The sequence below is a fragment of the Hyalella azteca genome, unplaced genomic scaffold, assembly GCF_000764305.2.
Source record: "Hyalella azteca isolate HAZT.00-mixed unplaced genomic scaffold, Hazt_2.0.2 contig11277, whole genome shotgun sequence".
Taxonomy (NCBI): Eukaryota; Metazoa; Arthropoda; class Malacostraca; order Amphipoda; family Hyalellidae; genus Hyalella; species Hyalella azteca.
In genome coordinates, this window is record NW_025941278.1 from 681,266 (window position 1) to 753,354 (window position 72,089).

Consider the following 72,089-nt stretch of genomic DNA (forward strand, 5'->3'; position numbering starts at 1 on the left):
TGATTCAGAATAAAATAAATGGTGTTGGTCCCGTATCAAAAGCCGGAACAAAATGTGATTCGAAGTGACACATCAAAAGACCATTACTGGACTAACCATTATTGATTGCCTTACTCGTTTGAACTTTCGTTTGAATCAGTACTCGAGTTCAGCCTCAACCGTCGTCCCTTTTGTCTGTCTGTAGGAGCATTCAATGGGCGACCATTTACTCTAGTTTTCTTTCTAGGAAAAATCACATTTTAATTTTCGATCTTGAATATTTGAGGTTGAGGTTCACATGAATAGAGATGCAAATGGAGCCCCACTGCAACTTTAATTCACGAGCAAAAGCTTCATTGAAGCCACTGTGTGACGTTGAATGTGTCTAGATATTTTATTTTATTTTATTTTATTTTATTTTATTTTAAGTGAAGTAAGAAATTCTGAATGCGTGGATAATATTCATCTCGAAGCTGAATTCATTTTAAGATGACTTAGATTACTGACGATTTACCTGATAATTTTCTATAAATCGATATATTCAGGTTGCTGCTGTTAGTGTACGAGTCACTTAAAAATGTATTTTAACTCTAAAAAGTTTCCCTCCACGCTTTTAAAAAATAATATTTTATAGTAAATTTCTCATTAATTATAGGGTAACATGGGGCAGCGAGCCCACTGCGGGTCATGGGCCCATAGCGGGTTTCTCGCTAAGTATGGCAGATATTGGTCCGTGTTCTCTACCGCCGGTCGACAGTTTCTCTGGGATGAAGTGTACGGATTTACGGTTTGCTAAGTGGTTGCGTTATTAAGTTATTTGTGAATAACTGTTTTAGCCCAGATAAAAATTTTTTGCTGCTAAATAAAACTGTTTTCGATTACTGTAGATGAAGCTTTTGAAATTACTATGAATTATATTTTGAAAGAAATATTTATAGTGATAATTTTGAGATCAAGTTTAGACTATTAGTTTTTAAAATAAAATGTTGACACGTATACAAATTGAAATGATACCTAGTGGGGCAACGGGCCCAAGCGTGTCACGGGGCAAAGCGCCCATGGTGGGCTCAATACCCCTCTGCGAAGTCTTGTGTTATACATCATTAGATTTGTCTCAATGACCTTTTCAAACTATGACTAGCTTTTTGAATTACAAATTACACTTCATATTGCATGATTTTTTGATTTGCCGCCTCAAGGCAGCAGGTTTAGTTTCTAGTTATGCGTATTTATGACCCCCTTATCAAGTTATTGACTCTTGCCTTGCCAAAAGTTGATTTCAGTCAACACCAATGAGCCAAAAGTTGATGAGTTTTTATGGTGTTGGCTGAAATTACGATTAATTAGGTATACGAATTCTCTGCACATAATATCTGGATTATGGACGAAACTGGAACGAAGTTTTTTTTCTTATCAACTAAATACATTTTTTCTAGTCAAGGCTACATTTTTTCAAGTCAAGGATATATTTTTCAAGTCATGGATGTATATTTTTATGTCAATGAAATATTTTTCTTCACGTCAGTGGTAGATTTTTTAAGCTAAGAGTATATTTTTTTCAAGTTAAGGATATGATTTTTTGAGTTGTTAATAAATGAATGAATGTTATATTTTTTATTATATTTTCCTTATTTTTAACTGTAAAGTGTTGTTTTATCATTTTTAAACGAATTGTGGTAAAGGGATCAAGGGTGGGGGTAAAGGGATCAATTGTGGTAAAGGGATCAAGGGTGGGCGCCTTGCCCCAAGCCAATGGGCCCATTGCCCCAGAGGTGGGGCAATGGGCCCATTTTGACACTTTTTACAAATAGTGTTTCATTACAAATTTAATAACTCTATAGGCGTCTAATTCACATCATACATTCCTCATTAGTTGTACCTTTAAACAAAACAAAGAACCACCTCGTATCAATTAAAACTTCATCAAAATTTTAGTTTAAAAAAGGGGGGGGGGCGCTGCCCCATGTTGCCCTACAGTTGATGAGGGGAAAAAGATTTTCTCAATTACTAGCGATCAAACGTCTGTATGGAATATGTAATCAATCTGGAAATGTGATATAACTGATAGATGTATTAGAAAATTGCAGACATACTATGACTTAGCCATGCTGTAAATTAGGGAGTCGATGACCGAGAGTGTGTCTATATATTTGCTGCTATTTTAATATATTCATTAAAGGAAAGAAATTCTTCACTGCAACCCGACAGCTGAATGCTTTCGATAAAACCCATTTTATTGGTTCAGTTCGAAAAGTAAATCGTTTCAATTAAATAACGCAATTTAACTGAGTTCAGGAGTTCCATTTTCGGAGCTCAGTAGCGAGGTTCAGCCTGAGGCGCTGCTGCCGCTCGCTGATGGCTGATACTTTCAGTCTAATATGGAGTCATTTGTTCGCGATCGCTGAAGAAAATTAAGAGTTAATCTTTCGCCTGTATTTGTCGGCCAGTGTGTACGTCTTACCTTTAATTTTAAATCGATGGGAAAAAGAGACGAGTCAATTCAAAATGAAGGGCTCTTTTTCTCAGGTCATGAAGTCTTTTTCACGATTATTTCTTCAAAGTTTGTTTTCTTTCTGGGTTGAGTGAAAAAAAATGTTAATTAATTTTTTTCAGCTTACATGTTTGGCCATTTTTTCAGCAATTTAAGAAAAAAATTATTTGGACATAAATATGCGAACGAACTTTACACCAGAAATTCACCAAGTCTACTTCACAAACAATTTTCAATTAATAGTAACTTATTAAAGGTATGGCAGCATCACGTGACTTCCCACAACGACCACGATGCTAAAACTCAATCAATGTTTTGTACGATATAAACTTCGTTGCCTTGTTGAGTACAATAAAGTTGGTGAACTATTTTAAACGTGATAAAGTTTCACTGAAAAGAACAATTTTATGTTTTGTTGTCGCTTCTACTTTTTTTATTCGAAGAGTTTTTTATTCGTCCAATTGGAGGGAAAACTTTTGATTCAAATTAAATTTTTTATGTATGTCCCAACGACTGAACTTAGCCTGAATTAAACAGCAGTATCCATAAATGGGTAAAATTTTTCGAAATTAATCTAATATTCCTTGTGTTTGATGCGTAATTGAGCAATTATTTTGGAAAAGTCAGTTTATCGACTCAAATTTGGTCGGCAAATAATTGCACGGACTATAATCCATACATTCAATAACGTGCGTAAACTTTGTACTCGTTTAACCGCGAAACGTTAGGCAACTCATGGAAAAATTAGTTCCGATTAATTCACGACGTTTTCTGTAGTGATGTAGGAATTTACACAGCGTTTTCTTGTTTCTTTTTCGTTTGTGTATCGTGTTGTCTTTGTGATGTTTTTACCGCATTTTCTCATTTATGGAAAAAGGGCGCTTTTGTGCTCGTCATGTCCATCCGTCCGTCTGTCTGTCCGTCCGTGACTTCACGTTTTCGTCGACGAGAAAATGCACTCTCTGTCACTCACTGCAGTGAGAACTGAGTTATATTTCTTTCTAAATGTATTTTTTTCCGCTGCAAATGGCAGAAACTGCGTGGATTTTGTCATAGCTACATGATAAGGCGTAGAAATATTAATATCTTATTTAATCATTTGTACCTTTGCACCGTCGGTTTCGAGCTGATATCTGTTGCATAAGTGGTTTTGAAATGAGAACTTTTAAGCTACAACGAATTTGTGTTCGTAGATTGAATACTTTTCAAATTATTTGTGTATCAATTTGCAAATGGATCACTGAATTCAAACCTTATTTGATTTATATACTTATTACCAATTAATTATTACGAGGTGATGTTCAACTACTTTATAATGCGGTCTCGTTTTGGAAAACTTCGATTTATTTGGCCAAAAATCCATAATTACAAACTTAAATTCTGTAAACAGAGGCCCGACACCGAGACACTCGCGTGGGGAGTGTGATAACTGTTTGCCTCGACGCACGACGTATTTTCTGTGTAACTTTATTCTACAAATCAAAAATTAATGAATAACTTTAAAGCAAATGAATGCCAAGAATTTATGAATCTTATTATCGATGATATTATTGGAATATTCACCCAATTTCTTCTGTTTAAATTATTGGATATTAATTTTGTGTTTTTGCATGTGCACCAATATAATCATTTTAAGTTAATATATTGTTTATTGATTAAAGTGAAAACCAAATTTTAATTTTAATATTATAGGCTTTTCAAAAATAAATTCAACTGAATTACATGCTTCCAATATTTTGTTAACTATTGATATACATGTATATAAGTCGAAGTCGAGGACAATCAAAAATGCTCAAGTAAATTAATATTTTAAAACCAATCTAAAACAACAGCATAAAATAAATGGAAATTCAATGATTTTTTTCGGAGTTGGCCGCGGTATCGGAGAAGCGATCCTTGCCGAGCTCGAGCGCTCAACAGGTTGGTTGGCAGGGAGGCAGGCTTATGTCACAAACGCTGCTGATATCCCATTTTTCGATAAATTTCATTCAAAGATAATGCACTGACACATTTTCGATACTCAATAACACTGAGCTATGACGTGTAGTTGGCAGACACTCGGAGGATACAGTATGAAAAAGAGCAATCAACATGAAACGTGGCACGAATTGCACTGGCTCTTTTCCGGCCACTTCACTGGCTCTCTTCGCGGTACTGAAATTACCATCAAAAAAGCACACAAACTGCGCCCGTTATCACGATCACTTCTTTATTGTGAATATTTGGAATAAGTTTCTTAAATTGAGGTTCTTAAAAAAACATTGAATTCGTGGTTCAGAGAGACACCATAAACACAACCTCCTCGTTCGGGGTCCGACACTCCAGTGCTGCAAGGTCGGAGCCAAGCTCAGGCTAAGCCTTAACTCGGTCAACTCAGCGCAGTCAGCGATGACTCAGAAGATTCAGTTGACTCTGTCGACTCCAGTGGCTCAGTGAAATTAGACTTTTCAGCATGCAAGGAGGATTCATTGACAAGAGTCCGCGTAACTCCCCCAGAATAATTTAACTGATGCATAATATATATTCATATATAGAAATAATATATAGTCATTCCTCAAGTGAAATTGAAATTAAATTTAACAAGGTGTTTATTATTTAAGGCTTAGAGTTCATACCTCTGTCACAGCGACGGGAACAGTACGCAGGGGTGTGAACTTCAATCCTTACATAATAATCGTTTACTGTTCATTTAAATTTAAATTTTTACTTAACAATACCTTTTCTATTCTAATGACATCAGCATCAACAGCTGCATTCCACGACAGCAGCAGCTGCAACAGAAATAGCAGCAGCCGCAGCAGCTGCAACAGCAACAGCAGCAGCTGCAACAGCAAAGACAGCAGCTGCAACAGCAACAGCAGCAGCTGCATCAGCAACAGCAGCAGCTGCAACAACAACAGCAGCAGCTGCAACAGCAACAGCAGCAGCTGCAACAGGAACAGCAGCAGCTGCAACAGCAACAGCAGCAGCTGCAACAACAACAGCAGCAGCTGCACCAGCAACAGCAGCAGCTGCAACAGCAACATATCAGCTGCAACAGCAACAGCAGCAACTGCAACAGCAACAGCAGCAGCTGCAACAGCAACAGCAGCAGCTGCACCAGCAACAGCAGCAGCTGCAACTGCAACAGCAGCAGCTGCAACAACAACAGCAGCAGCTGCAACAGAAATAGCAGCAGCTGCAACAGTAACAGCAGCAGCTGCAACAGCAACATATCAGCTGCAACAGTAACAGCAGCTGCTGCAACAGCTGTAATAAAGTTAGAGAAGGTGCAGCCGCAATACCAAGTTCAGACTCTGCTGATGCCATCAAGTTGCTGCTCCCTCTGGCCGTCCTAGCGACAAAGCGCTCGTCAAATTACAACTTCACGTCTTGTCGATGCTACAGGATTTCGGCCATGTTTTTTAAGTAACATTCGCAATACTTTGGTGCAATTTGCTATTGATAATAATGGAATATGGACCTACTGACTAAATATCTTGCACGAAATATCTTGAATACCTTGCACTGAATCAGTTTGTTGAGATCACTTGATCTTAGACGATGGAGCTGGACTCCAAAACGTATTATTTTATAAAGATATGATGAATATTTGTGCCTTGTAATTCGTTATTGAATTCCTTGTCGGTTTATTGAGTCTTTCAAGATACGAGGGAGAAATATGTAAACTTTTTACTCATCTTGATTACATTATTTCGAATTTCCATTTTTGCTGGGCCAAAACTGGGTCAAGATGATACACACAAGCGCAACAAAGGACGTCTTTGCAATTAGTACAAAGTCTGCCTTATTTCATTGAGTGCATTTGCAGAGCAATCAGGCGGACATTCCGCGCCTGCTGACAGCCACGAAATTTTTTGGTCTTCTGGCAATTAGTTGCGCTTTTACTGATGCTCCTGATTTGAATATAGCTTTAAATTCTATCTATTTAATGTGGATATACGATCTTCTCTTATAGCAATTAGTTGCACTTTTAATGATGCTCCTGATTTGAATATAGCTTTATATTCTTTATATTTAAAGTGGGTACACGATCTTCAATATTTATCGTAACTTCTACGCATAGAAGAAGTCGGGTCGATAGATATAAATGAATTATCAATAAAATGTGAGCGAAACCATGGTTTTGTTTGTCATGTACCACAGAGTTCGATTGTTCTTGATTCCCATCATGGGGGTGAGAAGAAAATTAAATGTTCGAGGTATAGGATTTCAATTTTTCTTTAGAAATATATAACTCTGGTTAATTTTCATTATGCCGAAAAAATATTTAATTTTTAAGTTTTTTGCTTCATAATTTGTTGAAAGAACAACATCATAAGTCTGGAAGCAAAGTTATTTTCAGCAGACAGCTTGGAAAATGCAGCTTGCAGTTCACAAGTTCCCCAAAAGGTAATTTGTATGATTCGCTTTCACAAGGAATCACTCGTCTAAAGTCATGTAATTAAATGAAGTAGTTAACCCGCATATTATTCAATTGCAAAATATTATTGGCACGTTACCTTTAACTGATCTTAAAAAAAAGTACAATGAAGAGGAGCAAAAAAACGCGAAGAGAAAATTTGAAATTAATGTATTTTTCAAATTACATAATCCATGTTAGGTGTTTGACACGCGACGCGCGAACAATTAGCTCAAATGGGCGAAGGTAAATATCAGTTTTGACTAGATTCTTCAAGACAATCTTGATAACTATTTGAAGCGATAAAATGTTATCCACAGCCGCAAAATCAGCTCTTGTCTTTAGCGTTAACCAGGATCAAGGTGAAGAGTTTTTACGAAATGAAGGAAAATTACAGCATATGCGCTCTACATTTCATCATAATATGCAACATATCGTCATCTCAGATGATTATAAAGATGTTGCGCGACTTTATTTTTCTATTATCACAGTTCATATGCCATACACGCTAAAATCTCTATGAGCCGTGTTAAATTGATTGCCCAAGTAAGGAAAAGATCCTAGCTATACTGAGACTAGGCGGACAATATTATAAGTATACGTTCTGTTGAACGTGACCGTCGCTTGTCAAGCAAGAAGCTGGCAGCATGCAACATCTAAAAGAGTTCCTAAATAAACAAATGAGAAGTGCACACGAAGCAACACAGACCGACAGATGAACAATACACGACACATACGTCAGTTTCATACACCCACCCATACAGATCTAAAGTCACGTTAATCAACACTTTTCATAAAAATTTACAACAATTTTATCGAGTTTTTTATCGTTAATTCAATTTGGCGTTTTTAGAAATCACCGAAGTACCGTCGAAGAAGCTCTTCATATTTAAGAATGTAATCACTTGAGATGTAAATTGTAATTAGAGTTTATTGAGAGGACAATGAGGGAATGTGCGTGATAAATCTTCCATGCCATGAACTTTCTTCTCCAAGATTCCAAAGCAAACTGTAAATTCCACAGTGAGTCTCTTGAACTGAACAACGAAGTTCAAGAGACTCGATCCCTGTTATAGCGTTTAGGCATTGTATTTCTGCGTACACACAATCCATTTACTGTAGCATGGCTTTTGTATTTTGTCAGACATTCGCCTCATAACGCATTTTGTCAGACATGCGCCTCACAACGCATTTTGTCAGACATGCGCCTCAAAAGGCAATTTGTCAAACATGGCCTCTCACCGCATTTTGTCTGGCTTGAGCCTCACAACGCATTTTGTCAAACATGGGCCTCTTCCCTCATTTTTAAATCACAGGCATCACAACGCATTTTGTCATCATATTTTTCTTTATATATCAGACAGCCCATGAGGTTTATTCATGGATCATTTTTCTTCAGCCGGTCAGTCCGTAAAATTAAAATTTTGATCGGCATGAAACTTTCGATTCATAAGGAATCTACCATCGAAGTTTGAGATAGGAAACTACGAGTACGCACGTCATGGACATGAATAGCTAGAGTTAACATTATTACATGGACCTAAAAACTTCGGAAGGTAAGATTGTGGAGGGAACCGAGATACGAGTCATTTCTCCCTATTTATAGATAACAATATAATTAAGAACAAGAAATGTAGCAACAAGTAAATTATTCTTATTAATAAAATATTTTCGAAAACTTTTAAGCCCTTGGCATTGGAAAACTAAAAATTGCGAGACAATAAAAAATGAAAACGTTAAGAATGAAGCGTTCAAGATACTCGAATAAAAGTTTTCTAATAAATCCGAACGTTTTTCGTTTGCAAATTTCAAATAATACGGAAATGTTTCATTTGCAAGAAATGGATAAACGCATATGGGGTCCTCTGATATATTTCTTTTAGAATCTGATTCTTGTCACTCGTATTTGCAAAGTAAGGGTCAATTATTGGCCCGTCCATAAAAATATTTTGACGCAAATGATTATTTCAGTAGCTACCTTGAAAAGGATTTACACGGAAGACAAAATCAATACAATCTTAAGTTAAAGACTCTATGCAGCGTAGACACAAGTCCACATTAAAGCAATGAATTACGTACATTATATTGCAGATAAAACAAATAATTATTGTGCTAAATTAGGGACAATGCCACGGGCAGATCACGACTGCCGAGCGAGTTATTCTAAATTATATCTCAACTTAATTAAAATCAAGAATTATTCTGAAACTATTCAAAAATGTAAAGAAATAATAAAGGATTAACATATATAAATATAACAAAAGATCACAAAAATACTGAACCTTTATAGACAGCTCAGTACTATACATGACGACGCGATTAGAGGACAACATTTGCATTATTTCCTGAAGGAAAACAAACTTTCGACACACATTAACAAAAAATTGGATGCGCACAGCGAGAAATTCATGAGTTACTCCTAAGCACGTCATTCACATTCGAAAAATATTCATTTCATGCCTCCACGAGTCGTGTTGACGTGGCCACTGAGTCCTACCGAAACACTGAGAAATAAATGGATTATTCAGAAAGAGAATTAATGAACACGTGGTGAAAATGTTGAAAAAAATGCCCATGTATTGCAGACTTAAGACGATGTATTACCTATAAACAACTACAGAAAGAAGCGCCCATATCATTCGTTTATCAAGTCGTTTCTGGTGAGCTTTCGGCACTTACGACTACAGAAGGAATGTACAAATATAACGTCTACTTAATCACAACCTTCACCGTCCGGTCGGTAAATCCAACAAATTCTTCGTCAGAATTGAGAAACATGTACCCAGAATTGATGCCCTTCGAGATTAACTAAATTATAGCACTATTACAGATAAAAGTTTACTTAGGGAAGTAACGCAATTCGCCAAAGGCAAATGGCAACAAACAGCAGAACGTCGTAACTATCTTAACAACATTACATCTTTTCACGTGTTTTGAGCTTTGCCCAACGTCAAGAGACAATTCGCATCACGGATAGACAGTCACGTATCAACCGCATGAGCACATTTTATGAACGAAATTCTAATCTCAAATGATTCGTAATACATTAATGATTCTGTACAGTAATGATGACGAGATTAAATATCAACTTAATCACGCGGTGCAAAGTTGACCGCATAAAGTAAGTCTCAGAAAACTACGGAGAAAACGACGTCTGTTTACTTGCGGTCATGTCACGGGGTAAAATATTTCGTACTTTTGTCTCACATGCAAAGCTGACGAGTGGCACTTATTTTATTTCTTGCAGTTGTCTTTGGCACTGATGCCACTCTTTAATGAACAATTCAAAGCTAAATTTAATTTTAATATCCTAAATGCTGATATGAGTTGCAAAATAATTTGAAGAAAAAGCGTACTGTTAATGAGCTTCAACGAACAAATTCTAGACTTTCATGCATTCATTTTATTTAGAGCCTTAAAGGCCTTATTGAGATGCATGTTGAAAATTTAATTGTTGCCGCTAGATATTTGATACAAAATTTATTTTTTTCATCATACCACGTTGTAGTTTGAAATTTTCAAGCAGGCTGACGTCAGTCAAAAGCTACAGCAACTCGGTTTGCAAAGCTTTTCCTATTTGAAGAAGACTTGCTAGATTTGGCAGGAGAAGTCTATGGCATAATTTTAGAAAAGGGTTCCTATAACTGCTAGGAGTTTCAGAGGATTGTGCTATATTGCTAATTTTTACGCTAAGAGAGTAGATATATCCTTGCATAGCATGGATTTATAGAGAAGTAACTCGGCTTACACAACGCATCCTGAAAATCCTAGACATGATCATGACCGCTTCGAAGCCAACTAAGAAACGGATTAAAAAAAATCGCGTTTCATCAATGGACTGTTGGACATATTTGTTTGTGCTGAAGCGACCTTTCTGTGGATCACATAAGCCAAGTGCAATCGAAAACCCAGAAAAAGTGACTTTGGATCTGAGTTTGAAAATATTTCTGTAAATTTCGAATTTGGCGAAAGTAATATAAATATTTAATCATGTAAATGACTAAGTATATGAAACTAATCGAATGAAGAGTAAATCTGTTACAAATGACTCAATAGTAGACGAAATTTATTCAGGTTCACTAATTAATATGTTAATTCACGTTCAAAATCGGAAGAAAATAAAATAATTTCAGTGATTACACCAACGTATTCTGCATCACCAAATCCTATAAATGATACGCAAATCACATCCACATAACTGCGATCATTTCCGATCATTGACTGATTAAATGGACCAAGTCTAGGATCTTCAAGAACGAAGTTCAAACGTCGAAATAAGTTGATGTTTTGACAACAAGTTCACCTAACATAGCTTGGTCAGGTCATTCGGTGGGCATTCGGTAGTGGTTGCCTTGATGACAGCTTGGTGACGGTGGTTGTTGCTGAGATGGTTGTTGTGGTTGTTGCTGCATTTGGTGGGGTGGAGGTTGTTGTTGTTGTGGATGGTAGTGGTGGTGGTGCTGCTGGTTGGGATGGTTGTGCAGACGTCTCCGACAGTCACTGTTGTCCGCACTCAAAGGCCTGTATCGCCGGAGCCTGGTCGAAAAAAATCGTGTACGAAATTGGGCTAACTTATAATTGATATATTAACATAGTATAGATCTTTTGAGAATTTTTAAATACGTAATGCATGAAATCTATAACGAATGTCATTACGTTTAGGAGAACCTGAAACACGCTAAATTATAACCCAATATTTATTCATCTTATATGTACTGAAACACCTACAATGCATAAAACCACTGTCAATAAACCTATAAAACATGCTCGAAAAAACTTAAACTATCAATATTGAGCATAGATCAACAAAAGTTCGTTACTAATCACCTAGCGTTGACATCGCGGGTTGGCGGTGGATCAGTGGTGGGGGGCCTTGGCTTGCGGTGCTGCAGGTGCCGGTGCTGGAGGTGAGAGCTGTCAGACTCGTCCGACTCCTCGTGCTGAGGCTTCAACAAATACGTCGGCACGCCCCTGGCACCGTCGAAATATCGTCCCCCGGATCCCATCTCTATCATCGAAACCCGTTGTCTGGAAAGATAATTAATCAATTGTCGAAATATCTCTCACCGCAACCCATCTTAGTCATTAAAATCAGTTGTTCAGTAATTAAGCTGTGTTTGTATTGCTCCATAAACATATTTTTTCTAACTCTAAATAACCATGCGACTTCAAGATAATAAGTCACACTGACTTGCCCCATGTGCCTTTAATTTGAACAGGGGATATTCGCCTACATTATGCATTTAGATATCAACCCATAATGAGCTACTTACCTATCCTGTCGGGTTCTGGCGTTCAGGAGAGCTTGGGGAGGTGGGGTGACGTCCGACATTGGACGAGTTCTGCGGCGCTGGAAACGCAGGTTGAGCTGCGACTCGTCAGTGACGTATTTTTCGACCCCTCTTCGTTTTCGAAGTGCGGGAGTAAGATCTGCAAATTCTTTCGTCATGTCTTCTTGACTGATTGCCCCATGAAAATCGTTTTCATCTTCCTCGTTCTCGTTTTCACGGCCATAAGATAATATTCTAGCTGAGCGAGAGTTTTTACGGTCGGACAAAAGGCTTCGAGTGCTGAGGCTGTTGTCGTCATCGTTTCCTTGTGGAGACATTGCGATGTCTACTACGCCTAAAGATATTTTCCTCTCCGTGTTTTCGTACCTGGTGGATCTAAGGTTCGCACCTGCAATGTTCGGTGTAGAGGTGTACAGTAGTGCATGCTCTTCTCCGTGATCGGAAAATTTTCCGTTTCTGCTTTTGGTGGCCACGGGTATTCGACTCCGAGGACTCAAGTCATCAGTGGGCGGATTCCGAAATTTATGTTGAACAAAAATTTCCGGCGATGTTGACGTACGCGATCTCAGTTCACTGGGTCGAGGAGTTGTTGTTGATCTGGAAGACAAATCTGAACTTTCTAGAAGATTCTCGCACGACCGCCGCTGACGAGACGACAAATTTCTCCTCTCGCTGTTGGGAGGCGTTGACTTGGGGGAGCTCGACGTAGTTCTTGGTTTCGCGAGACTTTTTTGCATTTGAAAGGCAGATGGAAGATCCTGAACGAGTATTACAGATGGTTTTCTATTATCAGAATCATCGAACATTTCATCGATTAAACATTGTACTGACTTCCTCCCTTCAGTGTTTATGTGATGAATATTTCCATCTTTTCCAATTTCTTGGAAAGCTGATTCATACTGGCTCGGGTCAGGTGGCATCGCCACCGAATCATATTGGGTTAAGTGCTCAACTTCTTTCAGTTGGCTGACTTCAGAGACTGGCGGAAGCAGTGCAGAACTGCTGGCGCTTTTCTTCTGTTTGGGTTTCAAATCATGACGAACGTCAGGTTGTTCTTCTCTAGCAGCCGTTTCAAAGGAGTCCTCATCGTTCTTGGAAAGAATTTTGCTGTGAGTTGAATAGTCATCCCTGCGTATGATGCTACGACTGAACGATGCGTCGTGGCCTGCTTGTGCGTCGAAGTATACAGACCTCTCATCCAGCAACACTCCTGGACTGCTCATGGCGCTTTCTGTGACCAGGTTCGGGATATCTAGCAGTGGCTCAGGGAAAAAACTTTCCTGGTCATTTTCTAGGCCAGAAAATGCTGGAGGGGCAGGAACAACTTGGTTCAGCTCCTCTCGAGACATTCTCACTTGCCTCTGCACGATCGTTGTCGCGCCTGAAGGCTCGGAGAATTTTCGGTCTTTATCCATGAATCGGAATTCTATTTTACAATCGACGACGGCATCTTCGCCGTTCTCTTCCGCTTCATCTTTATCGTCGTCATCTTCTTCTTCTTCCTCCTCCTCTTCCTCCTCTTCTTCTTCGTCATCGTTGTCAGCGATTCTGTAATGAAAAGTTTATTTGATTCGATGAATGAAATAAAATGTTAGGAATAGAAATGGTTTGAGTGATTCGATTTTATCTTCAAATTAGAAAATTCGAACATAGTTTCTGCCTTCATATACTAACATATTTCATTTCAAGATTCTATCTGATAAGTCATAACTTATTATCCTAGTTCGGGCAATATAAGTGGAAAATGAGCTCATGCCTAATTCTCAAATTGAATTCCAGTTCGCCGATCCAGGTTTAAACTGAATTAAGGGGACCGTCTAACCTAAAATTTTCAATTTAGGCGTTTTCCACTTTTTGGGCTCATCTTAAAGCTCACTTTTCAACGCATTCAACGGTACCAGAATCATCCCTGTGCGTCAAAAAATGATTTCGTGACAGCTTCCCAAAGAAGGGCAGTTTTTAGGCCCTTTAAGAAATGTCTATGGGAACTAATTAAGATTTTCTATAGTAACCGTTATTTTTCCGTTTTCTATGAATATCACGTTTTCTATCAATTTTTTCGAAAAATTCATAGAAGTAAAATGTTTTTATTTTTACATTTTACGTTTGAATGTGAAGTTTCATGATGATCGGATAATAACTTTAGGAGTTATAGGCTATCTCCAATTTAGGTTAGACGGTCCCCTTAATAACCTTTATTTAAATAGTGTCGATCGTCGTAGGTAATTACCATATTCATCGCTGAGATGACAAGAATAGCACTAATATCAGCATTCTAATATTTGCATAAAAAATTCAGTTTCAAATCTCAATGTTCTAAGCGTTGCAAGACGACTGTTACTGCGAAAAATGTCAGGTTTTGATAACAAAAAATTACCCCTCAATTTGGGAGAGCGGAATCAACTAAAGGTTTATGATCGAAAAGTTTACACAGACTTGATGTTGTCTATTATTTTACAAAATAACTAGTTCAAATGGTTCTCCATCTATCGTGAACTTCATTTATGTCATCTCACTATAAATAATTTTTTAGCCGCATGCCCATTGTTTCCGTAATTGGAAAGATCCCTTGGCCATAGACTCAAAAGTCGCTTAACTACGCGTTATTTTGTTGTCTTCGATTCGTGAAAAGCCGTCAGTGATTGACTGACAGTGTTACGAACTCTCGATCATTTTTAGCGCATTTTCTCAATTATGGAAAAAATGCACTATTGTGCTCGCCATGTCCGTCCGTCCGTCTGTCTGTCCGTCCGTGACTCCACGTTTTCGTCGACGAGAAAATGCGCTCTCTGTCACTCAATGCAGTGAGTACTGAGTTATATTTTTTATAGTATGGGCTCATGGACTGACAATGACGTACCCAATATCCGGCATGCTTTGCCGTCGCTCCGGAGTGACGGGTGACCCGTCCCGGGACGTTTTGATGGCCAAACCACGGGTGACGTCCAACTCGTAGGATGCATCAGCAACGTGGGTTTGTTGAAGAAGAGGTGCTTCCAAGCCTGGCCGAAGATGACTCGATAACTGTGGGTTAGACCATACGCGTGGCAAACGTCGGTTGTTTGTAGGGGACTTGTAGCTCATGGTGATCGACGAAGCCAATCTGCCGTCTGCTGTTGCTGCCATTGTTGATGTTGTTGTCGTTGTTATTGCTAAGGGGATGTCTTTGTTCGGATTCGTTTTGTACTTTTCAGAGGCATCGGAAGACACTCGGGCCACAAGCCTGAGCTCTTCCACCGCCTGACTTCCACCCACGAGTGTCAGGTCAGGAACCTGCGATCATCCCAACGTGTCAGTCAAACCTTAAGTGGTTTATCCAACGACTACTAATTTCCTCTGTTTCAACACTTTCTTCAGCTTTTCAAAACAGTAAAAAATTAATATGCCTTCCTATGTGTTCCAATAAGGTAAATAATATTATTTAATTAAATAAAAGTGAATAATAAATAAACCTAATTCATTATTCCTGGCTTTGAAAAACAAATAGTCTTCACGAATATTTTTGATTAACTGTTTTCAATTTTCGAGAGTCTAGCGTAATCAATTGGTTCTCTTCGTGCAATTATTGGGAACATATCGCGGGATATATTATAATTTCACTAGTACTTCATTTTCCCAAGCAAAATGATAGCTTCAAACTTTAATGGTAGCCAAAAAATGTATCAAAATTCTACAAGGAGATTAATCGATTTTTAAAACCATTACTACGAGCTAAGAAATGCAAAATAACTAGGGAGCTCTACAAATCAAGCTAGTCATTACCTAGTCTGGCAGGTTAGTAATAAGTTATTAGTATCGCTTAAGTCATCCACACCCGTCGAAGCGAATAGATTTTGAAGTTAGTAACCTGAGTGTTAGTAAGGTAGTCGGACGATCGCAGTCTCTCTTCCTCACTTATACGCGAAACATCAGCAGCGGCCGCTGTCACATGTGAAGGCTGCTGCTCATGGCTGAAGTCCTTCTTATTGTCATTGAGCTGTTGTGGCGCGTCTGCGGCCCGCTCGCTACCTTCCTCCGCTGCTACAAGCTGTTTTGTTTCGAGGTGTCCACGGGAAACAGAGATTCGCCATCAAATTATGGAAATCACGAGTAGCAAAAAACTGCATTAGTCAATGCGTTATGGCGGAATAGAGTATCATCTTGTATAATTGATAATCAGTATCGCCATGTGCGGTGTTTTATCACAAATCAACGTCAGGTAGGAGACAAGAAGATGGACTAGCAGCCGAGGCTCGTAAATGGAGCGTATCACTGTGACAGCAGCGCTGCTTTCTAACCTATTATGCTATGAATGAAACAAAAACCAAAAATACCAACCGCCATTCGTTTTTTGTGTTCGGGGCTTTGCAAATTATCAACTTTCAGTTCGTTGTCGGTCTCCTCGGAGTCGTCGAATTGAGACTTCCACTGTGACGCAAGAGTAAGTCCGCCTCCACCACCGCCCTTCGTGGCAGGTTGCGACATGTTGTCGTCGTCTGCCACGGCGAACTGCGTGATGGACAGGTCCCGGTGGCCCAAGAACTTGGTTCGTGTCACAGGATGCAGCCTGCTGCCAACACAGCTCATTGGTCTCCGAAACAAGGATTACGTTCACACGAAACGATTTTGGCGCTGAAGTCAGTTCAAAATACTTTGATTTAGCAAGAAAGGACGAATGTTGTCATATATAAGAAATAATCAGTTAAACACGAGAACTATATAAAATATTATTCGAAAATCTTTTGAGCTTAAACAACTCTTAAAAATTTGGCTACGCAATCACCTTCGGAATCAGAAATTATATGTGTAATTATATACCTCGATATTCTCAAGTTCGACTCACAAGTGGTTTAAACCAACTGAAAAAAAGTTAGTTTGAACATTGCAGCATTATAAAAGCTCTGCGTTTTTCGTATAATTTGTGAATAACCATGACTTCAGAAATAAATACCTACCTCTTTTGATTAGCCCGTCTGTGCAAGGGATGCTCGCGCCCCAGCAGCTCCAGGTCCGTGGGAGGGGTCGACGCTCCTGGAGAGACGCCCCCTAAGGTCATCGGGTCCGAGGACCGTGGAATGCGGCTATCTTGGAAGCTCAGGTAGCTGCCATCCTGCGAAGGAGGATAATGTAAGTGTAGGAATAAGCATCGTATCTATACATAATACGTCTTAGCAACTGCTTTGGTTTCAATGAAATCGCCGGAGCTTCGTGCAATGGTCGCCTTTTCAGAGCTTTCGCTCGAGTTAGTTTCATATTCTTTCTTTCATAATGTCTCAAATTCTACCGAGCAACGTAACCTTTTGAGTACGGTTCACATGATCAATCACAACGATGAGCGTTAGATTAATCCTGTTATATCTGGCATTCTGAATACTAATTGCGTCATCAATCACAAAAATAGACACCAAATAAGTTTTTTTATTTGGCCTTTTGAATACTGTTCGCACCAACAGTCGCAACGATGGACGCTAAACAAGTCATGCTATGGTTAGCTGAAACTTTCTGAGAGAAGACTACTTAACGTACCTGATCGTCACGCTTGCTGCCAGTTTCTGCATTCATTTCGATGTCGTCAACGGGCGTATCAACAGACGATAGCCTCAGTACCGCTAAAGGCTTCCTGTTTTTATCGTCTGCTGTGGCTGAGTTATGTGACACTGGACCGCCCACCACCACAGACAATCTGGGAACAAAAGGGTTTTGAAATTATCATAGGCTTAGAAACAAAATAAGCACATATCAAATAGTAAAGAAATATTTAAGACCTAAAATTAAGACGCATATAATTCATGAAAATGTTATTTTTAATTTACAAACACTGTTCTGAAAATTCTTAAAATTTGTGAAAAGGTAGAGATAAGTATCAAAGCTTTGAAAAAGTGAACGATATTTGCTGAAAACACAATTTTCAAACCCCTCGACTATCACTCAGAAAATAATTTTCCAACGTAGGTTCTAAAGATCCACTGACTTGTGAGTTTTCTTGCCAAGCTTGCCATCGAGGTTAGATTCGGCGTCCCATTCTGCGTTGGACTCTTTGTCTTTCTCCGGCTGTCCCGTGTCAGCTTCCTTCTCATTGCTGGCATCGTCAACCTAAGGCAGAGATATACGCACGTTAGGCTCTTGTTCGTGCATTAAATAACATTCATACAGTCAGCAAATTAACATGTTGATTTGTTGATAAAAAATTAAGTATAACAGAATGCAACTGACCCTAGATATGAATTTCATACTCACGAAATAGGCAGCCAAATCGTTTTTAATTGGAAAAAATAGGCAGAATTGATCCCATTTCCGGCATAAAAATAATGGAAAAGCCAGAGAAAGTGAGAGCTGTAACAGTGACCGCTTAGATATGCTTCCTAAAACTAGCCATTAGGTAAGTGAACATCGAAAGAAATTATTCCTCCTCGAGTTCTATTTTCACCATCCGTGATGAAGTATATGCTCACTATGATAATGATACAGTGCTTTAATTTAATTTAATTAAGGAATTAAGGTGCAGCACACCTTCAAAAAGAGCGCTTTAAGCGTTAGAAACCACAAATTAATTACGATATTACGAAAGCGCTATGAAATTAGCAAAGCAAAAAAAACAGAATTGAAAGCGTTTTTCCATGAAAGATAAGCTAATCATTTTATCTACATAAAGTTATCTTAGCAAGCTAGTGAAATGATCCATCAGATTTCAATGTTTAAAACTGAATTCTTCAGGCTGATAAAAAGCGAGATTTTTTATTTTGCAGCTCCAGCCTCGCATGCAATTACTCGAATTGCTACTTTGCTTTGAAAGGAGAGACAAGTATCGAAACACTTAACATCAGAGTACAATCCTACGAGAAAAACCAACAATGTTAGAACGATTCGTTTGAGCCAAGCAAAAATCAATGCAACAATATTGATCGTATTTTTAGAGGAAAATATGTTAGCTATTGTATAAACCACTTAATGAATGCAAAATGCTTTCGAATAAATGGGCTCTAAAAAGTGAATTCGTATCTTAGCATCATTATTGACCATGCACATAAAAAAGATTCAGAGAAGTTGTTTAGAAATGGGATGGCAAATCAAACCGACTATCGAAACAGAAGATCAGTTTTAGGGTAAACAACATGCGATTAAATTGGATGCAAAACTTTGCATGCGGTTTCATACAACAAACAATTGATGTCCTAACATAATGTATGAGCCACAAACACGAAACACTTCTGTTAGTCTTTATAAGTCATAATCATGCGGCGCCAAATTAAAGTTGGTCCCCGTGAATGCTACTCATATTGACTTAACCCTCCACCGCCTGACATGAGTAACCGGAGCAATATTGTCACAAGCCTATACTTCTCAAAAAAGATACGTTCAAGTCGCAAAATGACTTGCACTGATGGTTGCCGCCACGTACAACAACTTTAAAATGTTCTCTATTGCGTACAAACGTCCTCAGGTTGCTTCACTCAATAGTTTATGTTTAATTTAAGTTGAAAGTTATGTTCCCGGAGAGTAACATGCGGCGGTAGAGGGTTAACTTTGACCCTCAGCTGACCAATGTTAAGAAGATAATAATTGTGACTTAACTAAAACTCCAAAGTGATTTATCTAAGTGAGAAATCTAGTCAATGTGTAATTTTGTTGCTAATGAACGGAAAACCAGAAAACCAACAAAAAAATTTCAGAGTTCCCTGAAAATGATCAGAATAAAATTGATCATCATTAAGGATCTACCTTTCGTTTCTTCGGAGACATTTCGACAGGGTTAGCTTCCTTCTCCCTGTTCGAGACCACTTGGGCGTTAGCATTGCTGTCGTTGAGCACTCGATCTTTTGTCTCCGTCTGGCAATGTAAAAATAAAACAATCTCATCGTCCGCGAAAACAATCGATTTGTTTTTTATTTGAAACCGTAACAATGAATTGATTTTTGCAATGAAAAAAATTCGTGGTGAATGCAAAAAAATGGAAGTCAAGAAAATCTGTTTCACACGAAAATGGTTTAGGACATCAATGAATTTGTTGGCCGAAGAGTGACTGACAATAAATTTCAACAACGAAACAAGCAGTCTAAGTTCAAATGAACAGCATTCTTGAATTTAATACATTTTGAATTGGACTGAACCTTCAATCAGTCTTCAAAAACGATTTAAAATTAATTTCAGGACAATCGGGACACCTGTTTTGTAAATTTGAACCCTTAGATATCTAGCGAGCGTATTCGAGTTAAGAGTTCCTAAAACTCATACAAGGTTGGATTTGTAAAAATTTGCCAAAATATCAACCCTTGGAACTTCATATGTTACTGAATTTGACGCTCATTAAGTTTCATCTTTCAGATTAACCGTTCACATACAATTTTCAGTGGTACATAACTTAGTCCGATGCACGGTATGAAAGAAATGTCCAAAAAATTAACAAATATTACCTGCCATATCACTTCTGATTTCCATGCACTAAACTTAAAAAGTTTGAATATCCTCCTCCTCCTAAAATATCCTCCTCCTCCTCATGAATAACAAAGGTGGGTTGTACTGTATAATATGAATTATATCGTTGCATTGTAATTGACTGCTAAGAAAAGTTGACAGTATTAGGCAACTGTCCATAGAAAACATAAATTTTTGCAAGAAGATGGTAGCATTGCTTTAAAATTAAAATACATTAATTTGTTTTGCTACGCAAATCAAGAAATTGGAGATATGAGAGGAGAATCACGACTACAAATAAAGTCGCTTGCAACCACCAAAAAGAAAAGTGCTGGCCATTATCTACTCGTACGGAAGATACAGTTGGGAAGGATGCGGGTTTGAATCCCATATAATAGAACAAAATTTTACAAGAACAGTCATTCCAGAAATTGAAATTACTTTCATGCTTATTCTTCAGCTAGGTACGATTTTTTAAATTTAAATCGTGCAGGAAAGTTCATTACAGGTGCACAGAAATTGTTCTATGTGAGCTTAAACCAAATGGACAGCGAGACATTTGGTAAATTCTTTCACGCTCAGAATCTTAATTTTACTTATTATACAAATATTCTACAACTCCTTGATATTTGATTCCTCTTTATGATTACAGGTTCAGTTTGTGTCACACGAATTGAATTGCAATTAACCGATTTTTTAAACTTGGGGACTATTTATCACTTTATGCTCATTATCTTCAACGGTTCATGTGCATAAGGTGGTTCTGCTGATAAATGCATGTTTTATTGTTGAATTAATCTACGTTGTTCAAGTGCATGGGAATAAAATAGGCACAAAATATACAAATGCTTGCCTTCTTGACAGAAGTTGCAACATGTTATATTATATCCAAAAATTTCGCTGAGACTCTGATCTCCATAATAATCACCACATTCATATAAAGAAAGGTTTCTTCAGAGTGTTTCTCAGGAACCACTAATTCACCCACCTTAAGAATTATGATGAAAAATAAGTATTAACACAGCCTTATTTCGAATTTAGTAGCAAAGCTCTGTCGGGAGTCCTTCTCAGAACGCTAGAACACAGTATCACTTACCGCCAGAACATCGAGTTTTGTTACTGTACAGCTAATATATTTTTCCCATGTTCAAGCTTCCCAGGTGATCTCAATAACGTAGATGATCAGAAGCTAAGGATAAATTATTTCGAAAATTAAGTATTGTGAATAGTTAGAATTATTTTCCGGAAGGTAAAATAATTTAATTATTTTTTTTTAAAACATCGAAATTAAAAAGCTAAATTAATGTCGAAAATTTTTACATAAACTTGCTTTGAAGTCGATTTGTGTAGGCTTCTCTTCAGTTTTTTGTTCTCATGCATGCATGCTCTCTCTAATTATATGTATACTGAAGTGCATCCACCACCATACACTGCTGGTTTTGAGATAACCCCTCTAGAATCATCCGTATATACACCTATATAATATATTATTGTAATACATAATATGTATATAATATAATATTGTAATATATAATATGTATATAATATAATATTGTAATACATAATATGTCTATAATATAATATTGTAATACATAATATGTATATAATATAATAGTGCAATACATAATATGTATCTATATAACACGACGCACTCACCTTCTGCTGCTGCTGGGCATGAGATAATCTTTCTATACTGATCTATATATACACTTCTTTAATACAATATTTTAACACATAATATGTATATTATATAACATTGTGACACGACGCACTCACCTTCTGCTGCTGCTGGTGAGGGAGGTGGTCGCGACGTCTGCGTCTGCGAGGGTCTGCGTCGCCCTGCGTGTCGGTGGGCGGCGCGTCGATATTCTCCTGGTCCAGCACGTTGTCGTCCAGCATGTTCTCCGTGAGCCCCCCGCCGCCCCCTGCCCGGTCCGTCCGGGTTCCGTACCCCATACGGCTGCAAAAGACAATTATTTTAAGGTATTTATCATTTTTGTAGTACGGCTACAAAAGACAATTATTTTAAGGTACTTAAAATATGTGTAATTTTTAGCGCATTTTCTCATTAACGGAAAAAATGCCCTATTGCGTTCGTCATGCCCATCTGTCCGTTAGTCCGTCCGTCTGTCTATCCGTCCGTGACTCACGTCTTCGTCGACGAGAAAATGCGCTCTCTGTCACTCACTGCAGTGAGTACTGAGTTAAATTTTTTAAGGTATTTGGAGTAGCCTGATTGAGTTTCCACTTCGACTTTGTATTATGACTGAGACTCAAGGTATCTTAAATGTTCCATTGATACACATTAAGTTTATTTTTCATACGTAGAAGAAAACATGAATATTTTATATTCATGAATATCTTGAGGCACTGATATAATAATATTTAGCCTGACCTGTCGGCCTGCTGCGCCTTGGTCATGACGGCGTGGGTGGTGGTGGTGGTGGTGCCGATGGAGTTGTCGGTGGGCGTCTTCTCCCAGTCGTAGGGATCGGACTCTTTGACCCCACGACGCTTCATGCAGCGCTCGAACAAACCCGACAACATCTGACATCCAAATAAAAATTTTAATTTTTATATCCTGACTTCAGCAAAAAAATTGCTGCAAGGCTGCTGATTATACTTTTCCAGGTTGAATAACACCATGTACATAATTATTAATAATTATACTGTCTTTAACAACCTAATTGCATTATTGCTAAATCCATCACAGAGAAAGTTCTAAAATTCAACAAGAACATTAAAAACTGAATGGAAACAATAGACAAGAATAACATATTTCAAAAAGTCAAAATTTCATTAACGGCGGGAGTGATCGGAAGTTTCTCATTTCAAAAATAACTCTAACGCGATCGCTATTCCATGAAATTTGTTATTTTTTCAGATCATGTCTGCGACAATTTTTTGGACTGACGTGGTTAACTTCACCATTGAAAGAACACCATCAATTATTAAAAAATATTTAAATGTATTAATATCAAGCACGGGGATGCTAAATTATAAAAAACATAGTAAGAAAGTACAGAACTAAAACAAGTTGACACAACAGAAGGTAAAATGGCCTGAGGCTTACCGCATAGTCGGGCTTGTCGAAGTATGCGAGACCTTGGATGTGTTCCAGGAATTGCTTGAAGTCGGACGGCATGTGCTTGATGAGAGTGCGGTGATCGTACTTCTCTTTCATTAAACCAACCTTCAAATAAAAAATTGCTTAATTAAACCATGATGAGAGTGCGGTGATTATACTTCTCTTTCATTAAACCAACCTTCAAATAAAAAATTGCTGAATTAAACCATGATGAGAGTGCGGTGATTATACATCTCTTTCATTAAACCAGCCTTCAAATGAACAATATTATTGATTACTCAAACCGTAATTCGTTTAATGAGCGTGCTGTGATCATACTTCTTTTACATTAGACCAGCCTTCAAATGAACAATATTATTGATTAACGATACCATATTTCGTTTAATGAGCATGGAGTGATCGCACTTCTCTTACTCTCTTACATGAAGCAAACCTTCAAATAAATTAATAAATTAATTTGATAAACCAGAATTCGTCGCCAACAAATTCACTTGAAATCTATTAAATGATAATCAATTCCGACCTGACATTTCCTAACGGGTTACGTGATTTTTTTATGGATTGTTTGATTTTCAAACCATATCACAATGAAAAAAAGTATACCCATACTAGATAGATTTACGTTCCATGTTTCCAGTTACATTTTAAGAACCATTTCCTATTCCTGTTGAAAATTTATATTCAATGAAAAACTCATTTATTATTTAGTATATGTTTTGAGTTCAAACCTGTTCCTTATCCTTGATTTTTCTCCAGGGCAGCTGGCCGTTGACAAACTCGACTGTGATGTAGAAGAGCGACCACAAGTCGTCGTGTCGGCCCATCTCCTTGTTCTTGTGCGCGTTTATGGAAGCGTAGCGAACTGTACCTGTGAGACACGCATGATGCGTTATGTGATTTTAGCAACATGTTTTTATGAGAATCTTGAAGTTCTCTCCAGAAAAATGTACTATTTTCAGCGTTCTATAGGTTACAATATGAATATGATCAACATTAAGGCCTAACAGTAACTGAAAGGAAGTAGGAAATGTGAGGCAAATTGATTTTAACCGATTTGAATAGACAATATTAACTGGTTGAATTTTTTAGCACGTCAAATAGTTTATATACTTCAGTATAATTCTAAACTACTGACTTAAAAAAACATGCGTGGATGATTTAGTTTGAGACCCGTTGACTTCAGAAAAAATTTAGGGAACTAAGAACATTTTCAACAAATGGAAGACACTGGCATTTAATTTTCAACACAATATCAAGCCAAAGAAATGCTCAATTTTCATTTCCTAGCTTGGTTCAATGACGAATTTAATCTTCCGTTACATAGAGAGATGACGATGAGTTGTGACTTTAGGCTTACATATATATTAAAATTTTCACGGATAAATTATTATATTATTTACCCCTGAAACCAGCAGCAGCTCGAGGTGTTCGCACTTCGCCCTGGGCGTTGGTGTATTGACGAGCCAAGCCGTAGTCAAGCATGTAGACCTTGCGACAGTTGTGTGGGAGGCGGCCGGTGCTGAAATTCGACTGAACGACGGAAAATATATACAAGTATTAAGTAAAGCTTAGAAATTAGGCGTCATATCATTGAAAAAATTACATTATTTCGTGAGTAAAGTATGAAGGAGCAAGTTTTGTTCGACTAAAACTCGAAGGAAGCCATATCATTATTATTCTATAGTAAAGAGGGAAAATAAGTTAAACTTTTGAAGTGAAGTCCGTAGAGTTCGACGATGAATCCAGATAGAAAATTTATAAAAGTTTTGCCCAGAGCGCATATGGCGCATATGACCGCAATAGTCGATGAGGGCTGAAAATTTAAACATTTTAAACTCTGATCTTAAAAGCAGTGTACAAAAAAGTAGATGTACTAAAAAATTAATTGCTCAATTACGACGAATTTCGCGTTTGTAACGGTATGCATTTGTATCTTGGTTGTCCACATGCAACCTATATGAAGACAAGAAAAAAATACCTGTGCAGCTGATTTGAAAGGAAAAGACTAAAAATACCTACGACAAATTTCGTCCTTAATTTGAATAAAAGGAAAAGCTATAAATAACGAGAAATGAGTTATATCTTCTAACCGGTTTGATGTCACGATGTAAAAAGCCGACTTCATGGATGGCCTCAATAGCCTTGAGTATCTGGTGGCTGAGCCTGAGCGCTGTGGAGAGACTGAAGGCTCCTCTAGGCTGCGCGCGCCGTAGCTCTGCTAGGTTCTTACCCTGCAGCTGCATCACCACGTAGTTGAAACGCTCGTTGCGCCCGCACCCGATGAAGCGACATACGTGGTCGCGACCTGCACGAATATTGCAGGTTATGGTTGAGCAGTGAAGTGGTAGTATATGTTAAGAAATCATAATACACACTAGACTGACGTTTGGACCCCTGCACCCAATGAAGCGACACACGTGGTCGCGACCTGCACAGTCTGCACGAGGAGTGCAGGTTATGGGTGAACAGTGAAGTGTAGAAAGTTAAAAGTTCAGTCTACCAGTGAAGAAGGTTAAAAAACATGATATAGAATAGCCTGAGTTAGGTATCCCTGCACCCAGTGAAGCGACACACGTGGTCGCGACCTACACGAGGAGTAAATGTTATGTGTGAGCAGTGAGGTGGTAGTGAAGGTTAAAACCATGCATTAATGGCTGAAAAAGAAATGTTCAATGTATTTATGATTATTTTTCGTAGCTATATGGGCGTTCTTGGTTGAAATGTGAGTAATGTGTTCATCAGTGGTGATTAGCTAATACATTGACGAGGTTTAAGAAGGACTAGCAGAACAGCTCTCTGAAGTATATAAAATACTCACCATAGTGAGAAGCATAATATTAGTAACCATAAGTTAAATTTATATGAGGTATGAGGCATTACACCGGTGAAGAGACATATCCTTTAGAAGTGGTTCATAGATCGCCAAGTTCTGAGTTATCAGTTATCAGTACAGTTGTTATCAATGCAGCTACTATCAATATATCTGTTATCAATATAGCTGTTATCAAAACAGCTGTTATCAATACAGCTGTTATCAATACAGCTGTTGTCAATGCAGCTGTTATCCATACAGCTATTATAAATACAGCTGTTATCAATACAGCTGTTATCAATACAGCTGTTATCAATTCAGCTGTTATCAATACAGCTGTTATCAATACTGCTGTTGTCAATACAGCTGTTATCAATACAGCTGTTATCAATACAACTGTTATCATTTCAGCTATTATCAATATACAGCTGTTATCAATACAGCTGCGGGATCAGTTATGAGTAATGAGCTCCATGAGTAGAAATGAATGATTTCGTTCTAAGGTAACCACAAAGTTATACCATGAGGCATGACACAGTCAACTGTAGTTGACTGTGTATACGGTAGAAAGTTTATGTGTGTTTCCGACATCGCATGTTAATGGCTTAAAATGTTCTCAAACTATTTTCGGTCATTATTATTCAATTTTCTATAAACATTGTTGGATTCATAAGTCTTTTTCGAGAAACGTACATCAGCTTATAAAAAAGTTTCGGCATTCATATATTTCTGCTTAGCTAAATTCAAAGCTGCACCAAAAATAATTTGTCGCCTAACTCAGCATAATTTTCAGCCGTCAACTGCAAGCTTCCCTTCAAGATTTAAACACTTTAAACTCCTCAATACAATTCAGCATAATTTGTTAAGAATAATAAGTTTATGAATAGTACCAAAAGCAAAAGCGATAAAAAACAACATGATCGCACGACCAGCTGCAAAAAAAAAGTTTCGGTGCCTAGAACTCCACCGCCGCCGAGCTTGAAGTTCAAGGTCGGAGACAGTAAAATGCAGACGTCAAAAGTTAGGACAGTTGGATAAAAACGGGCCAAGGTCGTAGAATTTAGACAGTTCCCGCATTCCATTACATATTATCGTGGCCTAGAAACAACGAGGATAAAAAGGAAGCATTTTCGTGAAGAAAACTCTTAGAAATCATATTCTAATAACTGGAAAAAATGTTGGTTGTACATCCACATCCATAGCGTAAAATTATTTTTCGGTCAATTGTAAATAAAAGTGCGAAAGGTATCCAATCAAAGATTTGAATTCCAACAATTTTTAGAGACCTCCCTCCACATCAAACGAATTATTTCAGTCAGTCGAAAAACGTTTCAAGGCATTCCATTAAATTTTAATATTATAAGCGTTTCTATACTCAGGTTTTTCATGAGACATTCCTTCGCCTGAAACCAATTAACCAAAACAATTAAAATCATCTGATATAGATTTCGTCGTAAGATCGCAAGTATAAGACGAGCCATTGTCGGGCGGCATTTCTAGAGCAGTCATTTCTAGAGTTTGTGGTCCTGGTCTCTTTCAGTAGACAGATTAAAGACTTTACGAGCTACAGTAAAGACTCAGGACAGGTAACGGCACCGTTCAGGACCATATGGCCATGCGAGCAATCAGAGCACCGCGCTTTACCATAGACAACTTTTCGGCTCATTTTACCTCGTCGTTTTTTCTATGATTTGCAGAACTTGTCGGATTTATCATTAAACTGTATTAAAATACCGACTCCTTATATTAAAACACCGACCAGTCTAAATTTGGATTCCATCTAGGAACTGAAAAAGCTCGTCATACATAGACTTAGAGTTGAATCAGAATCCCGTATGATTATAAAATATATCTCAGTTCTCACTGCAGTGAGTGACAGAGAGCGCATTTTCTCGTCGACAAAAACGTGAAGTCACGGACAGACGGACAGACGGACAGCCGGACGGACAGACAGACGAACATGACGAGCACAATAGCGCCTTTTTTCCATAAATGAGAAAATGCGCTAAAAACACAAAGAACGAGCTGCAGAGAAATGAAACCAGTTTCCTTCTTCAACTCACCTTGCAACTTCTTTAGCACGGCCACCTCCATCTTGAGGACTTGCTTGGGCTGCTTGGCCGACTCGAGCTTGAGGGCGACCTGTTCTCTCGTCACCAGATCCTGGCCTTCGTATATCTCACCAAATCCTCCGCCTCCAATCTTGCGCACCTGAAGTAATAAAAAACCCAAGTAAACCCTGAAGTAAAATAAACTCACGATAGTAAAAAATTCTTTGGATGTTTTCCGACAAAGAATTCTATTAATTCATGAATGAGTTACAGGTCGATATTGTAATGCAGGTTGGGATCAATTAGGGATGGAGGATACATGTTAGAAAAAATATAACTCAGTACTCACTGCAGTGAGTGCCAGAGAGAGCATTTTCTCGTCGACGAAAACTTGAGGTCAAGGACGGACGGAAAAACGGACACACGGACGGACAGACAGACAGACGGACGTGGCGAGCACAATAGTGCATTTTTTCATAAATGAGAAAATGCGCTAAAAATATTAAATCAAATCAAATGAGTATGCCACAAATGCCCGGACAGCTGCCTGTTCATCATTGACAAAATCTTAATATCAAAAGAATAAGGTTCTCATATTTCGTAATTAAGATACCTGACACTGAATAACTATAATATTTATTCCCGACTCCAAGTGACGGCGTGAACATTGAACCGGGACAAGCGGCATTCATTCCTGTACCGCAGTTCACTAATAAAGTTCCCAGCGACTCGACTATATTAACGATTTCTCACTCCCATGACACTCATATTTGATCATCAGTTCCTCATTGCCGGGGGTTCTACAGTATTTATTACAATTAGAGATTTGTTCCTTGGATATTCAGTCATCATAGACCTAGCACTTATTGAAGGAATTCGTGAAATTTTGTTTTGGGAACGCGCGTTGCGAGGGCGGCGGCGGGCGCTGCATGGCTGAGCTATCGAGCAGAGCAGCTGTTAAAGAAGAACCAACTCGATGCGCCGCGGTCTTCCTGGACCAAGCGGTGAGGGCGAGGCGGCGACAAGTGCCCACCCACGTATTCAGTAATTACAAGAAGTAAATGACCCAATATTATTAATATAAGTGCTCATACCATTAGTCTGCTTACTCATGTACATCAAGAATTTAAAACCAAATAAAACGCTAAGTAGAATTACTATATATTCAATGGAAATGGTGAATTTACTTGTCGTTTTAATTGCATTTTTGGTAAATGACCGATAAATCATTTAATTTCAGTACGTCACTCGCAGTAATTTTCTAATTTTGTCTGATGAATGGCTGTAAAGTCAGCAATAACTTGAGATGTTAAATCTCTGGGCGGAATGACATGATTACACTGCAGCAACTTTATACAACTTTAAACAATTTAAAGTTATGCATTGCCTTGTTATAAATTTGTTAGGAATAACTTTTCATCAGAAAAACATAAGTTATATTCGTTCAATATCTTAAATTTCATAATCAATCACTGATATCAAGTGCCAGAAAAAACTTAACAATTGAAACTTTTAAATTGTTTAGGTTCAAGAGTAAAAATTCAAGAAAATATATTGTTTGGAGAACAATAAGTGGTTACCTTCCAATGGAATAAAATAATTTGCATATAGACGCAGAATTCGTATCAACTGTTGGTTGTGTCCCATGCAAACTCTAATCAATTACACATGCTCAATTTTTAGAGCAATGAAATATTGTATGTGGTAGAGAGAAGCATACGAGGCAGCCAAAGCTGTAATACTAAACTTAAATTAAATGCATAATTTGCTCTAAGCCTCAAATCAAATTTTTAAGCTTGGCGTCCGTTAGCGTTTTTTGAAACAACGCTACTTACGTTACCTGTTTAATGCTGTGAGGGATAGTGGACGTGAGAATTGTAGTGGGTTGAAACTACAACTATCATATTGAAAATATGATTGTAAAAATCCTAATAGAAACTTAAAAATCGTACTAGAAAAACTGCCTTGAATGTATCTAGACATCGCCTCGAGGTCACACAACTTCCAAAGAAAGATTTTAACTGTCCTGATCGATTGGAAAGACACGCGCTGATGGTGGCGGTCAAAGCAAGATTGTTGAAATTCTCAAGGAGGTCAAACAGAACATTTGGTGAAGATATGATTAATCCCGCTGCTTGTCCATATCATTTTTTATTTAAAATTGTGTTAACATCGCTGAATGTTTAGAATTATTTCGACATGAACTATTTTTATCCTGCAAGCCTGAAAATGGTAAGAATTTCTCGTCCCACGATGCAGTTTTAGAGAAACAATCACAATGTACGTATACCGAGCACATCACCGCCTTCCAATCTTCAGACTAAATTTGCTGTGATGGAATGAATTGTTAAAGGAAATTTGTGAAAAACGAATTATTATATTATTATCAGCATTGATAACAAATTATAAAATAAATTAAAATATTCACTGGACACAAGACGGGGCATATTGCATATACAGTAGCTTAATATAGTATATAGTACTTAAATAATATAGTTCTTATTACAGTACTTAAATCTAGTTTCATAATTTGTTCAGATGTTATGCAAGCTCGAGTATTTCACAAGGGAATAAATATTACGCCAGTGGTTTCATCAACAAGGATAAACTTCCATGTATTTTATACACACAGGAGGCCTGAGATTGCGAGCTGAATGCGGTAGTCTTTATGAATTCTGCACCTGGCGTTTGCTAGGGACGAAAATCGTCTCAGATCGCTTGAAAAAAGCTCGGTCACTGCAAATGATTAGCGAGGAATGTTGGCACGCATGCTTAGAAGATTGCTACATACCCTTAAGTGACGTAATTCATTATTGGGTTCACTATAATATTATCGTGGATATATGAATATCTCTTTAAAATAGGCCTACGCATAAAATTTAAGCGATATTTTCCTTCAATATGCAGATAATAAGGATTGTAATAAACAATGTATATGAAATAGCAAGAGAAAACTCTTAAAACTTAATATTATTACGTTATGAATTAAATGCTGCAAAGCTATCGATACTTCCGTACGTTAATACATTTCTCCGTTAATTTACAACATGAATCAGGAAGGAACTTTTCAAGGCTTCTTTCATGTTACCTGGACTACGAGCTGACTCAGATCCGCTTCAAAACTACTAATCAAAAGCACAAGTACTCTGATCGTCGGATTTAAAGTGGGAAAATTTGAGCCGCATTTTTAATTGAGATCAAATCAAGGGAAATTTTATAGCAATCGAATTTGATGTCCGGAGTTTGCGCTTCTCGCAGGAAGGCTGAATGCATATGAAGTCTTATCACTATTGATAATTGACTGAATTTGTCTGTTGAAAGTAAGAATTCTGGTTCCCTGAATCAAAATAAATAATTCGTTCGTTTTGGATTTGTGGTTTCTAAATGCTAATGAATTTTTGAATTCTTAACCATATTAACTGATGCAGAACGTGCATTTTTCACTTTCGTGAAGTGGGCAATGCTACTAGGTTGAGATATAGTTCGAATTTTAGAAGCATTTTTTTATAAGAAGAATTAATTCGTAAACATGGCATATACACAGCTAGCATATATTGCATGTCTTAGAAAATGAGTAGAAAGACTAGGAAATAGAGAGGTGATTTAATGCAACATGCCGAACGATACACAACAATGAACGCAATTTCAAAGGGAATATAATTTGCTAACTAACGTTGCTTGACGAAAATAATTAAAATCCTACAATTTCTTCAAATATTATGTCATCAAGTCTTACTAGCCACTCATCGGGTCGCCTACCTTTGGTCAGACAAATTTAAAACCCTTGCGTCTTCAAGCCCCCAGTCTGTATAAAACTTTTTTTTAATGTTTTCAGTAGTCTCCAAAGAAAATTCGAGTCGTTTAACTCTTGTATTAGCTTCTTTTGTGGCTGAAAGTTGAAAATATTCCTTACAATTTGTATGACTATGCTTTAAAGATTCCTATCTTTAAAAATTTAACGAGCGATTTGGCTCGGCTGTTATGTGGCCACACACTGTAGGGAGCGGCCGACCTCATTGGTTAAGGTTAATCAAGCAGTTTAAAAATTCCCCCTTTAGTTTCCTTTTCTCCAGGTATGTCAGGGAATATATGATGGACGTGATCTAATTTAATGTATTTTGCCGTTAACCCCGGACAGTCTGTGCCTTGGCCTACTCTGAAAATAACTTGGGACCGTTCTCTGGAAACAACTTCATACAAAGTATTCCATTTATTTGAAAGTGTAACACTATCTTTTAGACGGCTGCAAAACTTAATCGCATAAAAAATAATAATTTTGCGTACAGTGATATTTGATTTTTTTTTAATCTGACCGAATGATGCATTGATGCTCGAAACTTTAACAATCATCGGAAATAACACGTGGCAATAGTAATGTTGCTTCACGAGACGAGTTTGCTATCAATCCAACTTTCATGGAATGCATACTGATGCATTAGCTTGATAGAATAATAAATGCCCTGATCCATCACTGCAACTTATGTGAAGAGGAAGGTATTTCAAACTTATTTACAAAACTGAAATGTACTCTTAGCTACTACATTATTTATTATTATCTTACACATTGCGAGACGAGAAACGTTAGTGCGTTAGTGCGTCATATCGAATACACTTTGCTTGCTAATGTTCAAAAATGTATAACTCATCTCATTTCAAGTAAAAATAATAGTGATATAATCTTGCGTATAATGAATATAAATGTTTTTATTGCTTCTGTAAAATAAAATCTAGCCATAAATTAAATCAGCATCGGCAAGAAAGCCAATAAAAAAATCTAAATTTTCTAACCCAGTCCAGACCGCCAATTTAAAATAAGATAATCACTTAAATTTTCCGCAATTTCAAGTGGTCTGTTCTTGGTGTTGTGATGTTAATTAAGTTGATATAACTAAATTGTTTGTTCGCATCTACGGTCTTATTAATTGAAGCAAAAGCAATTCATTCTGCGTTAATTAGAGCGTGTGAATTCAGCGGCCTCTGCATGAGCTTCTTACATGACAGAGTTATGAGCGATTAGCAGAGTTTTCATTAACATTTAAATTTAAACTTAATTTAAACTTGCTGTTGTCTTCGAATAACTTCTTTAAATCTTCCTGCTCAGGATGAATATGTTTAATGAATGAGTTTATTTCAGCAGATGTGTGTGGACATTTAAGGAGATTAACTGGGCGAGCATATCGTGAAGATGTAATATATGGCGGGTGCGGGTATACATATGCACGGCGCTGATAAATGATGTTGTTCACATTCACGTTCAATGTGTTGTTCATGGAGCAAAAAAAAATAAATTTCAACGAAATAACAGCACTTCACTTAGTTTAATCCATTAAAAAAATTTTCTATACATACAATACAGTTTTAATTTTCTATGTGCAAGCAATTCGATTTTTAAACACCAGCGATCATTTAACAACGAGTGTTACTTTGCCGAGTTAAATCTTGCTATTGCGCTTTTCTCCGCTATTAATTTACATAGAAAAAGCTCAATTTTTGCCTCTCAAGTGAAACGCTTAAAGGATTTTAATTATATGAAATTTAAATAAGTTATCAACCTTTTTCATGTGCCGCCCTTCTTAAGGATCAGACCTGAAGTTTCTCGGGAAGCATAATGCAAATAAACACATACAAGAACAGATTACATTATCATAAAAAATACAAAAATCAATGTTATGTCTAAAATAATTTTCCACTGTCATTAACCCTTATGTCGTCATGCACTATCCACGAATAAGAACTTGAATGTTGCTTTACCTGACGGAAGCACAAGCATGTGAGGCCAACACGTTCGTGTGACGGCAATTCCTGCGATGCGTGACAGCTCCGCACGCTCTTATTCGTGACGATGTGACCTAATATAAGAGCTCTCATTCGTACGTTACGACCTTGAGCTAAATGACAACAGGATGCTTAATTTGCCGGGTTACAATTTTGAAATTGCACCGTGAGAACATGTTGCTAAATGTTTAATTTAATGTCGTTCAGTGCCAAGAGTTGCAGTGGATATCATAAGCATAGGCTGTTAATTGAGAATATTTAAGTTCCATGACGGTATCTCCTGGCCTATATTAAAGTGTATTATAAAAGTAATGAAAATACTTTAATACGTAAAATTATTATCCGATTTAAGTTATTAGAGATTTCTTTAAATTTGTGACAAAAAATTTTTCAACATTTTACTTTAATTATTTAAGTAGGTACGTTTCTCATGAAAGAAAACACGATTCAGTTATTATTCTAAATGAAAAATTTTTATCCAAAATTAATGAAAAACATCAAAAAACTATCATGCTGAGTACGACAAACCGAATTTAAATTTAAATAATAAACATGAATTTTAAGCGCAATCAAAACTCCAGCCACCAAAAAAACTTGTCACAAATAAACGAATAAAAAATTAAACTGATTGAATTGATCAAGAAGACTAGAAGCTTAATGCTTAAAATGTAGCCTGCGTTCGCTGTGCATTTTACGAGAAGGTTCCTAAAATTCCGAGTTTTTCGTAGCCATAATAATGCTAATGATATTTTTGATAGTATCGTGATTGTTCTCATAGTTGATTCAGCCTGCAACTCTGTTGGAAATTTTTAAATGAATAAATTAAATAATTCTATAAATAATGAGAGTAAATTCATTGTTCGTTTAAACTGTCATTGAAACAATTTTTTGGAAGCGGCCAAGCAACAGTAAAAAAGCAAAATTTTTCAGGATCAATTTAATGTTTTTTCGATCAATTTAACTGCTTGAGATCAAAATTTGGTCTCAAGAGGGACTTTAATTTTACGTGAGATAAGAATGCTCTTACGCCATGAACTAGAATTCAGGTGACGGCCTCGAGAAATGACCTAGCAACCTTGATCTATAAAAGTGATCTGGTTGCATCAAGTGGCATCCGAGTGCTGTACGTTTGTCCTGCCGCATTCACGTGCCCCACGTGTCTGAATGTCATATATACGTTTGTCCCCCCGCATTCGTATTCCCCTCATGTCTGAATTCGTATGCCCCACATGTCCCCACTGTATTCACATGTCGCACATGGCTGAATCTCGCATGTCTGCCCCACTACTGCATTTACATGTCGCACGTGCAGCAGTGTAACTGAATCGAGTGAAATTTTAAATATATTCTTCAAAAATGTCTGTGAATCATAGAAAAATCAATCTCATTTTTTAAGATTGTTAACATATTTTCACTTTAGACGTATCCAGTGTCCATTCAACTGATGTAGGCATGCCTCATCCTTAATGGATGCAGTAAATACATTTCACAAAAATTATGTTTGTGGTGGAAAACTAAAAAAAAAAAACCAATCAACAAGCGTATTTATAATCATAAACTTCACAGTCCAAAATCTAACGGGAGTGTAAAACCCTCATGATTCACATAAGCCTGCCACTGATTGAACTCTTGCCACACTGCAGATGAAAGGAGTTACCGCGTTGTTGCCGACCGACAACCACATTAATCTGACATGAGCTCAAACTGATCGCATATTAACATGGAACGCGAGAGAAATTTCCCTGCTCTGCTCAAAAAAGCAGGGAAAATTTGTGCACTAATGAAACTGTCCAGTATATGACAGGAATAAATGTTGAAATTTCAGTATCAGGCACTAGAGTGTGGCATATAGTGGAATATATCAGGCATATAGTCTAGAGTATATATGAGGCTTATAGCCTGAGGTTGCAAGTAAGCTCATTTACATATTTAATTTTAATTATAGTAAACAATTTGTCTATATTACACAAAAAATCAAAATCAAATAATTAAAAAATAAAGAAGGGCTTCATTAACTTTTAGATATCCAGTGAATAATGCCAGAAATATATATGAACTGAAGGACATTGATGGAAGTAAAATAATATGTAGTACTGGGGAAACATACACGACAACTTTATTTGAGCATGGAAATTGTAATGAAGTATATGAATAGTGTCCGCCTGTATGAAATAAAGCCACCAGCACTAATTCATGAGTACAAATATACCAAAATTTCGGCAATTTTTACAATATGCCTATGTGAAATAAAGCCTCCAGCACTAATTCATTACATATATACCGAAATTTTGGCAATTTCTGCGATGCAATGAATAAGAACAAAGTTTTCCTATTTTATACTGAACGTAATTTATTTTTTAGCGCAATCTCTATTGTAGAGTAGATATAATAGCACAATAGGGCAGCTATGAAGAGCTACAGCGTTGCGTGATTGCGATGCCAGGCGGCGCATCAAAGGCAGCAAGCACTTCTTACGCTGGCCTCGTTACGCGCTGCACACTTGGCACCCACAAGCCTTCCTCGTCAGCACGCTCCCTATTCTCTAGTGCAGCCAGATCTAAATAAAATGCATTATAATAAATGAATTTAAATGAAATAAATAAAGAGATGGCAGACAATATGTTCGTAATTCAGTTTGGCGATCAAGGGCAAATTCCCGCACAAATAAAACAAGTCGGTACAGCGTGGCGATATATTGGTTATCATCGATTTATGATGAGACTAAAGATGGTGCTTATCATATAAATTAAAGCCAAAGATGGCTAAAAATTATACATATTACATATTACTCAAATAAATATTATCTAACCTCGTGAGTTTAACCCAAAACTCAGGTGCGTGCATATTCGTATGAGAAAATAATTCTTTATAGCTTAACGAAATCAAAAAGGAAGTTTTGCTCTTGATGGATTGTAGTGAAGCACTGTTTAAAATTTGAGTGAGATGAATATAATGCACCATATATTAACTGCAATCTGAATTAAGACAGTATTAGTTTCAGCCTGAACTCATGAACAGAAATATACTTTATTGTGGTAAACGTGTCAGTACTGTAGCGATAATCATCAATATCAAATTAGTATCATCAGTATCAAATTAGCATTATCAATATCAAATTAGTGTCATCAATTTCATATTAGAATGACTTTAAGTAAATGAAATTTAAGCATAATAGTCACACACCTGAATGTTATTGCACTGAGTGCATTAATTTCCTTTCATTTTCATGCAACGATTGTATACATAAAAATAGTTTTGCGCCAAACTGTCAGCAGCAATCAGGCCGCTAGCAGCTGCAGCAATTAAGCTCGATGCTTCAGCTGGAGCGTGGAAAATTGGCGTCAAATGTGAGGTGAAGTTGAGGATTTGTTTGAAATGTTGCAGGCCTGCGACTAATCGAACCTCAATCAGTACAGTATTTTATATGTACTGTATCTACTTTATAGGTATATACTTTGAAAATATTGAGAGCAGTGACTGTTATAGTTGCATTTTTTCCGAATGAGGAACTTTGAACTCATTCCGAATAATTGAAAATGCACTCAACTTTTAATAGTGTGGAGTTTATAATTGGATAGTTTGCTTACAATAATGAGTAAAAGTAATATGATTTGATTATATTGAATGCACAAATCTCGAAAACCTGAACAAAATATTTATTGACGATGCAAGCACCTATACTTGATAAGTCGTATACTGAAAAACCAAATTCCATATACCATTCTTAATTATCCACTACGTCTTTAAGTAAAGGCACGATTTGCCCTTTACTCTGAATACATTTATGCCAGTTAATGTTGTGAAGTAGGCATACTAAAGTAGTTCTTAATTGATGGAAACGAGATTCGTTATATCATCTCTCAATTAAATGACGTTATGGAGCATTATTTACACTAGGATTTCAACTTCAGTAAATCCGTGCTCACGCGTCGGAAATTGGACGCATCAATGACTAGTAAATGACGTCGAATGCAGTGCACTTAGCTCGGAGAATGTAACGACCAAGAACACTTGCTGTTGCTGTTAACTGAGCTCGTGGGGGTACTTGCTGTTGCTGTTAGCTGAGCTCGTGGGAGTACTTGCTGCTGCTGTTAGCTGAGCTCGTGGGAGTACTTGCTGCTGCTGTTAGCTGAGCTCGTGGGAGTACTTGCTGTTGCTGTTATCTGAGCTCGTGGGAGTACTTGCTGTTGCTGTTAGCTGAGCTCGTGGTAGTGCGTGCTGTTGTCTGTTTTTAGCCAAAAATTCCATAGTAAATTATTACTATGGAATACTCGTGTAAGTTCTTGCTTAGGTCTGTTAGCTCAACGGTTGGCGTTCTCTTACAGGGAGGTTACACCGCGGGCTTCACGTGGCACGTTGCCATAACTTCGTCTGTCGAGGCTAAACATTGCGTGTTCTTATCAAAACGGCTAGTCATTTAACACCCTATAAAATCAATCATATATAAGTGGTATACAGAGAAGCTCCTGTTAAAGCTATACTAATGCTGCTCCTGTTGCACCTATACTGTTGCTGCTCCTGTTGAAGCTATAACATTTTTCAACAACAGTATGGAATAGATATTTACATTTGATCTGAATCATTGAGATGAATAGCTGTTCTATCACTTTTTGTTGCTTTGATGAAGTGATAGCCAGTTTCAACATTGGGTAAAAATGTGTGAACCTTCTTATTCTTAGAAATAAATATTTTCGACAATTGGCTCCCAGCTCACATTCAGAATAAAAATTTTCTAGTAACCATGAATTGTCCAGTAACTGAATTACTGAATGAATGAATTACTGCAACAAGTATTAAAGTTTATCATACAATAAATTTCTTCAATAACGTTTGCACAGTTCCAGAACACAAAAATAAAATGCACTGGGAGATAAAGAAGATGAGCCCAAAAGCCAAGACGCTTCTACGTAACTTGGGGCTGTTAAAAATGAGCAGCTCGGCCTTGAGCAGCGCAGGGCCCCTCTTAAGAGACCAGGTGCATAAGAAGAGACTAAATCAACAGCGGTTTTGTCAATACAGCTCGGTTAGACAAGACTAAACTTGCCCTTGGCTTTTTCAAGGACAGCGAAAGATAAGAGGCATCGTGCAGGCGAGGATATCGCTTGTGGACGTGCAAATGGACTGGCGTGCGTGATGCGCCGCAAGGAAAGTTTGGAGTCTAGCTTGACTAAGAGTTGCCGATTTTTGAAGGGAAAATAGGGAAAGTAAACACCAAACTGTACTTTTAACCCTCTCATTTTCATCTATTTTCAATTTATAAGTAAGAAAATAACAATAGGATACGGAAAAAGAAAATAACAATAGAATAGTGATTAAAAATTGTGAAAACTTTTAGGTTAATTTCTATTTCAATCGAAACTAGAAAAAAAGACAGAATAGCACAAGATTCGATTCCAATTCTATTAATTAACTTGGAAATAATCATTCCAAATAAGCGTGATGTGATTTTATTGCATGCAAGAATTTAACTAAAAAATATTTCGGAAAACCGAAGCCGCTGCATTACCATGGCTAAAATTGAAACGAACTCACTCGTCGCAACTAGATTTTCTTGGCACGTAACACATGTTGTACATAAACGAAGGCCTTAAGCCGAGTTGTCAAGAATTCTTTTTCTACAACTAACATAGGTTGAAAATTGCTAGGGCACGGCAGGGAGCAAGTAACATTATGCTGGCTAAAAATCGGAACCAATAGTATGCAGTAGCTCAATTGGTTGTAACTTTAAATTATAATTCCAGACATGTGTACAAATTTCGATTTTTCGATGCAATCCCAACTGGCTAAGGGAAGTTAATATTGTAATACCTAACGCTTTTTAGTCGTGTTTATTCCAGGGGCATACATTCGTTTTAGAGCATTCCTTCCCTGATGAAACAAGGTTAGTTAATGCGGACTTGTTATTATTAGTTAATTAGTAAAAATTTTGATTAAAGCAAGGTTAGTGAATACTTAATTCTGATTTATTGTAATTTTGTTCTTTCCGATGAAACTGAATATCTATGGACAACCTTGATTCAATTCAGGAAGGTTGTATAAATCATTAAGAAATCTGACGTCCATTAGAAGAACCCAATCAACAATGTACTCCTATAAATAAATTGCAATCGTAATTCGCAATTTTATACCAGGATAATTAAATGAAACACGTGCTAAGGTCATTGGCTCGTGATGGTTACGTCATTCGCATTAGAGTGAAGATGTTCAGTCGGAGCCGCCGCAGCAGCTGCATTTTTACACGATCTCCCAGGCAATTTACAGCTGCTGCTCTGTAAGTAGTCGTAAGTTTCTATGCGCTGCAGCAACCATTATTCTTACGCGTGATCAGAGAGCTGCTCGGTGTCTAGCTGGTCAGCAACTCGCTTCTCTGAATTCATTTAATTCAGATGAATTCCTTCACAAAGCCAACATCAGCTTTTATAATAAAGTGCCACGCCGGAAGGATCTCTTCAATTTAATTGTCGCTTAGCCTGAGATTGAATTGCTAAATTTTGAGATTGAATTGCTAAATTTCACTTTTTTGAATTGCTAAATGAAGTGAATAATAAAAAATGCCACGTATCTATATCTTTTTTTTTCGTTAAGTACACAGAGCAATATTTTTATCTCGTGCGATCAGGCAAATCACGTAGTTTAATAGAGCAGCTCTAATGGAATCTAGGTATGCTGGTGAAGAGCTACTGCATTACGAGCGCTCGCGATGAATGTTTGATGATGAATTTGTACTTGAAATCTTGAAGAGTTTTATTTATATGACCATAAACTTGGCGTCTTAATAGAGTGTATCAATGATGGCAATCACCTGTATGACTTTATGAACTATATTTTTGATAGATGTGAAGAAAGTGTCTATAAGAACTGCATTGTTGATTAATAGAAACCAGCGTCTTGATGAGCTTTATTTTATTGGTGAATATGACCGTAGCACCTCGATAAATTGCTCTACTAATGAGCAGTAACTGAGAGTCGTGATGAACCGTATTTTCAATGAAGTTGAACTTAACGCCCTAATAAATCATATTTTTGATGAACGTTGACTGCACGTCTCAATGAACTGTATTTTCAATGAACATAAACTTAGCGCTTTTATTAATGTAAAATACGTTTATTTTTTTGTATTTCTATATCTATGGATGCCATACGATGAACATTTTCTCCAGAGCAGCTCAACGTTTCACTTAGTTTTTACAATTGGACATAAACTTCTCTAGAAGATTATCATAGTAGTTATCCACATGTTTGCTACATGTGCTTCTGAATTATTTTCTCTAAAAATTGGTTTATGTTGAGCACTGTACCCACGACGGATGTATTTTAAAGCGAAAACAAGCAACATATAAATAGGTTAAATGGATCTTATACAACGCTCCTTAATTCTGTTGTTAATAACCTGCCATCATACTTAAAGTAAATGGTATAATTTTTCTGCAAAGCCTTTTTTCGTTGATTAAAAGCACGTGAAATGAAAAACAACGGGGCAAATTATCTGATTGGCTGTTGCGATGATATTTTGTTAAACTTCTCTATGAAATTGAGATCACATATAAGAAAGAGTTTATGATGACCGACTTGAGTTACATAAAACGAATCTATAATTTATACATATAACCTCGATGCTGAGCCCTTAAGACATTGCCGCGATCCCAGCCAAAACATGCAGTTTTTTGTCAAGTTTCTGAGAAACTAATGTGGTTCAACAGACTGCAGCTGCCAAGCCAGCGTTTTGAAGAAGCCGTTGCTGTATTTGTTGTATGTTTTTATAACGTAATGGTTGAGGCTGCCAGCAAGGAAATAGGCAGCGCAGCAGCATGAGGCTTTGATTACAGCAACTGCTCTTTTCCGAGCTCTCTAATAATAATCTATGCGTAGTAACGCAACTCTACCCTACTCTTGTGGCGTAGCAATTGAGCCTTTCATAATCCTTCCTTAACTTCAATAGGTTTTTTTTTCGAGCGTAACAAAACAGCTCTGTCCTACTTGCACCTATTTGATGCTTTTACTTTATTTTGAAAAAGAAAAGTATAGTTAACTATACTGTTATTACAATTTTTTTACTTAAAAAAATTGCCCCATTGATCCTTTTACTTAAATTTCAGCAATCTCTTTACCTCTACGCGTAGTGAGCAAATCTATCCAAATTTTCGTTACGTAAAACCTTAATTTCAGCCCGTTCTCCCCATATAGGCGTATTAACGCTATTCTACCTAACGCTAGTGACGTAAAACTCTTCCCTATTAGCCGCTAACCCTACATTTTATAGCAAGCTTCCTATTGCAACGCTTATTAATGCAGCTCTAACTTCTAGCTTCAGCTACCGTATTATGACGAATATTATTTTACGCTGCACTATGTGAAGAGTTAGGCTACAATAATATAGTGGTTATAGAGGTGGTTATCTCTGACAATGTTCATTGAACCTCGATCGCGGACAAATTTTTGAGTTCTAGAAGATGAAAAAATATTTTTTAAGGATCTTTATTATAAGATGAATATTTTTTATTTCTGCATGATATTTATGTGAGCCAGATTTAAAAAAACACAGAGGTAAAATTTACCAGTTTATGCCTTTAACATTTGTCGGACTGCATTTGTACAACTGCACCTACATTCGATGGGATTATATCGTATCAAAATTATGCAGTTTAATATGGGTAATATCACTGGCGCCTGAATTTCCAAGTTTCCAGTAGTGATAGGCTAATGTAAATGATGGCTAATAGGCTTATAACGATAGGCTAATTCCAAATAATTTTTTATGTGAGAATATATATGAATATTTTTAATATTCATATCTAATATTCATATAAAATTTGATATTACATAAATTTCAATATATATAAGTTAAATTATGAATATTAAATTTGATATTCATAATTTATTATTCATGTTAATTATATATTTATAATTTTTAATATATAAATTTATCAATATAATGTTATACTCACCACTTTCCAGCGCTCCTTGACGACGTGGCCAGGCTGTAGCAAATCTTCGGCACTCATTTTGATAGAATTTAATTACTTAATCTAGTACTAATTTAATCAGCTTCAAGAATAAAGCGCTGATCAGATCACCTAGTATCTACTGACTAGTGCAATGACTAGAATGTAACGATTATAAAATCTCTCTATAATCTCTATACCTATAACATCGATGTAAGTATGAATTGATTAATAAAAAATTTTTAGTTAGACGAAATAAGATCACCAGTACTCTAAACAAAGCAAAATACGCTCTATAGATCAAACAATTGTCAACAGATTCGAATAAGTATAAAATATTGCCTACAGAAAAGAAACTAAAATTCTTGAAAACATTCCTAATCAAATTATTACGTTATTATTATATACTATAATTTGACATTATTATTGGCAGACATACCACAATAATTTACACACCACAATATACGGTATTGATTTTAAGCATGTTAATTCAAGTTTCAAACTTTTCAGCAGTTCTTAGTAGGAAAGCTCATGTGTCTTATGATTCTATTTCACGAGTCTTCGAATGATGTAGAAACTTTTATCACTCAAACATGAGTTCGTATGTCTTAAAAAAAATTCAACAGACAATTGAGCTTTGTTTCAAAAATTAGTTCAGCAATTTTCACTTCTCTGTTGCGAACTCAAAATTTTTAAGTATATTTTGTACAGCAAAGTGAATGTTATAGAAAATTATTTATATATGGCAGGATACGTAAGTTTTGATATTCAAAACATAATGTCTTTTCATCCTTACAACGTTTTTTATTCACACTTTTTAATGCGAAAATTAACCATTAGCTGGCAAATTAGTAACATTCTTCACTTATCAGGTTTCTCATTCACTGATAATTTACGTCAATATAGACCCGTCAATTCACGTCAATATAGACTTTCAATGTTAGTTTTTAACGCTCTAATAAGTACGTATGAGAAATAATAATCACGCGTTTGATAAGTTCGAACGACTATGGTGTTCAATAATCATCCGAACATAATTATTAACTATTTAGCACTGACACAATTAAAACAAATCAGTCTAACTTGTTTTGCATTTCAATTATTCACTGTGAATTCCTGGCACTCACTGCTTATACTCGTGTATATCACTGCGACGTCCCACGAATATAACGTAAGCAAGACAGATGATCAGTAATCTTAATCTTCACTATTTCAGTTAATTGTGTAGTAGCACTACTATGCGAAATAAGTGATGGAGTCAAATAATTAAATAAATATTTAGGTGAGACAATTTTTATACGTTTTTTTTATAAACGTTCACCCGTATAAAACTATCATGAGACCCAGGAGCATGGTCAGGTGAATGACACTAGATAAAGTTACCTCAAGAGACAGCACTAGTGCATCACGATAATTTCTGCAAAACCTTGATAAAGTTTGACTATTTTGTTCAACTAGCCTTTGAGGCTGCAAAGGTGTTCATTTTATTATTTTTCAATGTTGCTCGCTACTTGGCTCAAGAAATACGAACGTCTTTGCGCGTGAGTTTAATCCTGAGATTCTAAGAGACCAAGATGCGCCGCTGCGACGATGCAGTCAGACCCGACCGTTGCTGCGACACTGAAGCAGACACACACACTGAAGCTGCACTCGTCTGCCCGCTGCCTGCCTCTCCAACAACTGCATACGAGCGTTGGCACCGGCCTGTGCTCACCTTCAGATGCCTCCCTCTCTCTCTCCAATTGTCTTCCTTTCGTTACGTATCCATCTTTTTTCATGACTCTTCTTTTGAGTTTCTGCGGAGAAAGAGAAAATATAATGTAGTAAGTCCTATATATGGCCCTGGCACATTTTAGATGCAATGAGAACTTCACTCCTCCTGCATAAATTATAAAGTCAAAATTAAACAATTTCTTTCATAAGTTTTATTCATTTAAATGAAAATTAAGTCTGTTTCTGTTTCATTGATAAAAAATATATACCTGAATTAAACAAAATTACACAAGAGCCTGAAAGTACCACACAAAGCTACATTTCTGAGTAATTCTCCTACCTTCTCAGCAAATATATTTTACAATAGTAGTATAATATATTGTATTTGTATAATATATTTTACAATATATAATACAATGGTCGTCAACAAAACACATAAGCGGTTGAGATGGTGCCGGGTGAGAGAGTTCACAAGCCACTAACAGTTTTTCGTCGACTGAGAACAGACGTGCGATGCCATGGGGGCTATAAATGGAAGTGATGTCAAGTCTACGGTATTTGAAACGAACATTTAAGTAACACTAATTCCGAGTGAAGTGGCAACGTGTTGAAATTCAGATCTCATTGAATTATGTGAAGATGACCGTATAATAGAACTATGAGAAATTTGTCTTGGATAACTTCTGTACAAAGCACTTAATTTATTTTCCTAAAAAGTTCAGGAGGTAAACTCTTATATTATAAAGATAAAAATATTGACAACAAAAATTAAATTAATACTGTACGATAATAACCATAAAAATTAATAATTCTCTGAGTTTTGATCATTCGTTAAATTTATTCAGAAAATCCGCAAACCAGTCACAAACAAAAACATTTGCAAATAAAAAAACAGTCGATCTCCCAGAATGATGTGTGAGAAAGAGGCAGAGTATTCAACTGCGACGGCAATATGCCTCTGCATGGAAATTCTATATCAATGCTAAATTCTACTAAGCATTTGGTTCGTGATTGAATAATTGTTTTGAAACTTTTATAAGCCATTTAATGCATTTAAACTCTCGTTATGGTAATCAAAATCATGCGGGTCGGAAGGTATACATTGAACCTAATTGCTTCTCACTGCTAATGCGTTAAAGATGTTCTCAGGGACCACCCATAAACAAGGACCATTGAATCGCCGGTCTGACACAGATTCAAACCTTTTCCGGCGAGAATCGTCGACCTTGACCAACAAAAGACTTTCCTCAAAGGATGTCATCCCATTAGAAACAAGTCAACCCTACCGAACTAATTTCGAAATAAACAAAAGTTTCTTTCAACTCAAAGCATGCCTATGACAAAAATTTTATCAGACAAGACCCAAATCAATCATGACTTGTTCTTATTAAGCAGCATGACGCGCAAGAAAAATACGATGTCTTAGAAGCTTTGGCTGCGTCCTATAAACTATGTAAAAAATTGCAGTAATATAGTAATTTATGATTAAAGCCTGGTTGGCAGGTGTTAAAAATGGAACGCTATAACATTTAAAATTAATCTAGAGTCACAATAGTCATTAAATTTTTTGAAAACGCATTTTCTGAAAGACTTTGGGTCATACTGGTCACCCGAGCTCAAAATTTTTAGTCTCCGCACACATATTGTCTCTTCCGAAATCTTCTTTTATTATTAAACTTGATAAATAATTGCCAAGAGTCATATTTAAAGAAATAAATATATTTAATTAGTCGAGGGTTAAGGTTGACGTAATTTCCGACAGCGTGTGTGAATTTAAGACGACGTTAGTCTTTGAAGGTGTTTCTAGTTCACCGTACTCCCCCGCTTTCATGTAAATTAGCAAGCCGGGCATTTGACCTACAAAATAGTGAAATAAGTCACGATTTCAGGGCTTCAAGAACGTCTTTTTCTCACTGAGCTGCCAGGTGGTCTGAGGCACCGCTGCCTCTAGTGACACCGACAGCTGGCATCGCAGCTGGTGATTGTCAGGTGCATTTCTAGGGTCATGTCCATATACACTGCATATTTCAGGTCATAAATTACTGAGTATTTTAATTAAGTATAACATCAAATAAAAGAAAATGTCTCAAATAATAATTAGAACTTGGCTTATTTAGTTAAAAAGACGGATGCGCTCAATCTTATGCAAGTTAGAGGAAGCGATCGAGTGACTAATTTAGATTCGTTTCAAGAGAAAGAAAATTTTATATTAATTTGTATTTAACCGGAATCAAAATATGATATAGCCAATTATGCTAACAGTTTATTTATGGCTTTCATTGAATTTTTTTTAAATATTATATTCTTTTCCTAATGTAAACATGTAATACCATGTTGTGAAACTTTGATATCAATCGCTTCGATGGAGACAAACATGAATGACTGAAGAAAAATGAACTTGGCAGCGCATCTATGACAAAAAAAAAACACAATCATGAATTTAAACGCAAAGTAGAGAGAAATGTGGGTATTGGATTGACAGCGACGGCATGCTTGTGAAGGACAGTGAAATTGATTCTCAATGATATGTGTTTCGTACCATAATGTGTAAGTGGTTATTTGGAATTTTATTTCAAATTTTATCAAATTGCTTTAGCGCAATGTATATTTACCTAGGAGTATTTATTCCCTGGCGAGACAATTTTAGAAATGTGATAACATTTTGGTACAAGCAATAAAAATTAACGGTTCATACTCAATAGGTTCACACTCTACTAACGCTGATGAGCTATGAACAGTGTGTGCTCAGGTCTCATGTATATTTCTAAGGCCTCTGTTTATTGTAGAAAATGCCATGAACTGATTGTTGTTTGTTTGCTTTTAGAACTACATTAAAAAAAGTAAAAATAAAGAACAATAATGACAATTCAAACTCCATCAAATCCCTAAGCCAATTTCCAAGGTTGCAATTAAATTCCAAGAAAAAAAATTTACTAGTTCATTGGCTCGGAAGTGATCATTTATAATCTCAATGTTATTAAAAGAAATATTCCACAATACGCCCTTTTAGAAAAATCACAACAGAAGTACTTGCTAAAAAATCTCAATGTAGGCCAATCATCCAATTTTACGCCAATTCGATGAAATTCGTACGCAGGTACAGGGTCGACGGGTATCACCTTGACCAGATAGCTGTCAAAAGCGGGACCAGGACAGGCGCTGTGATGCGCGTGTAAGTCGTTCCCTGAGACACTAACGCGCTTTGAAGACACCGACATGCGTTCAGCTTCACGTTCGCGTCACAGCATTAAATCATGGCACGAAAAACGGTGCAACAGCTTGCCTTTGCCTCGTTGACTCAATTTTGCCTTGAATTGATTTCCGATTATGAGAGACTGTATTCAAACTTATATTTGCCTCCTTATTACAGCTGGATTTAGATTGCTGGGCAGCAATTGAAATAATTTGGATATTGATAAATTTAAAATAATAGCAAATAATTCTTTGCTTCAGTATGCTATTGATTTTTCAATTAAATAGCAATAGGAATGATAGTCTATAATTATTGCGAATGGGATTTTAACAAGAGTCAAATTGCACCTTTGAAAGAAGAGATATCGTATTTTTCTTCAATATATAATAATTATCTGCCTAAAACTAAAAAATGAGTGTGTAAATCACATGTAGATTATTAAATTCATTGATACATAAGCGCAAATGAGGCATTGTAGAAAAAACACATTTTTTATTTTATAAGTATTAAAAAAGTAATAAAATACATTACAACAACAACACTTTGATCATCAAAGTGGACTTGACAAAACTTGATCATCATATAAATAGCCTAACAATTGAGTATGCACTATTGGAGACAAAGTTCGAGGCTGTGCCGGTGAAAAGACAACGCAACGAGAATCGATGGGTTTCGTTCTTGTCAGAAATTATTGTCAAATCAGGCACCTCCTTATAACGGTCATATACGACCGGTAATATTTCCTCGGGTTTCAATAAACCGAGTAATCGGACAGTCAGCCATTTACTGCGCAGCAGATTTTCTTACTGATTTGATGTAGATATTCTTACTGATTAAATGTAGATATTCTTACTGATTAAATGTAGATATTCTTACTGATTAGATATAGATTTTCTTACCGGTTAGTTGTAGATTTTCTCAATGATTAGATGAAGATTTTCATAATGATTAGATACCTATTTTCTTACTGATTAGATACAGATTTTTTACTGATTTGATGTAAGTTTTCTTACTGACTAGATGCTGATTTCAGGATTATACACAAGGTTCGCGCTTTCATGCCTGGGGGCAGAGCTGTCACGCTGGCGCTGTCTTCCCATTGAATTGGGGCGCTAACATTTCAAAGCCGCGTGACATAAGAAAAGTTGGGCTGAAAAATAAGCTCGACCTTATTTTTCGTCGCTTGAATTCCCCTTTCTTGGGAATCCGTGTCTAGGACAACAGCTCAAGAAGATCGCCGAGTTGAAGCATAAAAATAGGAGTAGTTTTTCACTGAGAACTTACGATCTGCGAGAAATCTGCCACGCAAATCTTGTAGATTTTATAATGACTGCAATAATTCAATTAAGGTTAATAAGGCAGCATTCACACAAGTGTCTAATTTTACGTTACACTAATTTAGAGGCAGAAGTTGAGATTTATTTGACATGATTACCAAGGCGGCTAGAATAATAATGCAGTCGGTAAAAATGGTTAGAAGGTGGGTTATAAAGTTAATAAACACGAAGCTATTCAAAACTGTTACGCACAGATAATTTCCGTTACGAATGATAAATTTAATTATATTATCAGGAAACTTTTATTTTAGAGCAATTTTTCTTTGACATTGATCATGAAAAAAAGTTTTTTAATAAAGCTAGGGACTTTTCTCTTTAACGTAAATCATATCTAAATTAACGGGTTACCTTCAAAACTTTCAGTATTATTATTATATTTATATTCGAATATTTCATTCACAAGAAGATTCGAATATTCACATGAAGATTCTCTTCTATATATAACGGTAATCATGTCCTAAAACCGCTAATAATCATCTTATAACCATTATTAGTTTCAAAGAAGCTGTATGGTCGATGAACTTGTTTTAATGTTGAAAATGAACTTGTTGAAACAACCAGTAATTCGTTATCCTGAACGAGGTAACCGATAATCAGTGGAAGAAAAAATTGATAACATCCCGTGTTTTTCACTGGCAATTTATCGGAAATTCATTCGAAACTTCAAATTCATTTTTTAGGTTTGTTCCATACGTCACCAGAACCGCTCTATATCGTTCATGATTGACTGCTTGCAATGTTCACAATAACTACGCATATCAAGTAACAGAAAAATATTTCATAATACCTGTGCATTTCAAGTAACAGACAAATGGTTCACTGCAAACGTGCATATCGAGTAACAGACAAATTCAAGCAATAACATCTCCTACTCCAGGTTTCCTCAGTAAATTTATTAATTTTACATCTACCCTACTACCAAATTTTGTTGCGTATATTTTGCAACACCTTGCTGAATTTTCGGAGTTTTTGTCTGATAAAAGCTCATGATAGACGAGAAACGATAAAGCTCCAAGTTATCTACACACAAATTCTTGAATTGGGCCGATACAGAAAAGTAAGTAGAAATAAACTTATAATATATCATCTATCAATTTTGAAGGTTGGATATAAATTATGAAAAGTGATGTGTTGACGTTTGTGGTCTACTGTGATAATTTATACATATATGATATAAATGGATTAATATTTTACATAATCAATGAGTAGATACATATTCAGCAAGTATTTTCACATCCAAAGACTCGCTGCATTGAAACTAAGTCAAGGTCTAGTATTTATACGTCATTGAAATAGCGATGCTCATTTGTTCAGCTTCAAAAACTTCGCACGCTTTGATATTCAGTAAAAAAACTTTTGCGGGTGAAGCATTGGACGTGAGTCGTTCTAAATTTTCTTGTTTGTTGAGACTTGTGAAATTAATGACGCTGTAATGAGTGGACTGTTTGTTGCGAGACAAAAACCAATTAGAACAAATGGCGGAAGTGAATGAACTAATTATGCATGTTTTTCTTAGGTTAAATTCTAACGGAGGAATAGTGTACATTCATTATCATGACTTTGAAATGAAGTATTAACATCGAGTTTATTTTTGTCCGACCTTAATTCCTTTGAGGGGCTCAGAACACAGAATTATGACATTAATAAAACCATTATTAGCATTTGAATGTTTTTTAATCATCCGTTACTAGATCAACGAGATTTTGTCTACTAATTAGGCAATGCTTGCGCTCCCGAGCTTTTGCAATCTGCATAAGTGTTGTTGTCAAACAGAAATGATTCTTCGACATCAGAAAATAATGATGCCTCAATGATATCTCGAATCAACGTTTTGAAAGCGGAGATCAGTTATATCGTGTTCCATCGCTTATAGTAAATCTTCGGAACACATACGCGCGATAGTCAATTATTTAAACATTGTTCACATTATTAATTAATACTTATAATTACTAACACATAATTGTAAGTAGCCCATAGTTCTGCCAATTTCATCTTTCTCGTCCCTTCTGTCCGGCACTTGGACTTAAGACTATCCGAAGTCTATCCCTACGAGCAGAAGATCGATAGTCCGCGATAGTGGCTGCTGAACTACCGCCCCTGAATACGGTAGGACTCCGTAAGTCGTTCATGTCGGAACTCGAAACAAAATTCAGAATATTTGTCCGAAGAATCAATTTAAAAATGTCCTGGAAAGATAAAAATTGCTTGTTGCTTTCCTATTTAAATACAAAAGGTCATAAATGGAATAGATGCGAAAATAAAACACTTTCATTGACTTTATATCAGCATACAATGTACTACTGGACACGTTACCAATTTAATCATTAACTGTTGAAGAACACACGTAGAAACACAGAAATCAGAATTTCAACATGATTCATATTTTGCTGCAGCGGATTAACCGTGAGTATCGAAAATTATTGAATGTATGCTTAATAAAATAATCTTCTCAGTATAATATATAATATAATTGTGATCTATTTTCAATGCTGTTAATTATAGCAATATTGAGAGATAATTCCAGTGTATTTTCCTCATTGTTTTTGTTGGGACATCATAAATAAGCTACGTGACTATTTCAACTCAAAACCGTGCTATAATTTTAAGCATAAGATGAATCAAATCCAAAGAAAATATTCTCAACTTTCTTGCCCTTGATCTAAATGCATTCGTGGAACGTGCGCTGCATATTTGATGAACTTCTTTGCTGCGATCTCATGCACAGTCTGAATAATACTAAACTAAATTGAGAGCAAATTTCGAAACTTTAAGTTCCCTAACTTTCTAATTTATTGCGACCGTGTGCACTCCGGGACATTTTAAAACAGATTTGAAGTTCTTTACATGCTCTCATATTGGACAAACGCGACGAGGATTCTTGAAATTAAACGTGCACTGTCCTATGGCGTTTTCACGATTCATTCCGAAGTGTAAACATCATCCGAAAAAATCGATGACAGAATTTTAAATGAACTCGGTCCTCACTTAATTAACATCGTAAAAATGATGGCGAGAGCTTGAAAAATTTGTCTGCATCAAAAGATGGTGATTGCAAACACAGAAAAGGATGCTGGGAAAGCTCAAGCTCCAGTTTACTAGTCAACGTTTATGCGAGTTACTGCAACTGCTTCCATAAAGCGAGCCTAACCACGCGTCGTGCGTACACGCTGTGATCATCTCAATACCGACCCAGAAGGCGAATTTTCATTCCACATTTTTAAAGTGGTCTTTAGATTGTTGCTTAAAGTAAGCACGTAACGTCTTGACAAATTTATAACATTTATAATGTAGAGCCTAATAGAATAGAACCATTTATAGCATCATTTATCGAGGTCATTCATGTTGCATTTAATTCACTTGACATTAATAATTATTAGCAAAGGAGTAAGATTGAAATGATACGCATTCATTTTACAAGGAAACGACGTGGCATGAACACTATACACTAGCGGAAGTTCGACCGTAGCTTTGGCACTTCAAACGAAAAAAAAACAAGGCTTGGCGAATAAAAAACTTCGGATGCTGCGGCGGCAGGCAGCCTCCCTCGACGGTCAACAATATTTCTCTTCTGCCTGCAAGAGAAGAGAGGCGGAAGGAACTGGATGGAGCTCGCATACGATGATTTTGGTCATAGATAACAAAATTTTTACGCATTCCAGTGCATTTAGAAGCTCTTTAATTTCAGTGCATTTAGAAGCTCTTTAATTCAAGAGCCATTCAAGATCATATTTCGTAATTTCTCATTCAGACAAATTTCAGATACGTCGATTTCGTCATGCAACCTCATGCAATTGCTCCAGCTTTTAGGTTGTGCTCTGAGTTATGCACACGCCAAACTTTTTCTTGGCTACTCGTGAGAGTTTTTGACAGTCAAGTTGTGAGTAAATTCTCGAGTGTTTTGAGGAGTCAAGGTTATCTTGCATTGATTTCCTCCGCAACGAGAGCTCAGCAGCAGCCCAGGCAAGAGTTTCGCAGCACCGGCCGACCCCTAACCTTGAACACAAAGAGCCTTAGGTCGCCTAAAGAGAGCCCGAGGCCTATAGGATCGCAGAGGCAGTTGGGAAAGAGGAAGCGCTAGTGGGAGTAGACTTCCAGAATCCAAATCGTTAGTCACTTCTGTTATGGGAAAATTAGAACGAAGGGAAACGCGGTGCAGGTGGGTTGTCAGCGTGGATCTCGGGAGTCGTTTTTTTTATGGGAATATCCGAACGAAGAAACACATAAAGGCGGTCCGACAATTGTAATCCCACCAAGAAGCAGGTATATATGAACGTTTTTTTAAACCCCCCTTCACCTAAAGAAATAAGGGAGAGTTATCATAAAATAGATGCACTTTTTGCCTGTGTTTGGGTCATACAAAATCAGCTTGGCTCGGCAAATAGGACGTATTTGCTAGTTCAACGTCCGCTCTCTACTTGTGCTGTTGTAAGAAAGGATTTAGACACCATCGCACATTCAATTTCTAGAGTGTTGGTTATAATACCAGCATCCAACTTATTAGTTAGTCGGACGAGTGACGAATGCATAAGGAAATATTTTACTCTCTGGGACCATCTCGTGAGTCAGGTTTGTAGTCGTGATAGAGATCCTTGGGCGAGTAACTTCAGATGCATGAGGTTTTGTAATTTTTATTGTCAGTAAATGATAGCGCGTTCATCATTGTATGGGAATATTGGAATAACTAAGCGCTGATAACAAATATAATTACAATCTAGCAACCAACTAATCATGGTCCGGGCACATAAATTTAAGTACTAAATCCTTAGTATCCTTAGTATTTGTTTCGAACGTAGCAGTCCCAGGAAATCTTTAGAAATTTGAACACAAGGCGGACTGAATAGGAGTTTATGATGTCGTAAGGGTCGAATGAAGTGAAATTGCATTACGATCACGAATGCCTCAATCTCAACACTACTATAACATCGATTAAATATAGCATAAATCTGCAAAATTTCTAAAAGACAGCGAGTATCCTGTGGAAAGACAAGTGGTAATCAATTAATTATTATTATTGTTTATTTTCCATTGACCCGCTGGGAACCGCTACCGAGAGCTTGGAAAAGTATGAACATCGAAAGCGCAGCACGTGACATCGCATTTTGTACGGTATTTAAAAGCCAGCCTCAGCCACGTGCATGAAGTCAGGGAACGATGCAACATGGAACTTTTAATCGATTGCCGTACGCCATTTATTGATTGCAGCGGCGTGGCTGCTCACGATGCTCATTCGCTGGGAAACTCGTCAAACTTTCAGGTATCGCGGAAAATTGTGTTCTTTCCGTAACGTTAAATATCATAGAGTACTTATTGAATGTATTTTGTTGCTTCCGTATAGCATTAAATACTATTGAACAATCATTGACTGTATTTTAAATATTATTCAATATCCAGCCTATGCAGTGATTATTCTTTCTTATTATTATCACCGATTGAGTCACATTACGTATTCTGTCCTCTTGTAGGCTGACTTACTCTAATATATTTTCAGCAGATCATAATTAAGATCGTAAGGAAGTTGGTAAAACGATGCTTCCTCGCCCGCCAGGGTTGTGATGAAAATTTGTATACAACTTGCTTTATTTGAAATTTATCTGATTTAAACACCTAACCGTGAGTTGATAAATATGCTAAAAATTTGCATTGCAAGCAACCTCTGAAATTACATATGTTTATCAGTTAATATCAGTTTAAATATGGTTAAGTTTGTGGGGGGAATAAATCATCAAATGAATTTACGCATTTACGCACTTTTACACTGTTACTCACATCTTTAATTTTACAATAGCTTAAATAGTAACTACGAACTATAAAAGTATTTTATTCAGAAAGTATACTTTCTGAATATAAAGTATTTTTTAAAGTAAAGTAAAGTATAAAGTATTTTATTCAGAAGAATAAAATACTTTTTTGAAAGAATATGTATGTCAGATTAAAAATTTTCAGTTATTCACAGTCTAAATCTCATTATTACTGTATCCAATGAAAGACTTTAAAAGAAAACGGTAGATGTTTTGCAGCAAATGCGTGGGTTTCTGGCACGAGATCGTCTAACAATAATTTGAATATAATCGATTTCACCACGAAAATTTCTACCACTAAGTTTTTTCACCACTCAGTACACAATTTTCGAATCAATAGTTCATATAACAAAAGCAAAGTATTCAAGAATGCATGCTAGCGATCTCGTCGTACCATAAGATATCGGATAAAGCAACTGCCCCGGCCAGTCCGTTATCGATGCTATTCACGCCGTGGCCAACCTTCGGTCAATTGGCTTGACTGATGCATAGAAAAGTCGGCCAATATAAGCTCGGTGCAGGGTATAGCTCTTGCTTCTTGCTGCACAGCTTTATGTTGCATCTCGAGGAGCAAACGTAACATAACGACATAAGCTCACATAACATAACGACATAACATAGTTGTGTCGGCGCTGAAGAAATAGGCCCGCAATAGCCTGACAAGAAAACATACAATACAGGCTTTGCATGCGATGTAAGGATTGCTAAGTACCCTTGCTTGCTTACTGTCTAAGTACTCTTGCTTGCTTACATAATAAGTCTCAAAATGATCTGTTGTAGCAATCATTAAGGATATGAAATGGTCGTCCCAGTTTTTGTTTTGTTTCACCGTAAAGATTGTAATATATCGCCTCTAATTGGTTCTTTAAATGGGCATTTATTTTTCCTTACCTATATTTAGTGTCGTAATACATGTTTCGTCTCATTCTGGACTGCGGTTACTTGAAACTAACATTTAAATATGAACACCTATTCTTAATAAGTAATCAATAGATGTTGAAAATTAATGTTCTCGAGCTTCAAAAGTTTCGAATGGAGTGCGGCTCTATTATGAATATAAACTAGCGATAATCGCAGTAGTTTCATTCTCATTTTATTACAATGCTTGCAACAAAGAAATGAAGTAATGCGAACACAGTGACGGACCTGAGGAAAAAAGTTTAGTAGAGTTAGCCATAGATTCTTTCCTACAAGAAAATGTGATGCGTGTATATCATCATAAAGTTATTCCGAGGGAAACTAAAATAAAAAAGGTTTTTGTGAATGTTTTATTTGTCCAAAAAGCCCTCATGAGTTTACAGGAACTAAATACCTTAATAGGAACTAAACTTTTTATTAACGTATTTAGGACAAATTACATATTCCTTTCCGGAATAATTCACTGAATTAATCTGATTGAATTTCGATCGATATTGTCGTAGGTGGCAGTGAGAGGTCAGTTCTGCAAAGAGTCCTAATCTAAATGCTTTCGTCTGTTTCAACTTAAAATCGGAGTATCTCAAAAGGGTGCAAATATGTTGGATATTTCAGCAAAGATCAAAACCTTGTTCGGCAAATATTGCTAGCCGATTTTACTGTGGTTAATGAACATTCATGTTATAAGGAACTGTTTTCTTCTATATGATGATGATGATGCGATAGTGGTTAAATTGTAATAACGAGTTATACCTTTTGCTTTAAAACACTTTATTGTTAGTCCTATATATGTTGTAATACTGTATTTTCTATTCTGCAATCATTATCTGTTTACAGGTTAAAACTTAAATCTCGCGTTTCACTAGTGTTAAAATGATACATACACATTGTTACCAGGTCCTCAATATTTTCATTAAGAAACTTTATTTTGAGATTTAATGGTATTTTATTATAAGAGATAATGCAAATTGTTTAGACCGTCGATTGTTTATGTTGTTGCATCGTAGTTAACAGCTCTCTTAGCTCGTCATTTTTATCTTTTGTGAACAAGGCACGAAAAGGAAAAGAATCGGCGACAGGCCACATCAGGCCTACGCTTCAGCGCCGATATCACCGTGTTATGTTATGTTATTTGTGCAGTTCCCCATAACATTTCTGAGAAGTTAGAAGCAACGCTAGTTGTCGGTCGCACTTGCTTCCTTTTTAATTATACTTCACGTTGCTTTGTAGGCTTGAAATATCTTCTATAATACAATTAATCTAACAATTTGAATGTGAGCCGATATTTTGTTTTTTATTTATAATAATTAATTAGTTATATAATAATTAATCCATATGACGATTTGAATGTGTGCCAATATTTTGTTATTGTTCATGAAAATAATGACTGTTCCATTTCTAATATATTAATGCTCGGCGGTCTCAAAATTAGCGTCAATGTTCCCCACATAAAAAAAAATGTGAGTAGTTTCTTAAGGTCGTAAATTTAAATGCTGTAGCAACACTAAGGATTACGAAACTAGTCTCGGCATCAAAAAGGAAGTTAAGACTTATTTATGCAAAACTGAACGACTAACAGTTTAAAAGTTTATAAATATGCTAGTCTCTTCAACAATGAGACCAAGGAATATAAAAAAATTAACTTCTTTTCGATGGAATAATAACTCGTTTCGTGACCACCACACCATTTATGACCGTCCAGCTGAAGGTGTGAGCCTTGGATGGTAAAAGACCACTAGGAAGTGGTGCGTGCGCCGGCATTGTCTTGGCCACGCCGTCGCCTTCATAACAGAAGAAGTTTTGTGTTGAACTGCACAGTGTATATGTTTGTAGCTGCAGCTCATCCCATACAGTACACCATGTAATTGTAGCAGCACGTTGTAGCAGCGGCTGACCGTAGCACCAGCAGCAGTGATATAAGGCAAAAGCGGCAGTGCATAACATAAATTAAACGATGTAAACAACATCGCAGTATATATCAAAAGCAGTAGGGTTTGCATTATTTACCGATGTCAGCAGAAAAAAATACAGTAACAATCGCACGTTTCCGAACAGTGGGTGGCAGAATCATTTTCAGACTGTATGAGGTAGCAACAACAGGAGTATCAACGGCAGCGGCAACATCGGAAATGACAAAAACAGAATTTACTGTTTGAATAATAGCTCAAAGTAGCAGTAGTGACAGCGGTTGTACAAGTGTCGCTAGGATAAGAGACATAAAACTATTGACATATGTAAATGACCTGGAGCCGAAGAATCCATCAGTGACAGTTTGTTCGCTTAGCAGCTACTGCCCGACTAATCATCGTTTCAGTTGCAGTGTAGAAGTGTTGTTTGCATCATAAAAATATTTAATTGAGTGATATGCTAGTTAGAACTTTTAACTAACCCTCGCTTATTTGCGATAACGAAATTATTGTAGTTAACATAATTACGTGTTACGAAGAATTAGCACGAGAATTCTCCACAAGCACAAACGCGCGAAGATTTACATGCGAGTGATACGGTTACATTTTTTTTTGTAAAGGAAGTAAATAAATGCATTTGCGAGCGCATAGCTGCGTACGGAATACTATGCGTTACGATGCCGAAGAATACGCACACCGTTAACGCCACGAAGGTCGTTCGTGCTCACGCACTAACAAACGAAAAGGCAAGTGAACGCATCCACGAAGACCTGCTACGCATTCCTGCACGTCTGTCGTGGACGATCTGTGAGCGAGGAATTCATGCAACGAGTTTATTTTAAAACAAATTAGTAGAATGTTATTAAAGAAAATAATATATGTGTAGCAGAGTAAAAAAATAAAATACAATTTCAGCAATAATTGTCGAAAATAATTAAAAATTTGCTATAGAGCACGCTGCGGATAAAACAAGTTTTAACTCATACTAAATTGAACATTAAGTCAGTGCCAAGTCGATTTAAACGGATAATAGACGGGAGATTCTACAAAAAAAAAAACATCGTAAAACGTTAAATCGTTTTGTTAAATACATATTCGCAGTTACACTGCTGAATGGGAGGTTATCGCCTGCGAAATTTACATGACCCGTTTAGGTTTTAATATTTTAAAAGCGGAGACGAGGTTTGGAAGTCAGTGAAATTCTGAAAAAGCTCCATATTGAAACCATCATTCATGAATATATCCATCTGAATATATTGAATATATATATATTATATATTGAATCCATCATTCATGATGTTGATGCAAGAAAGGCCAGACGTAACTACCGTGCGTGGGCTTCCATATAAACGAAAACAAATGAAAGGATGAGTGTTCTTCATATGAGAAAGAAATGTTTGCAAATCAAGTAATATTGTTTAAATACACTTTATAAATGAATGCTTAAATAAAATAATGTAATTTAGGTACCTTACACTAAATTGAATTCATTCAATAGTGGTATAAATTTCCAGCAAAGAGTACTGAAGAATATTGAATAAAAAGAATTTTAATATTCGATTTCTTTTCGACTTTCATGAAGTGGGGAATGGCAAGTGAGATTTCTGTTTATATTGTTCGATGTCAATGAAGACACATTTTATCATGCATGAATTACTTAGACACCTTTAATTTTGAAATTACAATTCATAGAGTTAAAAAAATGTTATCGCAGAGATTTTATCCAATGCTTCATGATTTGAAGGAGACAAAAGGGCACATCATCAGGGAACGATGATGTGACATCATCATCAGGGAACATCATCAGGGAACGTCTGATGATGAATGATGCAGGGCACATCATTCATCAGCAGGGAACGTTGTGATTCTCTATTCAAACAAGCAAGTTCTTCTCCGAAAATATGTGTTCTTCAGAAAGTAACTGAAAATATTTTAGTTACGACGAGCTTTGAACTGAGTAATCATTGAGTTGAGTCGTTACAGAAAATAACGGGAGCTTTTAGTTGCCATAAAATTTGATTAGTGGAATAATCGATTTGACTTGTCAAACGAAAATGACTTAGCCGTATCCCAACAGGTTTCATTCTCATTGCCCTGTATGTTTTGTACGTTTCATTCTGTATGTTTTGCATTCTCATTGTCAAGATATTAGGTGAACGTTTTAATACAATACGGGACTCTCGATAGTAGTAATTATTATAACGAAAGTATGTGAGGAAATTTTATTAATAACTTCTTCTTCATCAAAAATTTTAATCATTTGAATTGAATTTATTTAGTTATAGGTAAAAGATTGTACAACGAATTACTACAACTTGTATTTTCGGGTGCTAGGAAGTAGCCGACACGTCGTTCAGGTAGAGGGTATTACGTGAGGATTAAAATAACACTAATGTTGTGGGGGAGCGAGCAGAAGGAAGCGCACGCTCCTTTCCTATACAAGCCTAACCCTTAGGCCTAGCAAGAGGCCGCTACTTATCAATCAAGCTATCGCTGCTCTCGAGGCCACATCGCTCATGTACTTAATCTTAGCATCTGACTTTAATTTGATAATTGATAGGTTGTTAATTTGAAGTCATAGTCTTTTGATATTAAGTCATCTTCTCTTGATTTGAAGTCATCAATTGAAATCTATGAATTTTCGACATATAAAATTGGAGTGGCAACCAGAAATATGTACATGCCAGGGCACTTGAAAAGGCCCTCGAAAAAAATCGCGGGAACAAAAAGCGGTCGCTAAAAAAATAAAGGCTTTTGGCAACTACGAGAAAATGATGGATAAACATTTGATCCAGAAAAAAATCGAGGCTTTCGTAGAAAAAATGACCGTAAAATTACATCATATGTCAACGGGAATGGAGTATTCAGTGCAAATTTTGTAACTAGAAGCACATAAAAAACATTTACTGTAATATCGCGATGAAATGCATGACTGACTGCCTTTGGTTACATTGCCTTACTTGGTTTCAGGGCATGATTGGAGGCAATGAAAAAAGCCGCATGCATGACAGCGCACTAGTTATACGATTGATAATATTCTTCATCGACAAGAAAATTATAAATATATTTTCATGCATTACATTGAGTTCGTCTTGGAAATAAAATTAGGTGAGACGGTTGAATCCCTTCCCAGCAGACGACTGGGGGAACATCTGTCTGCGAGGCACAATCGTCTGCTACACCAGTACAGTGATCGTGTGTTCATATTCCAGTCACATAGCATGTCCAGAATTTATAAAATGTCGAGCATTTATTCTAGGATTCGCTTGAAATTCTCACCTCTTCAACTGACAAACGATGAACAGATAAACGATGAATTTACTATCAGCTGAGGACAAGTGAACTTGTTACAGCAGGAGCGCTTTAAGCGACCAACGTTTGCGACCTGATATAGAGATTATTGATCCCGCTTCGCACCGGGTCCTGAACTCTCTTTCTAGTAATTTAAGTAATAAGTTATATTGGGTCGTTCACAGTTCACACTATACTGTGCGATGAAATTTAGGCATCACGTACTACTATGATAATTTATTTAAAATTCATCAGAAGTTCATGAGAAAGTCGTTCAAAGGCTGCGATGGGTAGCTGCGCGCGCACCGAACGCTCGACCTTCCATTCACCACCACTCGTCATGCTGGTTTTCTGCAGACTAACTGAGCCTTCATGGCAGAGCTGGAGAAGGCTGGAGACTCAAATCTACACCACACCCTCCTATGCAGCAACACCTCACGGCCATTGGTTCATGGCCAATTAGGCGACGACTTTTAAAACGATTGAAGTACCTGCACGAATCTGCTTTCATACTACCATTGAATGTATTTTATGATAATTAGTTTCAATTTCACTATCAGACATTTGCAGCAGAGGTGCAACAATAATTATTGGTCCCGAAACAGGCTATCGTATAAATAAATAGTTTTTTCCTTGGGTAACCAATAGACCAGCTACTTGATAGAGCGTGTTTTTCTTAAAGCTTCCTTCACACATTCTAAAAACCAATAGGGGCGATATAAAAGTGAAGTAGCTGTCAACTATTCAGCCCCTTTCAACAAGATAGTATCCAAATAATCATTCGGTAAACCTTGGCTGATGAAACTTAGTAAGCCATGAGCCCATGACCTTTTCCGTGAAACTTATTTCTCGATAAGACTGTAACAGACATTAAATAATTACAATAATCAATTTTTTATACTCTACTTCATCTATGAAAACAGTTTAGTTTATGCTGGAAACAAATTAAGATCGATATCGATCATCTTTCTCTTAGCCCGACATCCACCTGCTTCTGAGAAAAAAATGCTTTGTTTTTAATGTACGACAATCAATAGCAATCACGAATACGATGCGGGCACATAATTTTGGCCACAAAAATAAATATGAGAGAGAAATCAATGTTTGGCTCATAAGCTATGTATTAAGACATTCATGTCTTTACTCAATGAATACCCATAATTTTATGCGTATATCAGCTAAATGAGCAATCAGTTTATTTTTATTTGGATTCCAGTCTGAGTCTACTCATATTCATGATAATGTACGTAAAATGCCAGTCTACAATTCGATTTTAATTATATAGTTCCTATGCATGTAACTCTATGCCTGCAGGTAGATTATTAGTATTTTTTTGTAATAAACAAATAAATCAAATCACGTGGACATTTAATGTCTTTATTGAAAGAATATATGTGTTTAACACTAATATATGAATGCACACGAAAAGAATATGAAAAATCAATAAAAGTTAGGTCGCCACCCTTCCAAGGGTTTACTGAAAGATTGTGATGTGCTTTACTTGTATATGCGGCTATTTCCAAGTCTAATTCAACAATAAACTAAGCAAAAATAACAAACTAAGTTTACAATCGGTAATATTTCAAAGTAGTTCTAAAAAAATAAACGCTCGTGTTAGCGATGATATGACAGTCTTGCAAGAATTTTTGAAGCATGTTATGAATAAGCACCTCAGTATGACTTTTCAAGAAAACGTACTCTAGTATATCCTTGTTAATTGAACGCAATGTATTTTTACATTAAATTGTAATTCCTAAAAAAATGTTTAAATAGGCCTAATTTGTTTGTATTATTCATTCAATTGACCTTGTAAAGAATAAAGATTTCAGTAATGTTCTTGTTAAGAATACGCACCCCAGTCGCGTCTGGAGTGCTTATTCTTAGCAAGATAAGAATTTTTTACTGAGGACATACTCTTCTCTATTACTTATGCTCTCTGTTTATATTGACGTTTCGTTGTATAGTGTAAACGTAGGATCCATTGGAGCGGAATTTGCTTGCGAACTTCCTGGATCTAGTTGCTTTCTTGTTGAGCTCTAAAAATTTCATTTTGTTGCTAAAATGATTCGAGGCGTTGTGATACCAGCAGCTTTAGCTGGCATTGTCGGATACATAGGAATACTTGCAAAACCAAGCTCTTCATTGTTCTCATATCATCCTGCTTTCATGACTCTAGCCGTAAGTATAAAATGGTATATTTAACGTCAATGTTGCCACGTACCTAAGTCGCCACAATCCACGGCACTTACGTCTCCGGAAATCAATAGATAACAATACAGAAACCATTTGTAAACAAAACTGAACCGAACTTTTCAGCAAGATCAAAACAGCTTCACAGTTTTGACTTTTGAAGTATTTGGAAATTGGAATGATATGAAACCTAGTTCATTGAGACTAAGAAAAAATGATTGAGTAGTTCTGACCAGTAATCCAGTATTAGGTACCACCGTACCGGTACAGTTATAATTTTACTGTTACATGTTACATATAGAGTTATAGTTAATACCTAGGTACTTAGCATTTAGCAAGGCGGTTCAGTCTAACTAACTCAGTCTCAATTTTTGAAGTCATGATTGTGCTTTCACATTGCAGTATTTGCTGAGGCCTCCCGCCTCAGTGCCATCAGTGCCATGGTAGCCCTAAGTCCCTAACTGACAGTCAGAGTGGCAGTTGGCACTTCATACATATGTCATTGACATTTGACAGTATAGTTAGCAATAGGGCTGGAAAAGTCCTATTTTTGTCTGAAATATCGAGGCTCTAATATCATATAATTTCAGTAGGTTAACTAGGTATGAAATCTTGCGACTTGAATGTCATAAATTTTTGTTTGATTGAAAAATCACGGTTTGCACTTTGCAAACATGTCACTTCATAAAATTTTCAACTTCCGCAATCTGCATTGCTTTGCCGTTCCCGCCAAAATATCCTGCAGAAAAAACATAAACATCGTAATGTAAACAAATCAACTAAACGTTTTGTTGAAGACTTGAAGATCGCGCATAGTTGCGTACTTGCGTTCAACTTGCGGTCATGTCAAAGTGGTGAGACTGCATTAACACGTGCTCAACTTAACAGTAAAGACAAATTTTATTATTGCCATTTGACTGTTTTAGGGTAAAATTAGAGATTTGGGGTAACACGTGCATGCATAGTGGCAAAGCAGAGAGTTTTTTAGACTTTTCCTCAAGTTCATTTTTGAGTTCTATAAGTAGACCAGTAAAGTATCTTGGATACCAGAATTATCCTACATAAGAAATCTGTTAAAATCTTGAGTAAATGAGGAAATTAAAAATGAACTGATTCTAAAAAATCACTGGTTTGCCACTATGCATGCATGGACTCGTAAATTTGCGCCTCGTAAATGGCTTTTCATGGCCAAGATAGGGAATTCACGGCTCGGTGAAATAGAATCACGGCTCGTAGAAATGGAATCACGGCTGGCAAATCCATAAAACCACGGCTCGGAAAATTCAGTCGTGGCTCGCCAAGTAGATATATTTCATGCCTGGTTAGCAAGAGGTAAAATTTGCAATTGACCAATGTATATTGTAAATATGATTATTAGATTATAGGACTAAATGACTAATAATAGGAGCATTTTTTTCAATAAATCTGCAGACTGCAAGTTCTAGATATAATTGCATTTATAATGTATTTTTCATTATGCCTGGAAGGCCGGAAGATCTTGTGAGCATGTCGGAGTTAATTTTATGTACACCAGGTATAAAAGTCACTTTGATTTTTTACTCCACAGTCCAAACCAAGCGGCAAGCATGCTAAAAAACCAATGTACCACAGCCCAAATGTAAATTTAACTTGGAGGTACTAATTTTAATTTTTGCATTTGAGACAGAATTGGGCTTTAACATTCAATGATTACCTATGAATTTAGGAGTAATATCCTTATATTGCTACTGAATTAATTAATTCTCTAAAAATACATTTTACTTTTCCAATTTATGAATTTTTGTAGATACTGACATTTGATAAACACTTTTTAGTGCATTTTCTCAGTTATGTTAAAAAAAAAAACAATATTGTGCTTGACTGCTTGTTCTGTCCGTCCATCCATCTGCCTGTGCGTCTGTCCATGACTTCACATTTTCTTCTACGAGAAAATGCCCTCTCTGTCACTCACTGCAATGAGTACTGATCTAATTTATTTATTTCTTCAAATTATGAAGATGTGGTCATGTGGCCTGGTGGCCATGCCATAGTATTCCATATTAGGTGCTGTGATCCAGTTCATTGCGATTGCATTATAGAGTTTGAATATATTTAAATTAGTATTTTAGGCGTTCTGTGTAATTAGTGGATATATTTTACTAGAAAAACATATATTAGAGTTTGAACAGGCATATAAATACATCTGATGTCTAATTTCTTTCAGTTAGGTTCCCCAGTTACACTACAACACCAAGTCTTCCACCTAGTTCTTGCTTTTTCTTTTCAAGGGTGCAGCTGCTAGCATCTTGCCTATTCCCATGACTTAGCAGTATTCAGGGCTACTTAAATGATATCACTGCCATTCACTGCCTCCAAAAGGGCCTCAAAATGATAAAAAGACATCTAGTTTGAAAAATCCTTTCCAAAAGCTTGAAATGTTCTTCATGATAACTCATGGTTGTTGCAGTTTATTGGGATGCTAAGCAGTGCTGTGTTGCTCCTGAACCGTGACGTGAAGCTTTCACGTCGTTCTAAGACCTTCCTGCACTGGCTGCTCAATGGGCTTGCTGGGATTGCTGCAGCTGTAGGTGAGTTAGTCTATAACCATAAACCTATGTCAATAATGAATTAAATTTGTTCATGTTCACTTACATTGACAGTATTAATAATATGGACAATAATAATATAATATAAACAGATGTCTATTAATGATGGATCCAATGGAATATTCATTCATATACAAAACAAAAAATTGTACCTAATATTATTATGAAATATTGTGCATCATGGATAAAATTTGTTTAAGAATAGGTACTTGTTTGTGTTTGTTTATGCTCATTTCAATTACTCCAGGTTTTGGAAGCATTTACTACAACAAAGAGTTGAACAACAAGCCCCATTTCACATCCTGGCATGGCTTGATTGGAGCCACAGCATGTGCCCTGCTACTGAGTCAGCTCACTTTTGGAGGAATTATGAACTACCCTCAGTATGCCAAGCCGGTGTTGTCATACAGTGCACTTCGTAGATGCCATGCGATCAGCGGTACCACAGTGTATCTCCTTGGCTCTGGTGCCTTTATATTTGGCCTTTTCACTACTTGGTTCCAAAGCCAGGCTAGTGCCCTAGCCATCATTACTGTAATAGGAGCTCAAGCTCTAGTTCTTGGGTCAATTCTCCAACAGGTCTGGAAGGGACTTGGTGTTTTAAACAAATCTTGGAAGAATGTAAAGAATTGATTAACATTTTTTCTCTGTCACAATGGCATTATGCAATCCCTTCTTGAATATTTTCCAATTTTTCTGTGCTCCGGGATTATGCAAATGTTAGTATTTTTTTTAATTATCTAAGATTTCACGGGTATCAATTGTGTCCGAGTGCAGAAACAGTAGAGAAGTTATTCCTCGAGTGTTTTTATTCATTTGTTATGATATTGCAAAACGTGGTAGATACGTTCTAAAAATTTCAGTTTATGAAAACACATCCAGGTTTCGCGTTCAACAAAATCAGCTCCCTGGTGCATGATAAACATGGTAATCTATTACACAATATTGCGTATCATCTCAGAGCAATATTATACTGTTGAATATCGACAGGTATATTATTTTTCAAGTTGGTACGGATTGCTATCAGGTTTCTTTCCTGTCCTGCATGCTAACTATGGTGCCTCGAACTTCATCAATGGTTTGTTCCAAAACTTAGCTGTAAGTTCAGAAGTAATAATTTTGTTATAATTGTTGACATTTTTCTATCACGGAGCAGGTATATCTATTTTGTATGTTGTTATCACACCAAAGTTTAGTCACAATCATTATTTTTGTATGTTTCATAAATAAACTTTCCTATCCACTCAAATATTATTCGCCGAGAATATTAGGCCTAACATTTTTAATGTGGGATACACGACTTACATCTACGCCGGTAAATCAGACAAACGCAGAGAATCACGTTTTAATAAACTTTAAAAAATAACGAAAATCACTTCAATAACAAGTTCAACACAATGTAACAGCCTCATAAATATGCTAGCATTTCTATTCTGAATTTCCGACCCCCTCATAAATTTCAATGACAGACGATAGACATCACACGTTGATATGACTCAGGAAAATCACTTTAATTTGATCATTTGGCTTCTAAAGCATCTTGTCAAGTTAGAGCTAAAAAATGCCAAACTAATGAAATATACCATTCAATAACAATATAATTCACGAAGAAGACTGAAGTCGGAGATTCATAATGCAATAGTTCCCCACGCACAGGAAAAATTGCATTAGTCTTCCATTTAAGAAGTCGCTCAAATAGGACGTCGTAACATTAACCTACAGATTTGCATCAAATACACTAGAATCTGCAATTGCTTGAGAAAGCGCTCGTTAGAACTCATGTTTGAACAGAGCTTTTGAGACGTGGTAGGCTTTAGAGTCAACCCGCGTTTCGGTTTCAGTCAACTTCTTGCATCAGCGGTGCATTATTTGAGTTATTCTATTAACAATGTGGTTAAACTATTTTCACGTCAAATGGTACTTTTATACATACTCCATATCGTAACTTCAATTTAGCCCTCTCCCTTTTGGTCCCATTTTTAATGTTTGGTACAGTCATAATTATTTAGCAACATTGCTCAATATCCATGTTAAATATCTTCGTTGGATTCGCCAGCACATCAATACTTGAACACTTTAACTCATTTCATCATGCCAAAGAAATTGGTCTTTTTGTGACCTAACCCTAAAACATTGCAATGTCCGAAATGTTTTAAAATTTGTCTTAGGCAAATTAGGCTGCCTATTGTGGCTAGTTTAACGTCTTAACATCTTGCTATGTTGAATTACTCCGTGTGTTGTTTGGAGGCTCGTACATTGAGGCACTGGACTATGCCATGTGTGTATGTGTGTGAATCTTACTAATTAGTACAGATAGAGGCTTAATCTAGAACTCCATCGTGGAGCAATCAAAAAGGTCTAGGTAAGACTAGATTTTACTAACTAAAAACCCTCAACTTAGTTTTCTCTAGTGCCTCATTTGAGGGGCTAAAAACAAAAGTTAACTCACAAGAAAATCATAAATGTCAATTGACCATTGAAGAACGCCTGTTGCAAAAAACCAAACTTTGTTATCGCGTTCTTAATGGCACAAATCTCACAAATAGTCCACCACAAAAGAATACGAGACAAGACACTTAGAAGCAGCAATCAAAAAAAAAACAAACTAACTAAAAAACGGCAGAATATTATAAGATACACATTGCAAGCTCTGATAGCTGAACACTAAGAAACAAAATAGACTATGAATTATAGAGCAGAAAAAAAAGTTCATTGGTTACTACTGTTCCTGGGAGACCCATTCTTGCAAGCATTCTCTAATTCCTTCTTTAAAAGGAACATGAGCCGATATATTGAGCTCCTCAAGCCTGGAGTTATCCATGCGGCTGTCATAAGGCCGAGGTGCGCCAGGCGCCGGTTTGTTGTCAGGGGTGATGTGCGAGTGCTGCAGGGACAGCACCTCTGCTATTGCCACACACATGTCGTACTTCGTGAGCTGTTCCTGCCCGCTCCACTGGAAGATGCCATTCAGCGACGGGTTCTGGAAAATGGAGCCATTGAATAACATCACTCATATTGCCATTCAGTAGAAATAAATCAAAATGAGCTCAGGTAGTGAAAATAGTCGTGAAAGTAATAATAAATTATATCAGTATTGTCAGAAATGCTTCAGAGTCGAGAATGAGGGATACAAACAATAAGAGACTCGACTATATTAAATTTTTTCAAAGCTGCTCAAATCTACAAATAGCTAGCTCATGCATAGTTCATCATGTACATCTCTACAGGATGGGAAGTTGATTCCTCACTTATTGTTGGCCTAGTATAAACGAGATTCATTAGTTTTGATGCCTAGTAAAAGTGAGCATACAGGAAATTTTGAGGGTTGGCAAGCCATTTTAAACTATCTAACTAAATATAAAACTTTCCACTTTAAGGGAAGAAATAGAAATTTATCACATGTGATGTAAATTATTTCCTTCCACAGTCTACATCAGCCAAATACGAGCAAATATATAAATATTCTAAGTGGGAGGAAAACAGCTTGCCATTATCAATGTACAAGCAGAGTCACCTGCAGCAGCTTGGTGACCAGCTGACAGACTATGTCTGCCACGGCAGCAACGTGCATGGGGTAGCGCTTCTCGTAGTTGGACACCGTGGTGGGAGTGTCACTTGCTTGCACCGTGCGGAGCAGCGTCGTCACGGCACTCTCGTCCAGGTACTCAACAGGCCCATACAATATAGGTACGCGCAGGACAGCTGCATCTGAAAAGTATTGATAAGGCAAAAAATTATTAAAAGTCAAATACATTTTAGGACTGAAAACTCAATATGTAATAATCTATGGTAGGTACTTATACTGCAATAAAATGAAAAAATAGCTCCTGTGAAAAATATGGACCAGCTACAAACTGGCTTAATTAGATAGAAAAATAGGGACGAAATGATCAATTCCCAAGTTAAGCTCAAATTTCTGAAACAGAGCACTGCAATAAATCATTACCTGGATGTCCAGCCAGCACAGCTTTTTCACCCTCCAGTTTGGTGATACCATACTTGTTTAGAGGCTCTGGCACATCATCTACTCGGTATGGAGGATGGCTTCCATCAAATACATAGTCTGTGCTGATGTAGATTATGCGGCTTCCCACACTTCCTGTTAAATACAATAGTGCAATTATGATGAACACATTTCAATTTAAATAAATCATGATTATTACTTAATTTGCTTATGCTTAGGAATATTCTACTTATGATTAAACACACAAAAATTATTATTAGCTGTGTTGAATTGAGAGATTAAAATTTGCTAGAAATTAATAGAATCATAATTTTACACTTGGTATCCACCTATAACAAAGTGGATATCATGCAAATGATTGAAATGGATTGATTGCAGAAGTATTAAATTGAAATAAAGAAGAATTTTATTGTTTTTTTGAAGCCTGTTGGGCCTTAGGCCTATGTATATGCTGCATTGAAACAATTCTTTCATCAATTTTGGTTTTAATGGTGTTTACAAATTGTAGACTACTGTACTTCTACTGTCAAAATAGTCCATTTTCCTGTACTAAACACGTCAAACCCAGAAAAGGTGTAAAAATATTTTAATGGAATTGAAATACTTACTAGCCAGGGTTGCAAGATTTTCACTGGCAGTAACATTGAGGTTTCTTGTCTCATCATACTTATTTTCAACTTTGTCAGGAGCTCTCTCAGCAGCAGCATGAATGATGCAGTTAGGTTGTTCTCTTTCCAGCACAGCTTTGACCTGAGATGGGATGGTAATATCCACCTTCTCTAGTCCAGGTCCTGCTCTATAAATAACAATATGATGACAAAGTTTGAATGTAAACAAATAATTACAAATAAATTCAATTTATAGCCTACTACAGATAATTCAGCTATCATTCACTACCATGAAGTTATATAACAGACTTAAGCCAAAAACTAGGGCAAATAGAACAAAATATATGTTGAGGATATAAATTCAATTACTATACAGTTTATAAGATATAGTTAATTTTGACTGTCAATGCATATGAGACATGAGAACCTAGATCATTGACTTATAGTCCATATGCATGCAGAGTACCTAAATAACCTAATGATTTATGTTTACACCAAACTTGTGTTAGTTGTGTATATATCTATATTATATATAGACTATGACAATTCATCACTTCAGTATGAATGGTATGGTTCATGATCAAGATGAAGATGGGACAATAACACCATTTAGACAGCAAGCTACAATTGTCAGCAGTCCCTACAGTTATAAGATCCAATTATTGGTATTGATGAATGAAAACTTTTTTTTTAAGCTGACATTATTGAATTTATTTAAACAAATAATTTGTATACAAACTAGCCCTTCTTTTAACATAATTTGTCATTTATAATGAAAATTATTTCCTTGACAAGAAAATAAGGTTTTATCAAATCCTATACAACACAAGGTCCCTTTCATTATTGGAATACCAAATTTGCTTGATCATACAATTTAGCAAATTAGGGTGTAATGGCAAAATAAACAAATTACGGTATATATATAAGAAAGAACTGATCATCAACTATGGTACCGTAGTTATTTGAAGATAATATGGCTTATAATATACCTTTTCTACTCTAATATAATAAAAATATCTAATTTAAAAAGCATTTATATTTTAGATCAAACCCAATTTCATGATTATAGAACAACAAAATGTCATGCCTATCAAAACTATATCTTATTAGAGCCAGAATATTTCACAGAAAAAATTGAATTTTTTCAATCCTTTCAGACTCCACTCTCCAGCAGCCCAGCTACCTAGTATTGAAAAATAGCTGCAAATGGGATCCAGCAATTATCCTTTTTTTTTCCTTATTTCTTCAGTAAAAAAATAATAAAAAAACTATTTTTCCCTGTGATTTCTAAAAATCACTCATGAAATAATCATTTTTGCTAGCAATTTTGGGAAGCTTGAGAATTAAGCCCAATATCCCAAATAGG

General features: G+C 36.5%; 3 protein-coding genes across 6 annotated transcripts in view; 1 reads left to right on the forward strand and 2 right to left on the reverse strand.

The window, feature by feature from the left end:
- Positions 1-10,919: 10,919 nt before the first annotated feature.
- On the reverse strand, positions 10,920-43,422 carry LOC108678811. 4 transcript variants are annotated; one of them, XM_047882766.1, is made up of 18 exons: positions 43,226-43,422; positions 28,518-28,665; positions 25,733-25,947; positions 25,043-25,172; positions 24,371-24,510; positions 23,628-23,747; positions 22,950-23,101; positions 22,331-22,514; positions 19,862-19,969; positions 18,114-18,235; positions 17,669-17,825; positions 17,098-17,252; positions 16,481-16,709; positions 16,011-16,190; positions 15,024-15,436; positions 12,146-13,711; positions 11,700-11,900; positions 10,920-11,408 (listed from the first exon to the last, which is right to left on the reverse strand). In XM_047882766.1, exons 1-18 carry the CDS (start codon positions 43,280-43,282, stop codon positions 11,195-11,197), a joined length of 4,491 nt encoding a protein of 1,496 aa, XP_047738722.1. In that variant the 5' UTR covers positions 43,283-43,422; the 3' UTR covers positions 10,920-11,194. The 4 variants fall into 4 exon arrangements, with proteins under 4 accessions (XP_047738722.1, XP_018022783.1, XP_047738723.1 ...); XM_018167294.2 differs by having other exon boundaries at positions 16,481-16,712; XM_047882767.1 differs by lacking the exon at positions 19,862-19,969 and having other exon boundaries at positions 16,481-16,712.
- Positions 43,423-63,308: 19,886 nt separating this feature from the next.
- LOC108678816 (transmembrane reductase CYB561D2) lies at positions 63,309-67,394 on the forward strand. The gene is made up of 3 exons (XM_018167301.2): positions 63,309-63,554; positions 66,013-66,133; positions 66,399-67,394. The coding sequence occupies exons 1-3, from the start codon at positions 63,438-63,440 to the stop codon at positions 66,782-66,784; spliced, it is 624 nt and encodes a 207-aa protein (XP_018022790.1). The 5' UTR covers positions 63,309-63,437; the 3' UTR covers positions 66,785-67,394.
- Positions 67,395-67,484: 90 nt separating this feature from the next.
- The window catches only part of LOC108678815 (methionine adenosyltransferase 2 subunit beta), a 6,072-nt gene continuing 1,467 nt past the window's right edge, over positions 67,485-72,089 (reverse strand). Inside the window, exons 2-5 of the mRNA XM_018167299.2 lie at positions 70,724-70,911; positions 70,098-70,250; positions 69,666-69,859; positions 67,485-69,131 (exon numbers count right to left, since the gene is read on the reverse strand). Coding sequence (XP_018022788.1) covers positions 68,871-69,131; positions 69,666-69,859; positions 70,098-70,250; positions 70,724-70,911 — 796 coding nt within the window. The 3' untranslated portion in view covers positions 67,485-68,870. The remainder of the gene's footprint in view (positions 69,132-69,665; positions 69,860-70,097; positions 70,251-70,723; positions 70,912-72,089) is intronic.

What these genes read in the sequence shown, in the direction of transcription:
- LOC108678816 (XM_018167301.2), top strand. Translation starts at nt 63,438, where the DNA reads ATGATTCGAGGCGTTGTGATACCAGCAGCTTTAGCTGGCATTGTCGGA. An exon ending in CTGCTTTCATGACTCTAGCC is followed by an intron (nt 63,555 to 66,012) that starts GTAAGTATAAAA and finishes TGGTTGTTGCAG; the next exon opens with TTTATTGGGATGCTAAGCAG. An exon ending in TGGGATTGCTGCAGCTGTAG is followed by an intron (nt 66,134 to 66,398) that starts GTGAGTTAGTCT and finishes CAATTACTCCAG; the next exon opens with GTTTTGGAAGCATTTACTAC.
- LOC108678811 (XM_018167294.2), bottom strand. Translation starts at nt 43,282, where the DNA reads ATGAGTGCCGAAGATTTGCTACAGCCTGGCCACGTCGTCAAGGAGCGC. An exon ending in TACATCGTGACATCAAACCG is followed by an intron (nt 25,173 to 25,732) that starts GTTAGAAGATAT and finishes TCCGTCGTTCAG; the next exon opens with TCGAATTTCAGCACCGGCCG. An exon ending in CAAAGCATGCCGGATATTGG is followed by an intron (nt 13,712 to 15,023) that starts GTACGTCATTGT and finishes TTTTCATTACAG; the next exon opens with AATCGCTGACAACGATGACG.